Source organism: Uloborus diversus, unplaced genomic scaffold (assembly GCF_026930045.1).
Source record: "Uloborus diversus isolate 005 unplaced genomic scaffold, Udiv.v.3.1 scaffold_1042, whole genome shotgun sequence".
In the NCBI taxonomy this organism is placed as follows: domain Eukaryota; kingdom Metazoa; phylum Arthropoda; class Arachnida; order Araneae; family Uloboridae; genus Uloborus; species Uloborus diversus.
Window position 1 is genome coordinate 1 of NW_026557702.1, and position 68,243 is coordinate 68,243.

The following is a 68,243-nucleotide window of genomic DNA, read 5'->3' on the forward strand; positions in this document are numbered from 1 at the left end:
AGATCACCTCAATGAAAGATAACAGCCCTAACCACTACACCACATGGGATCATCATAAATCGTAGAACTTTATCCCTTGCGCTGGTGGAAAATTTACAACTGATCCCCTGATGTATAAAGACATCGATTTAAAAAAGTTTCAGACAGCTATAAGTATAGACTTTGAACAAAAATTAACTAATTACTCTTTTTTTTTAAATTGAAAGCATCTTTTTAACAATCAGAAATAACTTAGCATGCGTTTTTGTTTGCTCTAAATAGTAAATAGTTTGCTAACAAAAGGGAAACAAAGCATTCATATAAAATTAATTTATTCAAGATATGTCTTTTACAAACATACAAGTAAGAATGTTTTGTTATTATAGTATTTAGCATATAGGCAATAATTTTAATTTTACAAAAAAAAAAAAAAAACACACATTAAATATTAGTCTGAACACTGGTTTTTATAAATATTTACATTTTAGCTAAGGCCAGAGCAGCTTTAAACAAAAATTCAAATCAAAATATTAAACACTATGCACTAATTTGCAAAAGGAAAAGAAAAAAAAATATGTATATAAATTGTTATGAAACAATCACAGTAACAGTCCAGTAGCTCTTAGGAGTTTAAATAAATATCTGTGAAAACATTTTTCGTTGCGTAACTTAAGATTGATTGCACTGAATGGCTTGGGAAATATCAGCATCTTCTTCTTGATTATCAGAATCAGAAGAATTTGAATTGCTACTTGCTTCGGCACCTTGGTTCTCAAGCCATATAGTCTGAAATACAGAAATATATTGAGGGAGAATGCATGACAAAAAACACTTTAAAAACAACGCATGCTCGGTCATTAGCATGTTCAATACTAAGTACAAACAATATTTTCAAATAATGATCAAAAATATGTAAATGCACTAAAGGAACTTCCATAAATTGGTTGTCAACCTTTAGGTATTAATTTTCACTTTAAATTTTTTGATAACAACTACAAATCATATGCTTCATGCTCAACTTAATGCAAAATTTTGATTTGTGCATTACAGTATAACCTTAATTTAACGGTTGTCAAGGGACTGGAAAAAGTTATCACTAAATCGAGGAGCATAGACGCTTATACAGTCAAAACTGGACCAATGGAATGTATCATTAACTCGAGGAAATCGTTAAATCGAAGATATAGTGTAGTTACATCAATAATATTCTTGAAGGCAAATATTTTCATTAAGAATAATCCAATTTTGACAGGAGAGGACTGAAATTGTTCATTTAGAATCTCACATTAACACAATTAGAGGAAAATGTTTCAGTATGGCATGCAACTGTGTTTAGGCTGAAAGTTTGATGCCTTGTTTTAGGCAATCAAGATTCCTTATTGATTTCTTTGCTGACTTCTATTTGACCTTTCAGTCATTGTGATTAGTTGATAAAGAGTAATGTGATACATTGCTTTAAGTGGCAAGTAGACCTCAGGTCTGCTGTTGTCCTTTAGCCATGATTTCCAAGTCATTCATGTGCTTTTTTATTGAAAAATTTTTGCAGATTATAAATCTTTTCGCATCGTGTTGATACCTTTTTTCCTTACTGTTTTATTTATTTTTTTGCAGACCATAAATCTTTTTTTTTTCACATTTTTTTTTTTTTGCAAACTTAATTTACAAGTTTTTTTTTTTATATATATATACAGGTGAATGAAAACTGCTATTTCATACTACTCACTAACAATCTCTGTCTCTCTATTTTTTTCTTTTTCCCAAACAATTAATCTTTTGCATATTTTTTTTTTTCATTTTTCAAATTTTATTAAATAGGCGCTTTGTTCAAATTTAAACGTTTGAAAAAAGTGCTATTTTTTTCCTACTCATTAATGACTTTCTTTATCTATTTATTAATTTTTAAGTAAATGTAGTACAACTATATGTTTCATTTAATATTGCAATTGAGCACATTTCTTAACTGTATAGGCATTTTTTGATGAACTTTAGTATTAATTATAAAGTTGAAATCAGGCGTAGTAAAATGTGAAAACAGATTATCAAAAGACTTTTGAATGCACTGTAAAATTTGCTGACTGAATTTCACACATGGAAGAACTTCAAAGTGATTGTATATGATACAACAGAAGTAAGTCTAGATGAGTGAATGGAATTGATCACCAATTAAGAACTTAAATGGTTATACGACATTTCATGACATTTTTCATAACTCTAGAAAGTTAACATATCCAATGTAGCTATACTACAGACAAATATCCATACTAAATTATGGTTGAAAATACTGTAAAACTGCATTAAAATGCAAAACAGATAAATATTGAATTTTGTTTCAACTAATGCTTTTTGATTGTGGTCAGTGGCGTAGCTAGACCCGACTTTCGGGGGGGGGGGGGGTTACTTCTTTTTTATATATATATATATATATATATATATATATATATATATATATATATATATATATATATATATATATATATATATATACACACATATATATATATATATATATATATATATATATACATATATATATACATATATATATATATATATATATATGTATATATATACATATATATATATATATATATATATATATACATATATATATATATATATACATATATACATATATATATATATATATATACACGATATATATATATATATATATACACGATATATATATATATATATATATATATATATATATATATATATAATCGCTTGGAATTTTTTCCTTTTCTTCTTTTTTTTTCTTTCTCATCTCTCTTTTTTTTCTCTTTTTTTTTTGAGACTAACGTTTCGGGGGGGGGGGGGTTTGTCCCCAAACCCCCCCCCCTTAGCTACGCCCCTGATTGTGGTAAATGAGCTAAGAATTTTTATCATCACTATTGTGGAACATTTTCTATGAAATTCACAAAATAATTGTCATTTTCCAATTCTGTATTAAAAAGATCATTGATTTATTTTTACTACACAGGCTTTTTTTGTCATAGCTAGAGATGAAAAATTTCCAGAAATTTTGAAGTGATGGAAAAAAACGGCTCTTTACATTTTTTTTTCTGAAAAATTTTTTAAAAATGGAAAAATTGATTTTTTATACATAAAAATAGGATTTCTTATTAGCTCAGTGTGTTCTGGGAACATATAAAGGGTTAAGCATTCAAAAATATATGCAATCCAAACATCTTCTTTTTCTGCTAGACAGAAGTACACATAAAGGTAAGTTTAGTTAGAAAAAAAAAACTTTTTGTTTTATGACTGAGAACTTTCTTGGTCAAACACTAGAAATAAGTCAAGTTGTCATTCAACCAATAATATTGGGTAAGGTGGACCAATCATAACAATTACATTTTTTTTTTTAGATTGCCTTTGAAACTTGAAATAATAATTGTAATTTTTGACTTTCAAACATGACTGATATTGTTTAAAAAAAAATAAGCATGATTTCTCTTCCTTACTGTCTGAAAATGAAAGCTATTGAGTTTTGATTTTTTCCAATCAAGTCTAAGTCCAAATCAAAACTAAAGTAAACTTTGTGTAATTTACTGAATATAACAAAACTAAATTGGTTTTTCTTTTTCTTTCCAACAGAAACCCCAAACCAAAACTGCATAATGGTTTCTAAAGCTGAACCAAAACTTAAACTGGGGTTTCAGTTTATTCATACGGTCGTGCTAACCACAATAGTAAAAGTAGTCATACCTGCACTTTTGAACACAACTGAGTTATTATAACCAAGTTTTTCTCTATTTCGTATTTTACTTCATTCATAAAATGTTTCAGGGTCATTTGATCAGGAACTATTTTGTTATAAAATTTGGAGATAAAAAAAGACATCTGAATCAAATGTATGGAAAAACCAAACTTCAAAACACAATATCTCAGCTTGAGCTCAACTGCAGATTCCACTTTTGCACGTAGCACGGCAGTATGCAGGGTGCAGCAAAAAAAAAAAAAAAACCTTGGACAAAGATTGCATCATTGAATGAAATTAAAGAATTTCCTTTTAATGAGTATCATTTTTTTTTGTCTCTCACTTTATTAGAAAATAATTTACAATATATCCACTAGTTTATGAATTGATTTTTGATTTTCTTACAATTTAAAGCTACCTGCTATTTTAAAGTTTTTTCACCAAATAGAACAACAGTTCGTTTGCTTGTTGTGCCTCAGCAAACAGTATTTGATGTAGTATGCTGCTTCAAGTGGCTTGGAAATTATAGTTGATGTCTGGAAAGTGTACAAAAATGAACAGTAACATTTCAGTTAATCGTCAGGTCATCCAAAAGTGAGTTCAAAGAAAAAAATTCTTGGGTTTCCACTAGAGAAGTTGTTCGTAAGATGGGGGAAATTTGACCGATAAGGGAGACTAAAGGCAAAAACAGCTCAAACAGAAGTTTTACGAGTTCCAAAAAGCTAACGCAATCGTGTGACTCCAAAGATGCCAGAAACATTTGAGACGGGCCGCAAGTCCACCCTGAAAGAGGTACCTTTTACTGATTTACCGTCCAACCAGTTCATACTTACAGCTCTTACTTTGATTCTTTAATAAGATTTCAAATTCAGCCTAATAAGTCTATTCGACTAACTTAAAGTTTTGTGAGAAATTATTGACAAAATTTTGCTTGATTAATAGAAATGTATGCGGTGCATGCGCTGCACATCTGCTAGTATCAGCCCTGCAAGTGAAAAAAAAAACTCTGGTTTTTTGTGGATGAGGGCCATAAAATGAATCAAAAAGTGTACCAGGAGGACATTTTAGAAGCTGTTGTACTTCTGTGGACCTAAGAGCACTTCAGCATAGCAATGTAGAATAGACATTTCAATTTGACTCCACACCAGTTTATACGGCCAAAAAGTGGTGCAAGAGGCGCATTGTTTTTGACGGTGAGGTTCCAACTGGCCCAAACTGTCAAACACATCAAGATAAGCTTGTCACGTGGCGAACACCTCCCTCCTAATAAAGAGATCTGAAAGTCTGAGCCACTCCATCGCCATCTTTTCCCACTGTCTAAAATAAACTGTTTTAGCGATCCCTAAATATCGATAAATGCCAATACATGGTGGAAGGATTGCTTGCCATGGAGGTAGGAATACAAGAGGGAACATGCTGTGTTATCTACTCCTATTGTCGAGGGGTGGTGAGAAAGGGGGAAAAGACTCTTAGTACTATGGCGAAAATTTCGCATGTTTTACTTTTCTCGCTCAAATTGATAATGAAAGTATTTATTGCCTACATAGGAAACAAAAAAAAAAAAAAAAAATGCACAACACAATTATATTTTAAGCTTAAAATTTCCAAACTATAAACTAATTACATAATTAATGTCTTAAGGGAATTAAAATATATTTTAGTGACAAATGAATGATCAACTGATTCTAAATGCTATTTTTTTTTCAATAAAACATAATGATTTTCCCATAGAGAAGTTTACAAAATTATCGAAATTATTAAAACTTTGCAGTCTATGTCCAGATTATAAAATTAGATTACAGCACAATGAAAAAAAAGCAGCTAGAAATCAACAAGGATAAATAAAGGAAAAACATAAATGAAAAACTTATTTTGATAAAGTTACCAGAATGAGGATAAAAATAAAATAAAACTAACAAACTTTAGATTAGTTTTTAAAAAAGCAATCCCGTGTAAATAAATGTTAAATAGTATAAAATTCTAAACAACTTCTTGAAAACCTATACATCCAGTTCTTTGAATTTTGATGATTCATTCTTTCTTTCTTTATTATTATTATTATTTTAGAGATGCACGGAATACTTGGTATTCGGTATACTGTATATCGGCCGGCAGACAAACCAATTATTTATTTTGGCAGAGTAGGGGAATGTCTGGCAAAGTGAAATGGTTAAGCTGACTGAGCTTTTTCAAAATGAACAAATTGGAAATTTGTTTTGAAAACTACAGTACATGAAAGAACATTGTATTTTATAATAAAACGTGCATTGAAATAGTATTTTTCATTTTCGGCGGTGAATTTTCACTTAAAAAAAAAAAAGTGGAAAAATTTCGCTTTATTTTTGCATGGGGCAAAGTGAAAAATGAAATAAGTTTGAAATAAAATATTTTCTATTCGATTATAAGAAATATTTTTGATCAAAGGAATCAGTAAATAAAAGGTTGAATGAATAAATGAAAAGATGCTGAAAGAAATAAACGAATAATTAATTAAAGAAATTAATTAATGTTTGGGGACAAATAAACGAGTGAGTAAAACAGTGAATGAATAAGAAAATAAGTGTATAAATGAGTAAATAATTGAATTACTAAATTAAGGTATGTTAATAAAGTAATTAATAAAATGCGTAAAAGATTTAATAAATGATTGAATAATTAAACGAAATTAATTTTTCACTTTTCCCGTATGTACTTGTCTGACTGTGCAAAATAATTAAAATATTAATGGGCTTAATATTAACTAAATAAATGTTGTATCGAATATTAGGTCTCAATTAATATTTCAAATGTTAATTACAAGAATTTTATCATTTAATAATACCTAGAATAATTTTCGACTTACAATAAAATATTACAATATGAGAATCTTTTTTCGAAAATTGCTTGTGTTATCACATTCTATCATTGTCAGAGTTATTTTTTTCTTCGCTAGAATAGGCTACATTTTTTACTACATACTTAAAATATTACTAGATAGGTAGCGCTAACAGCAAAGTAAATATTTCACTATTTCACTTTGCCCCGCTTATTCACTTTGTCGCATATTCCCCATCTTCAACATTCAGCAACTGCATAGTGAACCAATTGAAAACTTCGAAAATTCCCAAAGAAACATTTTTTATGCAATGAATGAAAGTATCAGTATAATACCATGTCACAATATTAATAAAAGTTTTTACTTATTATTTTTTTCTCATTTAAATTTAAATCTTGTTGCTTTTCAATGTTTATTAAATCTTCTGACACATTACATTAGTTTTACTATTCTAAACAAATATGACACTATAAATAGAAAAAAAATCCAAAATGTTAATTAGTAATAAATGTAAAAAATATTAATTTATTGCTAGTTTACATTAACTGCTACTTTTTTTTTTTACTTAAAATCATGAATGTAATGTAAAATGTCCAGCTAATTTTTTTTTTTTTTAAGCACTTGGATTTTAAATTTTGTAGCATTTTAATTTCTAATTTTTACACCTTATGAAATATTCAATATTGATTAAAAACACAACCTAAGTTTAATTTGAACTTAATAACAAAAAATGAAAGCATGTGACAATGTTTCAAACTTCATTTCACAATTTTATGGATGGAATTGTTTATAAGTTATCGATGAGTAGCAGCAAATCACCTCAATAAATTCTAATTTGTAATGATATTTTAAGCAACTGAGGTTTGTATTTGTGAGTAAGATAAATGCAGAATTATTTATGACACAATATGTTTCCTTCACATTTTGTGTACGACTTTCTCCAGACGTACATGTACCCTGCCTCTCCCCAGAATATAGTGCCCTATTTTCGTTGAAATTTTATAGATGAAGTATAATTTTATAGATGAAGTAAATTATGGGGGAAATTTTCCAAGAAAAAAGTATTTATTGTTTTTATAAATTCTGAAATTAACTTAAGGAGTCACCCACCAGATGGATGTCACCCGGGGCTGACCACCCCTCCTCAAGAAATGTTTTTTGACTTAGAAAAAAGGTTTTTTTTTTTCTCTCAAGTACAGTTTCAAAAATTGAAAGCAAACGATTTGATCAACATCTATATGTTATACATTAAAGGAGAGCAAATTTATTCTTTTCAATTATTTTAAAGCATGGGATCTTAAAGTATTCTTACTTATAAAATCCAAACTATTGGAAAACTTGATATTCAAGTTTAGTTTCTAACGTTGTATGCATCTTAGGTTAGCAATGAAATACAACGCTAAATTTTCATAAAAAGGAATTAGTATTTCAATCAATGTTTTGAGATTTTCCTACTTCTCATTAGTTGGAGTGGATTGAAAAATAAATAAATAAATAGATTTAAAAAAAAAAAACTAGGAGTCGGAGTCGGCCATTTTCCCTCCGACTCCGCAGCCCTGGTTCAAACGAACCTTTTGAAAGCGATTTGTCAAAAATCGCTTTTGAAAAATGCAATTAATAACAGATTTTTTTTTTAAATACAGTGCAGAACCTTTTATCCGGGAACCAAAAAACCGGGAAACCAGAAAACCGGCAACTGTTTGCAGATTTTCCCGCCATTTTTAAAAAATATGCATTTTTGGCAATTTTTGAAAAAAAAGATTTTTTTTTTTGAAATACCTAAAAGAATATGAACTGTTTCTTAAAAAATACCATATTACTCACGCAAAATTTCCGAAATATTTTCTTGAATTAAGAAGTACACTCTTAAGTCGGAAGTTTTCGTGTTTTATTCTAACTGAAAACTAAAGAAATGAATATTGTCGAATTCTAATGCAATATTTTATTGAATGGCCTTTAAAATTAAAGCCGTTTAGAGCATCAGTGATGTAGCGAAATTGCGGGAAACGCCGAAAACCAGATTCGCGAATTTTCCGGATAGTTAATGGTGGAATCTAGAAATCGTTAAACGCATGACTGTAATAATACTGCAATCTAATTCCCATTGATATTGCAAAAAGCAATAGTTATCAGTAACCGCCGTGTAATCACAAACACAAAATCTTTATAAAAAATTTAGAAACAAAACGCGTTCATGAAAACAAATTTTTTCATACAGAATAGAAGGAAATTCGCACATTTCCATTCAAAAACTTGTTTCTAGCCCTTCCCTTCATTTTTTTTTTTTCGTTTTAAAACATCGAAAAGTTTTTTTTTTTTTTTTTCAGATTGAATGTGAGGGTCTCAGGTCTTATGAATAACTTGAAGTTTTCTTGTGTTTAAATTATTCTTTCACTAGTAGTTTTTAATATTTTGATAGTATTTATAAGCATTTCTAAACTGTTTTCTTCTTATTTTAATATGTATTACTATTTATTATAGTAATTTAAGTTTTATAAACAATCGGCCAACAGAGATTTTTAGCGATTCAGAAAACCGGGAAATTCAGATATCCGGGATATCGATGGTTCCGAACTTCCCGGATAATTGGTTCTCTACTGTACTAAGAACTTTTCATAATGCACTCAAAAGGACAAAATAACTTTTCCGGGTCAGAAAAGACAATTTAAGTATCCATGTAGTTTTCAATTATTCCAAGAAAAAGGCTTCACAAACGAAGAAAAGTACGGCTCAAGTCATGTAGAGTGTTTTATCATTATCTAGCTTTCAATCATAAATTTAAGGGCTGAAACATGCATATTTTTCTTAATGGGAAAGTTTGATTTGAAATGACTTGAGCACACTTTTCTTCGTTAGTGAAGTCTTTTTCTTGAAATAATTGAAAACTACAGGAACACTTTGTCCTTTCTTATATAATTGCCTTTCTGAACCAAAAAAGTTTTTTTGTCCTTTTGAGTGCATCATGTGAAGTGCTTAGTATTTTTCAAAAAAAATCCGTTATTTTGAAGATTTTCATTTTTAAGCAAAATTTTTATTAAGCGCTAAGTTGTACCTTAAGATTAAACAAATCATTTAGTGAAATTCCGAAGCCTCGAAGTTCGCTGAGATATAAGCAAAAGAATGGTTCACAACATACGTTTTGTGATAAAGAATCTAATATCTCTTTACTTAGCCCTGTTATCGATTATTGGCATGGATGAGGATAAAAACCCTAAAAAAGCAACAACAGTGAATAAATTTCATTCTTGCTCCATTGAAGCCTTGATTCATTAACAATACTGTTGCAAGGCAACAAAATTTGTAAGAATGGGGTTTTACATTCAAACATTTAATGGGGAAATTGCATGAAGTTTGCTGTTTTCCATCCTAATTTTCCATCCTAACCGAAAAAATAATTTTATTTTAGAATTTTAATTTTTCAGCATTTAGCTGTACCATTAAATTAAGCAAATCATTAAAATCCCAAAATCCGTAAGTGGTTTAATTGCTGAGATATAAGCGAAAGCAGGCCTCAGATTTTTCCGTGACAACCAGGCCAAGTAATAAAAGTGCTTAATAAAAATGAGGGTTATTTATCCAATTTTCAATTTAAATACGCTGGAATTGGTTACTCGAAATTTGATGATGTTGCTAAAAAAATAAGTTTTAACATACTTTTTTGTGTATTTCCTGAAAATAATTGAACTCAGCGAGCATGACCAGTTTTAGTTTTTAGTATGGCCCTGGCCCATAACTCAGGGGCGTGCGCAGGGCGGGGGGGGGGGGGACTCGAGATTTTTAAAAGGGGGTTGAAATATATTTAGCACCGTAGGAGTTAACAATATGGAGGGGCGACCATAAAAGTCATGTGCGACGGACCCAAAAATTTCTGTGTATGCCTCAACCATTACTAAGCTAGCTGGAGTGACCATAACTGGTCAAACCAGTGCATTTCAATTTATGTCAGAAAAATGTATGAATCGTTGTTGAAAATAATGAAAATTTCGCAGCTATAAGAGTGCAAAGTTCTAACACCTTGAGAATTAGTTTTTACCAAGAACCAGAACTGTAACATCACAGTTCAAAAATAATCTAAGTAAAAAAAAAACCCTAAACCATGCCCATTAGTTAGTCATTTAATGTAACGCAATTCTCCTGATTTTTTCATTTTAATTTGTCTATTATATGCTAGCAATGACCTCTCCGGAAGTGGAAGCTGAAGCGGCTTTGATGTGTGGGAGAGAGAGAGTGCTTTGTTTGAAAAAAGTTACTATATGTTTGAAAAAAAAAAATGGCATTTGAACCCATGCACTCCACCAATTTTTGTTCTTGTGCTAAAATATAAATAAAATTATTGAGGTTCATACAACGTAAGTGCGGCTTACTAAACACTTGTGCTTATAAATTAATACGAGTTGTAAACTTCTGTCTGCACATTCTACAAAAAGTACAATAAAATTTTTTTAAGATCATTTTTTTCTTTTTACTGAATTTTTAAAAAAAGTCAAACGCAAATGAGAGATTTTTGCAGGGGTGTCCATCTCTAAACGCACAAGTATTCTTTACTACATTCAAAAGTGAATATTTTGATCCGATCGGCCAATAATACTGAACTTTATTTGGAACTTAGAAGCATATGAGATGAGAAACGCAGTTTTCGAGATGAAAATATATTGTTGGTTAGTTATTGTAAGTTAGTTGGCAAAGTCGTCAAATACGACCCCCCCCCTCCTCCCCCGCTGAATTTTGCTTAAATGCACAACTGATTATGTGAAAAATACTAATTATCAATTGTTACAAACTAATTATCACTTATTATAACTGTTATTCAGAAAAATTTAGAGAAAATAGCTTCCAAGTTTCTGATCAATCATTCAATGAACGCTAAAATTAGCTATTTTAAAAAAGCGATTATTTGCTCTTTTTTAATAAAATATTATTAATCGGTTTTAATAAAGTAGATTATTATTTAAATAAGCATTTGATTTTTTTAGTTTGAACAAATAATTAATCAAGTCATTGTACTTAATTTTTCAGTTGAAAATAATCTATAAACGTTTATTATTTTCCTTAGAATTAATTAATATTTTACTACTAGGGTGTTTTTTAAATTAATTGGAGACGCCGCACAGTGGGGCAGCCTAATGTTAATTTTGGACATTGGGCGGAAAATTAAACCATTTAGTTTCGCATTTTTACTGTTGTATTGATAAACTAAGAACATGTTCCCACTAATCTTACTAGTTTTTAACATTATTACCCGAAGATAATTCCTTGAATTCGAAGAATTAACTAGCTACTTCGCTAAAAGACAATTTAGTAAACAGTAGATAACTTGTTTAAGAACTGTTCAAATTTAATAGTGTGATGTGCTGGGCTTTATGCACTCGTAATAAATAAGAAAAACACCCAAAAACGTTTCTTAGAAAATACGAAAATTTTGGAGATAATTTTCAAAGTATTTTGAATGTATTTTTGAATTACGAAAATCGCTAACAAACGCTAACAAAACTATTATATCCCAAGCATTGTAGAGAGTTTCAGCTTTCATAATCCGGTTTCAGTTTTTGCCTAAACTTGCCTATTCAAAAGATATTGAAAATTAATGATAAGTAAATATTTTACTACGGGGACAATGAAACGAATACGAAATGAACGTTGCACGAAACGTATTATTTACGTTGGTTTTTTCACTTTAGTCAAGTAAACATGTTTACAGTTTTCAGTTTGCTTACTTTTTATTGCAAATTATTTCAATTAAATACTTCGAGGAATCAGTTTCATTGTGTCATTTGTAGACTGTGGGACAACTCAACAATCATATGAGATGCTAAGAAGCATGGTTTCGTTTGCTTATTTCGGGGACTACAAAAATTGGTACTATTTTGAGTTATAAGTGACAGCAGACGAAAAAGACACAATAACCTCCCAAAAATACTTCTCATAAATTGTATGTACACAATAACAAACACATCACAAAATGAGTAAAAATGAAAACAAGGAGCAGGCATATTTTGAAAAAATCAAAATATTATACAGGTACATCAAGAAAAGTGTTTTTCTTCAAAAAGCAAACGTTTGTCTTTAATAAACATTTAATTTCTTTTATTACATTCTATATTAGGAGAACTTACAGCAAGCTATTTACTTTTTAGAGCATTAAAAGTTATTTACTTTTGATTTTAGTCCAGCAAGTTGTCTAACAAACAAAAGTAAACACTTTTTAATTTAAATATCCATTTAATACTTCACCAGATTTATCCAAAATAAATTCTGAAGGAATTATCATGCCTAAAAATTTCATCTTTTATTCTGAAGTATCATCGTCAGAATCCTCGAGTTAAGCTATCCAATATCCGAAAGTAATCAGTGACGCTTTGGATTTTTTATCGTGTATGCCAAGTTGTAAAAAGTCATTAAAAATAATTTAAAATATCGTCTGTTATTAAACAGCCATAAACGAAAAAAATAGAACATTGTGATAAAAAATGAATTTAACTTTAATTTTTAATCTATTGTCTGCTCATGTTTCATTTAATGATATTTTCTAAATAGGTCTTGGCATTAGTTAGAGTTGTTGTTTATGTTCTAAAGATTTCGCTTATCAATTATTGCTATTCGGAGATCTATAAATACGTTTTTTGTGCAGTCTAAAGTTTTGTACTTAACAATGTAATTCAACGATGACTCTAGTGTATACGAATTCTAGCGTACGCTCGCTTTGGTAAGCAAATTTGAATGATATCGGTGCTTGACCCCATAGACTTGCTGGTGAAAGATGAGTTTCAAAACTAACCGTGACCTTTTTAATTTTTTAAAGACAAATTCTATTCCTTTTACCGATTACGACCTGGCTCTGGAAAAATGGATTGACACACTTGGTTCTGAGATTACAAATATGACAAAGACGAAATTAAGAGGCAAACCATAAGTATTTTCGATCGTATAGGGAATTGCATTCAAGGAAAACGTCCAGAATAGATAACAATAGAGACGTTTTTAATAATTTATTAATCAATTCTGATCCTCTTATCTCAAATTTGAGTCCAAAGATTTGCAGTTTGCACCACGAAATGTCACAACAAGTGAAGAATTTGCTTGAAGATGATGGAATGGAAATTGGCTAAAATACTGTTACATATTTCTTTAAAAATTGTTTTTAAATGTTAATTAAATATTTTATTTTAAACTAATGACTTAGTATTTGATTATCTTTACATTTTAAATAACAAAATATTATCACATTTTTAAGTAGAAATTGGTTTTACTGAAATGTCCAAGCTCTCCGTACACTTGCCCCACTGTGCGCCGGTTTCCCCTGGAAGTGGATGCATGAGCCGAATATTATTTCCTGTCTGCTACCCTGACGATTGCTCTCAATGAACTTTCCCATTTTGCATAGGCACGTGCAACCAGTTTCACCACGTGGAACTTTTCAAAAGCCCCCCCCCTCCCACCAAATCCCGAATGGTGCTAGCCCAGTTGCTCTCTTATCTACCACTTTGAACTTTTCAATGGCAACCCACGCTCTGAACCCTGAATGGTGCTAAAAATTATGCCAAGATAAGGTGCCAGATTTTTAAGCTTAGTAGTTTCTGAGTACCTAAGCCCCTCCCTTCAAACCCTACGCAGAGTTGGAAGACACCTGATTGGTCAATTGTGTTTCCGGTCAGTTGGGCAGAGCCCCCCATGGAGAAATTTTTGAACCAAATGGTAAAACACCGTTTTTGACATGATATCATCTTTAGAGTGGACGCTCTACTCGCTAGACCTCAATGCCCTTTATTACACTGTGTGGCCTGTTTTAGAATCAAAGGTCTACTCTAAACTACACATAAGTTTGGACTCTCTAAACCCAATGCTTTTCGGGAATAGGATTGATTAAAGGACTTGCGGCCCTTGAATGAAAAGCACCTCTGTATTAATTCAAAAGGCGGCCAGTTTGAAACCAATTAATTTATTGATTGCTAAAGGTCTTCTCATATTATTATTTTTGTGATTTGTTAATTTATTTATTTTTAATAAAGTTACAAGAAAAAATTGCTAGCCAGTTTTTTTTTTCTCTCTCGCTGCCGCATTCTGTACATTTGGTTTGAACTGTCAGCAAAATCATAGTTCTGTGATAAAAGTTATGAAGTTTTATGAAGAAGGAAAATAAATTCTTCACTAAGGATATTGGTTTACTTTTTTTTTTTGCAAAAAGTATTAAATGTTTTTTGATCTATATGCAAATTACATTATCATACAACAACTTGCATTATCAAAGTTGGACAGTATTTAACATACAAGGAGGAGGGGGGAGGAAATTGCATCAGAATTTAAGTATGAGAAATTTCTAATCTTTTTTTGTTGAAAGTTTCAACTAAAACTTCCTGAAAAGTTGAAAATAAGAATTTTTCAATTTTTCCGAAGCAGAAATAAACCTCTTCGGAAAAAAAAAACGGTTTTTTTCTGAAATTTTCCGTTTTTTCCGATTGTTTTCATCTGTAGTCATAACTCAAATGCACATGTATATATTTAAAAATAAATAATTATATAAAGGAAATAAAATGCTCAAAACAAAAGAAATAATGATTGAATTACTCTTCGACGAGGTCTTCCTAAATACTGCATCAGAAACCAAACAGTTTGGTCGACAAATTCATCAGGGCAATCTCTACGCCTATCTTCATCTCTTTCTTTCATGTTTGCAATCAAATGCTATAAAGAATAAAATTATTGTCACATTACGTCTGAAAGAAAATAAACACACACAAACTTTAATGAAAAGTTTTTAAAAAGGTAAAATAAGTTTTCCATTTTTTCAACCCTAATCAAAGAGGCAGCCAATGAAGGGATCACTAGGGTTTGATAGCCCTGAGAAATATTTATTGTGAAAATTTTATTGCAAAAAAAGTTTATTGAATAAGTTACAGAGTTGCAATTAATACAGTCGACTCCCGCTACAATGTGATTCGACTTACGCCAAATGGCTGTAACGCAATTTTTTCACCAGAAAATAATTTCAGACCTAACGCAAATTCTTCGACCGCAACATGAAAGTTTTCAGAAGGGAATCGCGGTGTGAAAGTATTGGCTTTGTTATTGGCTACTACTTTTTTTTGTGAATGGACCTTCATCATCACTTTGACAGCTGAAGTACCAACACCATTCTAGTACGAACATAGCTTTGTTTGTGTATACAAATAACTATACTGCCGTGCTAAGCACAAAAGTGGTATCTGCACAATTCATCGAGATTGAGTTACAGTCACTAGTGGTCCTTTGTCATATATTTCACCTAAATACTGCGTTTTACGGTCATTTGTCAATGGGAAATATTTTTTAAAAATTTCTGAAAAATTTTGCATCCGAATCAAATACATGGAGACACACAACTTTAAACGGTTATTTCTCCTTTTGAACTCAGCTGCAGATACCACTTTTGTGCTTAGTACGGCAGTATACTCCACACTTACCTTTTTTTCATTCTAAATGCAAAAGTGATGAAATATATTGCCACCTAAGAGCACTATTCCATCTAAAGTGTGTGAAGACAGAAAGAAAAAGAAACTTTCTGACAATTAAAGAAAAGCTAAAGGTTCTCAATGTGCTTGAACAAATAAAAAATGCGCCGAAGGTAGCACGACAATTAAGTGCGAGTGAATCTCCTATACGTACAATTAAAAGTCAAGAAAAAGAAATCGGTAAAAGTTCACCAAGTAGTGTCTAAACAAAATTATGAAAATGGAAGCTGCTCTTGTATTGAGAATTGAAGAAACCAGGAAGAGGGGTGTTGCCATAGATGGAAACTTGATAAAATAACTAGCGAAGTAACGGCATAAAAAATTCATTTATAATAACAATTTTACCACACAGTATCATCTTCAACATCTTCATTTTTTAAACTTACAAATATTATTACTGAATCTGCTGCACAGTATTATTATAATACATCATTTTTTTTAATACATACTGTATGCACTGTACTGGTTTATTTTATGTTTTATCTTTCCCGTTGATAGCTGCTTTTGTGCATTGTAACAGTAATTCATGTTGATTAAAACAGCTTTTTAAGAAATACAAATAAAAATTCAGTTCTTTATATAAGAAACGGTAATGCATGGTTAAGAAATGGTTTAAAACAGTTTGAGATAGTGCTAACAAGTGTCTAAAATAATCAGGTATGTTTATAAAATAATTTACACATACCCTTTTCCACAGAGCGAAATTTCGACTCACGCGAGGGGTTTTGGAACGCATCCCTAGCGTAAGTCGGGATTCGACTATATTCTAAAGTTTTAAGAGATTGTGCTTTCCAAAACAATAAGTTATATACAAAATATTTTTTATTCCCTAAAAAATATGAAAAACCAAAATTAAGTCATATGACTGGAACGAGAGTTATTCCTCAGACCAATTACCTGCATACTTTATCAACATGAGTCCAACTAGTCATTTTCAAACATTTTATAATTTCGTAAAAAACATTAAAATAATTTATCTTTAAACTCATTGCATACCATGTATTTCTAATGTTAACCAATTCATTTATTCATTTACTTTGTAAAGTAATTTGATAAATAGCTAATATATAAAGATATGCTTCCTTTAAAGAATGCAGAAAAACTGCACAAAAAATATATTTCTTTGGCTTGCAGGTCAAAGCACATAATTTTAAAGCATTTCTGCAATTTTGCTGTTGGCTTTACACCTTACCATAAAAATGGGTGACTATGGTACAGTTTTAGTACATTTCTGACTGTAATTACTCAACATTCATTCCAAAAAAAAATGAAGTTGCGTTGATATTATAGTTTAGGACCTGGGCTTTTCATTCCGACCCTGAAATAATTTGAAACTTTACCCACACCACCTCCAGAGCAGTTTTTCTTTGTACTATTCTCACCCTCTCATTGTGGGTGAGAATGGTACAGCACATGTTTCAATGTTTTCATATAGGTTTTGGTGGTTTGTACCATATTCTACCTCTCTTATATTTAAGTAGAAAAAATGTTACGAAAGTACGAAATTGTGATTCCTACTGCACTAAAAGTTCCCCCAACATGAATTTTCAAGCTACCTACAAACAAGTAGCACCAGTTGCTCCCAACATATAAATTCACAATCACCAGGTTATTCATCAAGCGGGCTGTTTTGACAGTGATAACAACTCTCATCACCAGAGAAGGTTGCACAATAGTTCCTATTGAAACTGAGATAGCCCAGAATGCACTACGAACACTTATTACGTCAAAACTGAGGTTTGTATCAATCTCATCCTCCAAACCATTCTCACCCACTTTTACGGTATTTATCATTCAGTTAATAGAAGAAATAAAGAGCCCACTGGACTAAAATTGAAAGTTTTTTTTTTTATTTTTTACAAGCACTGAGTTTTTATAAATCCTGCTTTTTTCCCCCTAAAAAATAAAAACAGCTCTAAACACAGTCATCTGCAAATTTGAAGAATAAAATATATGGAATTCTGATATTTATCAGAAAAAAATACATGAATGATTCAAGAATTATTTTTGACAACCTTAAACTTTCTGATAAAATAACTGATAGCTTGTTGAAATGCTAAAATTTGTAAAACATGAAGAATGAAAGCAATGCGTTTAAAATTTTCTCAAATAGTGTTAACAGAGGCTGGTATTTTTTATCACAAGTAAAAATCTTGTGATATGATTTGTTACTTATTGTTAAAAACATGTACGTCAAACTCCATAATTGGATCGAAAAAGTATGACATGTAACTGCCGTAGGACTCGAAATATCTGAATAAATTGGCACTGGACCCATTCGCATAATCAAAAATTTCAATACTTTGATATTGAGAGAGGAAAAAGCACAGATAATCTGTTGCAGCGTATAAACTACATCTCATTAAGTTTACTTTTTTAGCAGATAATCCACGAATAATGTGCAGGAAATTCTGGTACTCAGTTTTGCAAAGCAAAAATTACATATCCATTTATTCACTTTTCCCTAAACTTTTGTTATTTTTTCGAAAGTCTCCATTACCCAGATTTTTCTCTGACTTACCAGTTCTGTTGTCTCCCTGAACAAATTCCCCATTCAAAAAAGAAAAAAAAGGTCACTAGTTCAGGATAAAACTTTTTCTCATGGGCATTCCTTTACTTTGCCCCAGATCTTTAAAAAAAGGCAGAACACATCTTGATAAAAAATATTCTTTTAGTGAAAAATGTCTTTCAAAAGAATTCCGCAGAAAAGTGCTAAGTTTTACAGCATGATCTTTCCACACAATCAGGGGCAGATCCAGAAATTTTTCAAAGGGGGGGGGGGGCAAGTTTCAATGGCCAACTATACCTCCAATGCAAAAATTATTAATTAAGCAGGGGTGTCTCTCCTCCAAGGGTGATGTCCACTCCCCTCTTCCAAATGGGAGAAAAACCCTTTCCCTCCCCCCCCCCTCCTGACCTTTTTAATGGTACAACCTGCGCCATGGATCATATTCTCTCAAATTTTCATCAAAACTCGTCCATTTCTTAAAGCAAACAGGCTGGTTACATTACCCTAAGCTGTGAAACATATGATATTACAGCTATAAAGTAGTTAGAAAAAGGTTAATATTAATTCCATGCACTTTTTTTCGGATTCAAAAAATTGAAGTTTTATAATAGTTGTAAAAAAAATCTTGTCACATAGGGGTCAGCTGACCCTTTGACCCTCCCCTAAATCCGCCCTTGCACACAATTCCAGCAGACAAGGAGAGTAAATATTTCAGTGCTATGCTGCCATGAATTTCGCAAAAGAACATTTCCCCTAGTGATCAAGTGTTGATAAACTTTGAGTAAACAAGGAGGGCAAAGTGAAAGGAGTGTACCTTCATTCACTACCTTAATTTCATATTTTTTTAAATGATAATTGCAATACATTACTTACAAAATTTCTTTGAATAAATTTTGTTTGCCGTGCTATTTTTGCCGTTGCTTTTTCCATGCTATTCTTGTGAAATCAAGCCTTTTGATCATGTGTTTCTTTCTTATTTACAGGAAAGTAAGCTTTAAAAAGGGGGGAAAAAACGGAATGGAAACGTATGCCCAATGGATACCACCTAATACACCTAAAATGTACACAACACAACAACCAAGAAATTGACTGAAAGACAAAGAAATTTCTTTGAATGATAATTTTAAAACTGTACATTATTAATTTGCATTACAAAATTTACAAAATTTGTTACAATTTAAATGTGCTTGTTTAAAACTAAGTCCATCTCCCCCTCCAAAATGGACAACAATGCCACTCTGGACAAGTACATATGAGATAGTGAGAAGCAAAGGGATGAACGTGTTCAATTTCAAGTTATGAGTAGAACACTTTTAAAATTGCGGTCCTTGGAAAGCTAATTTTTTTTCTAAATCATGCTGTATAACAGCGCTTATCATAGCTATTAGTACTATCTCCTGCTCCAAGACAGAAAAAAGGTTCACCTACCATTTATACCAGGGTTGGGTTTTGGACTGTCCAAAACTGGTTTAGGACAGGACAGGTGGTTTTTACCGTCCTAAACTGTCTAAAACTGCCCAAAAGTATCCGAAACTGTCTTAAACTGTTCAAAAGTATGCTAAAGCTTAAGGGGTGTAATCTAATCAATTCCTATTTACTGCAATGTTCTTAATATGCATGAATATAGATATTAATGAGGTTGAGGTTTAATTAATGTGTATTTGATAATATTTTTCTCCAAAATGTTAATTTAAAATATCTTTAAAAAAAATTGCCAATAACTTTAATACATAAAAACTTTCTTACGTAACAGCTGGCAGAGTTATGAAAGGAAATTCACAATACTACCAAGACGACTAATTTTATTTCCATTTATAACTCAAAGGAGTGAATGTGCAATATTTAGGTGCAAAAAAAAAAAAAAAAAGCTTAACTTTTCTTTAGTGATTTGTGCAAATAAGTTTTAAATGATATTTTAACGAAAAATATTTTTTAGGTAAAAGAACGAGAAATTGATGATGAAACACTTATATTTCAAAACATGTGCCATGTTTTTAAATTTCGTAGTTTTAATATAATACATTCAGTAACTACAAAAAAATTGTAATTTATTGCATTTAAGTCATTTATTGCACTATATTTTGAACACTTTTTTTTGCATACATGCATAAATGTTGAAAAATTTGGTTTATGGAAGAACAAAAAACCTCTCATGGATACGAATTGAAATTTTCAATGAAGAATTTTAATTTCAACATAACTTGTAAATTAAAATCAGCTGTTTAAATAAGTTACATACATATTTATGCTTAATTTTCACATTGAATGAATATATTAAATAGTCAAAAAATATGTAGATAACTGACTATTTTGTTCAGTTTTTGATATTTTCTCACAAAATATAGTTTCTCAAAAAGTAGTTTTGAACACTTTCAAACACAAGGATTTTTTAATAAGACGGTAAAAACCTTGCCAACCCTGCTTTCATTTGCACAAATGCATAAACGTTATCGAAATTTGGTTACTATTATCAAATAAATAAAAATAAACTCAAGCATACAAATTGAGATTTTAGTCAAGAATTCAATTTCTATGTAACTAGATTAAAATCAGTTGCATAAATAAGTTGAATGTTCACATTGAATAAATGTTCAATATAAAAGATTACTTTGATAAATTTTATTCTGCTTTTGATGCTTTCTCACAAAACACAATTTTTCTTAAAATATAGTTTTGGACACTTTCGGACAGTTTTGGACACAAGGGTTTTGGACAGGACAGTAAAAACCAGGGTTTTTACCGTGATTTTTACCATAATGTCCAAAACCTTGCCAACCCTGATTTATACTGGTTATCTCTATATTTTTAATTTTGGCACTTAAATTCCTTTGCTTCTCACTGCCTCATATTTAAAATACAAAATCAATAAGATATGGAAATATGGTAAAAATAAGTACTAAACATATACATACATTTTTAAGACTATTAAGATTAGGAGGCTTTTCACAAGAAGGAACCCAGATTTTTATATCATCATCCAAACCACTTGATGCCAAAACTGGCATGATTGGATTTGGCTCTAAGCAATTTACCTGAAATATTTCAAAGTTACATGGTGATGTAAGTTGCAGCAAATACAATACAATCAAGAAATCTAAAAACGATCTTACCACTCCATTTTCATCTGCATACATAAACTGCACAACATGCTCGGATTGCTTCTCCCAAAAAAAATATATATCCGCAATCACTGCCACTAACAATAAATTCACTTTTTGGACCAAAATAATTCACACCTTTCACTAAAAAAATAAATGGAAAAGAGCAATGTGACATACATGAACACTATCAATGTGCTTAAAAGTTAAGTTTCCATAGAAAGCATGTTACAAAAAATACTGTATATTTTTTAAATGCATCAATACAGAGCAAATCATGTTATTATGCGGCAATCAAAGACTTTTTATTTGCAAGAAAAATTAATGTTCAATATTTTCCATTTAAAATTAAGTGAAATAGGGAAGATGTTTCAGTGCTACTACTGAAATATTGTATAATTTTCAGTTCTAAAAGAGACGTAAAACCTAAAATTCAATTTGTTTAAAAATTGAATAACTTGCAGAATGCTGTGTGTGCAAAGATTTAAAAAAAATAACAAACTTATATGAATTACATGAGATTTCTTGACATGATAAAACAGAGCAACAGTTATTTTGATACGATGGTAACTGGAACTAATGACCTATGAATTTGGTGCACTGAATTCAAATATGAGTTTTCACATAGGAGCTTGAATTTTTAAAAATAAGGTTTAAGTGAAATATACGAGACACAGATTTAAGTTAAATTCATAGATCAAACAAACCACAAAACATGGAATTTTTATTAATACTATATTATACAAGTATTCAGAGCCTGATTAGAGAACAAGCCAACTAAGCCATAGGTTTGGGTCTCTAACTTTTAGGGGTAAGCCGGCAAAATAGCTAAAATTGCTTAGTCTATTGTTTAAGAAAAATAAAAAACATAAATTGTTTTCCTTTATTTCCCTCTTTTCTGTGTACTTAAGGGGTGGGATGCTTGGCACCCTAAGAAATATTTTGAATGAGCGGTTGAGCACCTTAACAGCCTTGAAATCGGCATTGTTGGTTCTAAAGGAATGTTTATGTTAAAAAGGTTCGACTATAATCCCCCCCCCCCCGCCCGAAAATGCCCTAGTCCTACCACTCCATCAGGGGTGCAAGAAGACTCTAGTAAAATGTTCTGAAGACAGAGTTAAATTTTCGGAAACTCAACAACCCCCTCCCTTTCCCGGAAATACTCTTCAAATATGCATACAAAAATCATTGAAATCAATATATAAATTTCAAAAAAATTCAATTTTTTTTTTTATATTTTGGTTTACAAACACCCCTGCACTTAATATTGGGGGGGGGGAGGGGAGCAACACAATGTCTGCTGGACCCTGCAAATATTAATATATAAAAAATCTAATTCGTTGAGGAGAAGCAAATGTATGCAAGGCAAGAACTCAGAAATCGACAGATCTCGGAAGAAAAGAGACAGATATTGGAACTAGACTAGAGAATTGGTTGGACTAGAGAAAAGCTACAAGGACTTAGATTTTGGGCCGTATTTCCATCTCCGCTTTGGAGATATGGATCCTCTTTCTCTATTTTGATTTTTTAAACTGGCCTGCAATACTAAACGCCAACTGAGGCTATCTTTGAAATGTCTCTGTAAGTCTTTGGCGTATATTTGAAAAGTGTAGCGGGTATTTGAATTTGAAGTAGCTAAAATGTATAAGCTGAAAACTCACTACGTACAAAATAGAATTGATTTTTATTTGAGTTCTAAAATATTGCACACATTATACTTGACAAAAAGGTTAGGAATAAACTTAAAGCGATAGCAAGCAACTCGCTTGCGTGTCGCGACAAGGATTTATATCTTCTACGTGATGCATATCACGTGATGCCAAATTTACATAATCTGGCGTTGCCACATACTCCCCCTGCAGTACGAAAGGCATCATAATTGAAAGCGGACTACAGGACGAGAGATTCTTCCAGATTTTGTGACAGTATTTTTTAACGGTTCTGAACTTGAAAGCTCAGAATCAAAACAGGGTTCATACACTTTTGGTTAAAAAAAGTTCCCTGACTTTTCCAGGTTTTCCAGGTTGTTTTTTAGAAAATCCCAGGTTACTCGCTTCATTCAAAATTTAAGTTTAAATAGTAATATTTTCAAAATAATTAAAATTGTTTAAAGTAGCGATGCAGAACTGAAACTTCTCCCCTTAGATTTAAAAAAAAAAAAACTTGTTTTTTTTTTTCGTTTGTTTTCTCTGTCAAAATTTTAAGTTTTTTTTAAACATTTTGTTCAAAATTGTTTTAATTTGTTTACTATTTGTTGAAAACAGAGTACTTTCAACTTATTTTAGCGTTTCTTTGATGTCACGCGTAATATTATAGCGTTTTGCTGTAGTCCTGCAGCAACCTTTTAGCATCCGCTTTTGGTTTACAATACTTTTTATTTTCTTATAAGTAGGTTACACGAAACATATTGAGCAAAATGCAATGCTAAATTTCAGTATAAAAATGATTAACTTGTTGCATCAATCGGCATACCATGTAATGCATAGTAACAAAAATCAACATCCGCCAATCATAGGCTAATGCCAATAATCTTTTTTTTTTTTTTTTTCACATATTAAAGGACGCTTACATTAAAATTTCAAACTTTCTTTTATAGAAAGTAATAGTCAATTTTCAAAAATTCACAACTTTTTGCACATTTAATGTTATTTTCAATATTACACATTGATATAAACGTCCAATTCTGTTTCTGGAAGTTTAAGTCTACTTCCATTGTGCAAACGATCAAATATGGCGACAATGTGAAAAATTTAAAATAATAAGTAGATTTTTGGATTTGTAGTATAAAAGTAGTAATAAATAATTAATAATCCTTAAAAAACTACAATAAAAGCAAAATAGTCAGTATTTAGCATATAAGAGTCTAAATCAATTAAAACAAAAAAAAATGTTATGAAGATTAAATTTTGCATTTTTCCAGAAAATAATTACAAATTATCCGGAAAAAAGGGCACAATTTGTGTTGTTTTCAATAGTTTGCATTGCAATTAACATCCAATGCCGTTTTCGGGAACTTAGGCACTTGAAAAAGTCTTGTGTACTTCCATCTTGGGAATGACCAAATATGGCGGCTATGCCCAGAAATAAGAAATAACTTTTTTTTAATTTGTTGCATGAAGACAATTAAAAAATAATAAATCTTCATGATAATACAATTCATTGAAAAGTTTTTATCACATTTGCGTCCGAGGCAGTGAGGATAAGATTAAGTTTTAAGAACAAAATTTTTCATTTCTCAAGAAAATTATTTCAAATAATAATAGAAAAACAATTTGCAGGCCATTTTTTGTTGTTTTCATCAGTTTTCAATTAAAGAAAACATCCAATTCTGCTTTGTTTTTAGAAACTTAGGCATTTTTGGATCGTATCTACTTCCATCTTGTGAATGACCAAAGATGGCGACTACGTTTCACACGTAGCTAAAATGATTTTCCGATCAAAAAAAAAAAAAAAAACGATTTTCCCCCGATCGACCCTCCCATCTACAGGTTGTGCTTCCGAAGCAGTAAATTGTCTTCTCTCCTGTTGAGTTTGTGCATAATTGCTGTTCACCTGATTTTTTTTTCCCTTGGGAACTACTGAGAGCCAAAAATGGCGGGTGCTGAAGATTTTTTGGGTCGCTACTTTTTTCATTGCTTTAAAATTGTTACAATTTTTTTTAAATACATCGATAAAAATGAAGATTAGGTCTTATAAAACGAAATCCCCTGGGAAAAAATTGGGAAAAGAAAAATTTTGGGGACACATTTGGAAAATTCCTTGACATTTTTGACTAAGTCATTTTCCCTGATAATTCCAAGTTTTCCCGGAGCGTACGAACCCTGAACCGAACAGAATGTTGTGGCAACATATCTAAAACTTTAGGCAGTAGAAAGAAATGCGTTCCCCTCACTGACTCCATGTAAGAAAATCTTCGCTTTTTTGGCGCATTTTTCGTTGTGAAAAAAAAAAACGTTCATTTTTCGATTGCAGTTTTTAAGTGCCAGCGTCGGTTTAGATAAAAATTTACAATTTTTTTTCGTGAAATCACAATAAAAACGAAGACTAGATCTCATAGTACTTAATTCCTTGGGAAAAAAAATTTTTGGAGGACAAAATTTGAAAACTCCCTGACTTTTCCCTGACATTTTTGACAGTGTCATTTTCCCTGACAATTCCCGGTTTTCCCGGAATTCCCGGAGCGTACGAACCCTGCAAAAAAAGCGGGTTTGAGTCTATCTATAGAAACAGAAGATTTTTTTCCATCTATGTCCAGATGAAATACTTTATCATTTCTGGAAATTACTTTGTAAGGGCCAATGTAAGGGGGCTCCAGAGGTTTACGCACACGATCAACTCGCATAAAGACATGAGTTGTAGTTGACCAGTCTTTAAACACAAATGTAGAATCTTTTACGTGACGAGAAGCTGGAGCAGGTCTAAGTTTTCTCATATGTTGCGGCAGGAGATCCACAAAAACCAATGGAGGAATGCGTGGATGGGAATCTGAAAAAAATTCTACAGGTAGTGTAAGAGGTTGACCATATACAAGCTCAGCAGGCGAAACACCAAGGTCTTCTTTTACACTTGAACGGATCCCGAGCATGACAAATGGTAGGGAATCCAACCAATTTGACGAATGAGCCATCAAAGAACTCTTTAAATGACGGTGAAAGCACTCTACGAATCCATTCGCTTGAGGATGATAACTAGTAGTTTTAATTTGTTGAGTGCCCAGAAATTTGCAAAGGGAAGTAAAAAGATTACCTCGCAGGTTCAAACCACGATCTGTAGTGAGAACGCGAGGAACTCCGAATCTAGAACCTTCCTTCACCCAACCTTCTAAAAACGTTTTAGCTATGGTATCTGCAGTCTGGTCTTTCATAGGAAATGCTTCCGGCCATCTGGAGTAACGGTCAATGCACGTAAGTGGATAGTAGTTTCCGCGAGCAGGTGTAAGCGGGCCAACAATGTCTAAATTAATATGATGAAATCTTGATAGAGGCAAAGGAAATGTGCCTAGAGCAGATTTTGTATGTCTTGTGATTTTAGCTTTTTGGCAAGACAAACAAGACTTACACCACCTTTGACAGTCCTGACTCATAGATTTCCACACAAACCACTCTTTGAGTAATTTCAAAGTAGCTTTAATACCAGGATGAGACAAGGAATGTATGAAATCGAATACTTTCCGTTGAAAATTCTTTGGAACATACGGTCTTGCAACTTTCGTTGAAACATCACAATATAATGGCTTGTCGGTCGTAGTGAAAGACACTAGTTTGAGATCAAGACCGGTACCCGAATCAAGCAAAGACAACAATTCCGCGTCCGTAGATTGATCAGCAGCCATTGTAGCGTAGTCAATAGAATCAGAAAAATTTTGGAAATTCTAGTGAAAGTATCTGCGACTAAATTTTTTGTACCGGAAAGATGTTGTAGATCCGTAGTAAATTGACTTATATATTCCATATGCCTAATTTGGTGTGGAGAATAATTATCGTGCTTTTGAGAAAATACGAAAGTAAGAGGCTTATGATCTGTAAAAATTACTGTTTCTCTGCCTTTCAACATATGTTTGAAGTGTTTGACAGACAAATAAGCAGCCAACAATTCACAATCAAAAACACTATATTTCTGCTGTGTGCGAGAGAGTTTTTTAGAAAGAAAACCTAAGGGTTCAACTACCCCGTCAACGCATTGCTGCAAAGCAGCTCTAACAGCAAAATCACTAGCATCTACTGATAATGATACTTTTGCATTAGGGGCAGGGAAAGCTAGAACAGTAGAGTTAATTAATAATTCTTCACATTTTTCAAACGCGTCAATGGTCGTTTTGTTCCACGAAATAACAGAGTTATCATTTTTTACTTTTCCTTTTATATAGTCATTTAAACAACCCTGAATTTTAGCAACATCTTTCAAAAATTTACGATAAAAATGTAATGTTGCCAAAAATCGTCTCAACTCAAGAACTGTTTTTAGCAAGGGAAATTCTTTGATCGCCTTAATTTTTTCCGGAATAGGAGATATTCCTATTTTCGAAACTGAAAAAACTAAGAAATTTACTTTAGGTTTTCTAAAAACACACTTTTGAAAATTTATAACCAAACCATGTTTACTTAAAGTTTGAAAAACACGTTCTAAGTCTTTTTTTATGAGTTTCCTCATCAGAAGAAGCGATTAATAAATCATCTACGTATGCATAACAACAATCTAAATCTCTTAAAATATTATCCAGATATCTTTGAAACGATTGTGAAGCATTACGTAATCCGAAAGTCATGTAAACATATTTAAAAAGTCCGATGGGGGTGGTTACAGTGGTTTTTGGTATATCCCTTGACTTGACGGGTACTTGATGATACGCTTTAACCATATCAATCCGACTAAAAATAGTTTATTCTCGCAAACTAGCAACGAAGTCGTAAATATGAGGTAATGGGTAACGGTCGGGTATCGATTAACTGTCTATTTTTAACGTCAACTAAAAGTGAGTAAGATTCTAAAAAATCAGCGCCAAGTATGGGATGAGAAACATCCGCAACGAGAAAAGACCAACGAAAATTTTTTCGCAACCCGAAATCCAAATTTAAAGTTATTTTCCCGTAAGTCAAAATTTTAGACCCATTTGCCGCATACAACTGTAGACTATTGGGCTGCCTATGATGTGTTAATGCTTTCGGGTAACAACTCAAGACAGCACCACTATCTACAAGAAATTTCAATCTAGTTTTTGAATCAGGAATAAATAATCGACTTCCATACGCGACCTGTACCACCGATCAGTTTCCCGAGTAAGTGCATTTACCGGAACATTTGAAAGCTTTTTCCTCATATTTAGAATGATACCAACATAATTTATGTGGACCATCAACTAAGTTTTGTCTATTTTTGGACTTCGAACTAGATGCTCTATTACGAAACTTATCGTTATTTCGAAATCAGGAACGAGATAAACGTTTTACAGAATTTTTTAACTCAATAATTTCATTTTTGAGTGTTTCAATTGTAGAATTACTTTCAACACTAGAAATTGCAAATTAACCGTTTGAAACTTCATTAATTTTATCGGCAATTAAAGCTAAACCAGCTAAATTATCCGTAGAGGCTGATAAAATTTGCTGCATATTAGTAGGCAAACGTTGCAACCATAAATTACGCAACAGGTTTTCGTCAATGTTTTTACCTGCTAAATTCTGCATTTCATTTAATAAATGAGAAGGCCGACTATCACCTAATTGAAGATCGCGCAATAACTTTTGAAGTTTAATTGATTCAGACTGAGCAAAATAGGCAAGAATTTTTTCTTTTAATTTGGAATATGCATTATCAGTCGGCGGATCGAGAATCAATTCTTTAATGCAAGTTAGAACCTTTGTATCTAAAGCAGCAACGACGTGGTGAAATTTTGTTAATTCGATAACAATGCCACTTAACGTAAATTGGGATTCAATTTGGGTAAACCATAACTCAGAGTCAGTTTCCCAAAATGGAGGTGCTTTAAATCCGACTCTGGAAACTTCCAATTTTGAATCACTTGGAATACTAACTTTTTCGTTCAAATTTTCCATAGACATAATTTTAAACTATATCATACACAGTTTAATTATATGTATCTATAAACACAGGGCAGAACAATTGAATAGAGTTTCTAAACAATATAGCTGATCAATCCAGAATGAAAAAGAAGTCCTTGCATTAGATAAAAAATACCGGCAATGAAAACAAACAATGCTTCACTTACCCAAATGAAGAATTTAAACGCATGGACGTTTTCACACATCTGAGAGTTTGAGCACAATAAACGTGTAAACGTTTTGAATGAATAGTTGAAGTCCTTCAGTGTTAAAATCTTGACCACCAAGTGTTCAAATATTGTGAATACAGTGCAAAGTTAGAACTAGGAAACGGGTCACCAATGTAGCGGGTATTTGAATTTGAAGTAGCTAAAATGTATAAGCTGAAAACTCACTAAGTACAAAATAGAACTGATTTTTATTTGAGTTCTAAAATATTGCACACATTATACTTAACAAAAAGGTTAGGAATAAACTTAAAGCGATAGCAAGCAACTCGCTTGTGTGTCGCGACAAGGTTTTATATCTTCTACGTGATGCACATCACGTGATGCCAAATTTACATAATCTGGTGTTGCCACAAAAGTAACAATATTTGTACCTTTTTCGGAGTCACGTCCATCACTGACGACCAAGCCTGGATCTAAAAATTTGCCCCCTCCCCCACCCCCGGCAACAAAACTTATAGGGTACCTCCCCAGAGGCCAGCAGTGTATGCAACGCTAACAAATCTTAGTGACAGTTTTTTTTTTCAATTTCTTGGGTTGTTGGGACTTTTAAGGATGTCCCCCCCCCCCTTGGCACTGCGGGTACACAGATCGGGGTCTGCTGATGACTGCAATCTTAAATGACGTTATCATAGCTGCAGCTTTCATCAACAGAAGTACCTGCACATGTGCTCTCAAAACCACTCCAATTGGTACAAATTGAAGACAGGTAAATAATTTATTCATCCCATTCTTATTTTTACAAATTTTAGTTTAATTGGTGAAGAATGCATGGAATGATTTTAAAATTGATGAAAAAAAATACTTTGTTTCAATTAATTTGCACAAGGATGTATATTACCATTCTGTTTCCTACTCAAAACTTTTTAGAAATTAAAAATATGCACACAATAACAAAAAATTATATTGAGCATCATACAGCCACTTACTCATTACATTAACAGTGGTGATTGAATTCTGGGTATACACCAGAATTTTGGTATTTTTTTATGTGTTCATACCAGAAATCTGGGATTGTTTGTTATGCTTTTTACTTTATCTCCTCACCTGTGAAAAAAAAACGTTTCCTTACTCCTAGTTTTCTGCAATTATGTAGATGCTTATTAATAATATTCACCAAGTACCTGTTAAAATGGAATGCTAAAACTGCTCAATTTTACTTCAATGTTATTTTATTTGCTTTTTATAATTTTGCCTTCATTTCCAAACACACTTTCTCTTTGCATCCTATATGAGAATTTTAATTTGCTCAATTAAACACAGGGGTAGAAGTGACCGACTAGTGACATATAGGACATTTTCCACAAAAAATATAGGACAAATATAGGACACATTATATGAATAATTTTGCAATGAAAAAATAAATAATACATATCATATATTATTCAGTTATTCTTATCAATGATTTTGTTTTGAAAAAACCTCAAACAAAATACCTTACATCTATAATGACTTTCCTGTAGTTGAAAGAATAATTTTTGAAAAAAGTGTACTTTATAGACTAAATAACTAAACCATAGGCGGATTTAGGACTGAGTTCTTGGGGGGGCAGGATTATTTTTTTTTTTCCTTTTTGTGGGCAGCATTTTAATTTGCCCCCCTCCTCCATGTTTTAGTTTGTCTCCGGTGATGCATAAGGCCATGCTTTACCTTTTTCGTGTGTGTTTTTCATGCTGTCCTTTTTTAATTGACCTTAAGAGCGGTGACTGGTATCAAGAGAGCGACGCAGGGCTCCCTTTTAAGTGGAATATAGAATATGTTCAATTTTAGGGGGTCCGGGGGTTTCTCCCCCGGAGGAAATTTTGTAAAATGGATACAAAATTCTGCATTTTGAAGCCTTATAAGGGTTAATTGGACAGACAAAAATCTCGGGGGAAAAATAGAGAAATAATATTTTTTTTTAAAGTTTCATGATTTAAATGTGCTTTGTGATGTAAGTTAATATTTTAAAAGAAATGCTGTACAGATTTAGAAAATATGTAACATGAGAGTAACATACTACTTATTAGAACAATTCATAATTTATACACTTGATAAGAAATAAAATAGAAGCACACTTTGCTTAGGAGTTTCAAAGACTTGTCTAATTATTTTCAAGGTTTGGTTGGTTAGATTGGGTGTTTTGGCACAAGAGCCCTAGTAGGCTATACTTCGCCAATTCTTTTCAAGAATTTTAGAAGATTTAATCATTTAAGGCACCTCATTTGCACTTTCCAGTCTCTGAAATCGAGTACTAGATTATACAGTTGTACAGTATTATTCAAACTTTAAGTTTAAAAAGAAAAAATAAACAAAAGAATTCTCTCATTACAACAACCTTTTTTTAAATTATAAGCAGTGCAGAAAACGAAAAGAAATAGAAGTAGTGTATCATTTTTTCTGGGCTAAACAGATTAACAATATGCAGTAGAAGCAAGATAAAAGCAATCAATACAGAAGAATTTCCAAAATACTGCATTTGGGATTAAATAAATAGCAAGATATGAAACATGTGAGTCACAAAAATTTATTTCAAGTAATATGTTACAAACGAAAGAACCATGATTTTTACACTTTTGATGCAGGATGTAGCAAGGAGCTGAATTTGACATATTTTGGCATTCATCCCCCTAGCATTTGTTAGAAATTTTAAAATTTGAGGTTTGTAGCCACACGTTTCCAAATATTCAAGGTTTTCAAGCACTTGAAAATAAAATTAGTTTTTTCCAAGCACTTACCATTTTTCAAGGAACAAATCATGCAATTTTTTGCGAGTTATGGACCCACTTCAAAGCAGTAGCCCAAGCTAGAGCTTGTTTATCTTATAGGCAAATCCGGCCCTATATGTAATTCACTCTTACCTGCAGATTTTTGTAATTTTTACGAACATTCGTCAGTTTTTACAGTTAAAATATTTTTACAATTTTACCAATAAAAAGGTGTGAATTCCAGAAGATTCTTCAAAATCTTTCGTCTGTAACAACACAAAATATCTAATTTTTGAAATCACGCAAATTGAAAATAAACATTCTGAAAATAAAGAAAACAAATCATAAAGTAGATCATTCTATTAGAGCAAATGGGGAGGGGGTTCCCTTTGTTTTAGGTTCTAATTTAAAAATAATCATCAATTATTATAAGTGTTGCAGCTGAATGCATAGCTCGTTTAGCCTACATTTTCATTTATATACTTGCCCAAATGGTTTTCAGTTCAAAATAGTGAATATAGGCATATTTTCAGCACCCCAGTGAAAGCTTTACTATTTGTATATAATGTTTTTTTTTCTTTTCTCCCTCCTATTCTCTTCATTTTCATTGAACTATTCAAAAAAGAAAATAATAATGATTTTTTTGTTTTAAGATTTTGAAAGATGTGTTGTTACTATTTTAAGTTCTCCCAAAACTGGGGGCATTGCCCCCTATGCCCCCCTTTTATAAATCCAACCATGCCCTTCTGAACTAGTCAAAGGAAAAAAAATAATGATTAAAAAAATTTTTTTGAAAATGTGTTGTTACTACATAAAGTCCTCCCAGAACTGGGGGTGCATTGCCCCCCTCTGCCCCCCCCATAAATCCGCCCATGAACTAAACAAAATTTGAACAAAGATAATTTTTATTTTTCTTCCTCACTCATGACCCAAGTACTAATTCCACTGCTCTTAGATTTTATATCTAAACTGAACCCTTTAACACTTGTATTAAGAACAAACAGAGCTTGAGAAGGATCCTTCTAACGTTTTTCAGAGTTTTCTTTATGCTTGAATGTTTTAGCATGCTGCCTCAATTGCGAAAATCCACTATTGCTTATGGGCACTGAACAGTTGCAAAAATGGCAAAAAGCGGTAAAATCATCTTTTCCTTTAGTGCACCATGCACCAAAATTTGTAGAATTAATGTCCTCCTGATTCAACAACTCCACATGAAATGTTGTTAAGCGATGCGATTTTGCCATTATAATTCCACTTATTACAACAAACTACGTTTTAACACCATAAGGAACTAAACATTCCACGATCCCAAAATACCACAAAAAGAAAAGATTGCAAAAAGAAAATTAGAACATTCCGATCAGAAAATGCACTGAACGCAAAAATATACCAACGAAAACCATGATGGAAAACAAAACAAATGGCTGTTGCCCCCCTCCCCCAATGCAAAATTCTAAAATCAACTTCAGCATTAGTTCTCGAAACTCCACCCACTATAGAATGACGTCACATTGCTGTAGCCAATGAGAGAAGATGCCTGTTGCAGAATTTAGTCAGTTGAGTTTTTTAATTTGAAATTAGTTTGGGCACGTACTTTCAGAGAAAAATCCGATGTTAGAAAGTTTATTTACCGTTCTTTTTAAAAGATATGGTATAAAACGGGAATATAGGAAATATAAGACATTTTTGAAAAATATAGAAAATATAGGACGATTTTGATGCTTTTTTTGAAAATATAGGAAATATAGGATATATAGGACTACTTCGACCCCTGTAAACACTTACCATATTTCAATAAGAGGCAAATAAATGGAATTTCTTTTTATTTTCATTAAAATCATAAACTGAAAATTTTCAAGCAAGATTTTGTACCCTCTATGAATCTTAAACATCAAAAAGTTAGAAGCTAAATGTCTGGTTTAATTTTATTTTCCAAGGTTCAGGTACATTTTCTCATGACATTTTGATGCCCATCCTATCTCCTCTTTGCTACACCCACCACCTATTTCAGATGCTCTTTAACTCAAAAAAACTACTTCCAGAAAAAGATGGAAATGAAAAAAACTAAGACTGATCAGCTGTACAATTTGACTAATAATATAGAAATATGAAAATATAAAAGAATTTAATTGAACTGTGTAAATAACCAAGAATATTATTATTATTATAAGCTGAACTAACCTGTTTGACTATTTCTGTGCCCTGAATATCTATGAACATACTTAGATGTATCAGATTCATTTGAATCAAATATATATATATCTTCATCATTGTAAGAGGCAAGAATTTCTAAATATGAAAGGAAAAAAAAGCACGTTAAATGTACAAATTAAAAAAACATTGGTCAATTCATTATCATTCACTTTAGCGGGGAATTCAACTGAAACGCATTCGATCAAATCAGGAATGGTCGAAATTCTCCTTCGAATTCGAACGTTTTCGGAATTGTTCGAATTTTGCACTTCAACTTGCTTTTTGACGTTCGATCGAAACGCGTAGGGTTGCAATCAAATGTTTTCCTCGCTCGACGTTTCGTCATATGGCCGGGAGTTTGAGGCAGCCAATCACAAAATTGAATGAGGGAACTAAGTTACCTGTAACTGCAGCTGTTGTCCTTGTTTATGTTTGTCATGTCATTCTCGTTTCGTGTGTTTATTTTTTCGGATATCTGCAAGTTATCTTTTAGTGTTACATACAAATCCGAAAAAAGACACACACACACATTTTTTTTTCTAGAAAGCTACCGAAACTTTATAACCATAACCATTTATTTGTGTGGTTCTTTTTCTTCTTAGAATAAAAAATATTTTTTTAATCTCATGAAGTTAAAATGTATTGTAATTTTAAATTTTCATGGTTCATTGTAAATCGCAAAAAAATATATTGATCTTACTTTTTCCATGTAACTTGCATCACAAACAATTGTTGCTTTTTAGTTATAATAATAGCTTAGCTCAATACATTTTGCTTTAAGTTGAATTTTTAGAAGTATATTGAAGGGGGGGGGGGGGTAACCGCAGCTCAGATGCAATTTTATTTTCACAAAGCACAATTATTGTGAGAAACGTCAACAGAAAATCATGGACTTGAAAACTCTGAATATAACAGATACCGTGTACATAAAACTTTGAAACAAAAAATCTTTTCAATCACATTTTGTCTGTTCAGTGGTGTATTACATCTATTAAAAGCAACAGCATAGTTGAAATATTGAAATTTAATGAATAGTTATTAATTGCAAATTATTGACTTGTTTTTACACTTATGTATGTTTTCTGTATAAAAGTAACCTTTTAAATAATTAGAACTTCATTTTATCATTGGACTTAATATTTTTACGAAACAAATTACAGTTAAGTGTTCAGTATTCTGTAAATATTTAATGTTGTTAAATTTCTTTTTACTGATTTATTTTTTTTATAAGAAACATTACTTTAAAAAAAAAGAGAGAACGTTTGGTTTAGAAAATGACAAAAAATGCAATTTACGAGTAGCAGTATAATTGAGAGAAAGATGCAATCAATAACCAAGTATGGCAAAACAATATAAAAAAATATTTTAACCTTGAAATACTTCCTTCTTTTTTGTAAATAGCATTACAACTTTTTTTTTTGAGCAATCACGATTGCTTTTTGTTCTCACTTGACTGTTTTTGGCGTACTGTGATTTTATTTTCCCACCGCCACCCTCTGTCAGCAACACCGTCGACTGGCCTCATGATGCTGCTCCTCGAGCAAAAACCGTCTCCAGGTTGCATCCATGTCCTACATACACACACGCATGCCTACACAACACACACTTACATGCATACCCACACACTCATGCCTGCACACAGACACATACCCACACACACGCCTGCACAGAGACAAATACCCACACACACATGCCTGCACACACGTAAAAAATATGTCATACTTGCCAACCTTCGAAGGAAAAAAAGCAGGAGATTTTACTAGAGGTATACAGGTGATTCACCATCGACATATCCTCGCTACAGAATTATTAAATTATGCTTTAAAATAACATCAATACTAAATTTAAAGTGAAATGGGGATTTTTTGCATATGTAAGCAAATTGGTAGCAGCAAGAAAAATATACTGTAAAGGAAAAACTAAATAATAACGAGTAAATTTGCTTAAAGTTTCGTACATTCTTCAGTCTCTACCAGAAAAGTAGTTACAAAAATTTAATTACTAAAATCTGGAAAAAAAAAGGAAATCAATATATAATGAAAATACAATATAAAATAAGTATGTATAGGGCAGTACATGTTAAAATAACTTCAAACATTCAAAATAATTGAAATAATTTCAAGATGCAAAAAGATTGAAATCTGCTGCCATTTTCGGTAAAGCACGTGCTTCGCTGAACATGCAATGTGGAAAGCTTCTAAAACTCATTAGCTCTACTAAATGAGTTATAAATTTTCTTATTCCTTGACATTGGTAGACTAGAAAAGGGGGCGCCATCTATTGAGAAGAAAGTGAAAGTTTTTGATGATTGACTGCGAAAACGGGAGAAAATCGTAAAAAACGGGAAATCGGGAGATGGAAGCCAAAAACAGGAGTCTCCCGTTAAAAACAGTAGAGTTCGCAAGTATGATATGTGATTGCGAAAAACATAATTTGAATTCAAGATGTCAAAATTCAAATTACTTTTTTTTTAAATCAGTCTTCACAGAAATTACACTCCTCCCCCTTCCTCCAAAAAAAAAAAAACAGTTCCTGTAATTAGCCATGCAATGTTTCATTAAACAATAACTACCATTAATTTTAAATTTATCAAAATGATATAAACTTATCAAGTGTGCATAGTTAACATTGTTTTCAATAAAACAAAACATTTATTACAAGTACAAACTCATTTATTGCAGATTTGTGCTACACAATTTCTAACATTATTTGCTTTCACAAATGCGGAATTATTAGTTTCCTTTGCTGTCCTCATCAGTATCTTTGGCACTCATACTTCTCTAATGTAAGAATCATAGGTACAACCTGACCATCTTTCAACAACTCCAATTATTTGCAGTTATTGTCAGAGACCTAAAAGAAGGATAAGAGTATCAATGCATTATCAAAAATATGTAACATACAAGGCCGTCCACAGAGATTTTGGGTCCCATCACAAAATGAGTTTTCCGCCCCTCCCCCCCCCTTCATATTGTTTACTTTTATATTCCAAGCCTAGTTTTGAAAATATTGGGCCCCTATCGGGCGCGGGTGTCCCTTCCCTTTCCTGTGCACACTCCTGATAACAAATAACCTTTTTATTGAGTACACTATCAGGAGTCTCGTCATAAACATACACATCAAAACAAAAAAATTACCTATGGTAGCATACTTGACTAGATTTTTTCTTGGCAACAGGAAAATAAGCTGACACGCTGACAGCAAGCGAAATAAGTAGTTCAAAGCACTGTGTCGAGGTTTGAAGAGATATTAGGCGTTTTACTTTAAATACATAGTTAATTTGTCAAACTGCTGCATGTTTTTTTTTTTTTTGGCTATAATTTTTTTAATTAATAGTTTCAATTTTACAAGCAGCAGTCTGTAGTAAATGTGTTAGAATGGAATGTGCCAGCCAATAACGCAAAAACAATTTTCAATCTCTTCTGATTCCGCAAGTAGGTAGCTATAATTTCTGTAAGTTACCGCCCATTGGCCAGGGCTAAGCACTCAATTTGTTTGGCACTCTTGGCTTCCTTAAGAGGTTTTCCACCTCCAGCTCAGTCACTTCCTATGCCGGGCTGTTGAGTGCTAATAAGCACGAAACTGCAGTCCTCGGCTGGAATGATTGAGCTAGCGGTGTATTTCAGGTAGCTATAGTTCGGCCAAACCTAACCTGGCAACGATGCAATACTGAGATAGGATCTGTCTAGCCTTCACAATACTGCCAAGTTAGGTTTGCCCCAACTATAGTAAGTATAACATTTTATCTGCTAACTCGATTTTTCTACCGAACCTCATTACTTGACTCTGAAGAAAGAAAACAAACTTATCCGTAAAAAATATATATTTCAGAAAGTTATATGAATTAGTTTGAATATAATAATCAATAATTTCAAAAATAGTGTCGTAAAATGAATCATAATAGATATAATCGAGCTGTATCTCGATATAAGGTCACCCTTCCGGACTGTTTGAAACTGATCTTAGAAATGGGTGACCTTATAAACAATTCATATTCATTTGTCTACAGTTACTTTTAAGCTTAATATATTCGTATACCTAGTGCTGTACCCAGTATTCAGTATATCGTTGCTCAGAGCAACAGTGAGCTATCTAATTCCAGAAATAACACTACTGTTGCTCTGAGGTGACAATATGCTCACTGGCCCCTAAAATTTAATGGCGCAGTCTGCGCTATGACACCCCTGTTTAAAGTATATGCTCAGTGCTGGCCTGATCAGAAAACCCTCAAACTTGTAACTGGAGGGTTCCAAGTTCGCTGATGGTGACTGGGGCATGTTAAATATGCTGTAGTCACAAAGTCCTCAAAGTGAAACAATACTTCTGATGGTGCTAGACCAGGGATTGCTCAATTTCTGATACAACAAAGTTAATCAAAGAAAAGCCAAATAAAAAGTAGCTTTGAAATTGATCTCCTCAGCATTGGAAATCTCAAAGTAACAGGTCAGGCACCAGTTCTACAAATATACTGGATCCAACATGTCACACAGGTGACTTAAGAAAAAAAAAGTCTAGGTGACAAGTTGTTTTAGAGCAAGACTCTTTCAGAAGATCTTTCAGATTTTTCCTATTAACTCGGATAAATAATTTGTTGATAGCCTACAATTTTTTTCTGGCTACCGAGAATTCACAATTTTTGTCCGACTCTGCGCATGCACTGTACGTGTATATACTATATTAATTTTACATCATATGTAACACATCATGTTTTGTACTCACAATTTGATATTCACAGCAAATTTACCTCTTCTGTTCAAGTAGGGAACCCAATAGGTACTTGCACCTTTGTTTGATCAGTTGCATTTCGTCCGTCATTTTCATATTTCTTGGAAACAGAAACTTTTGGAAGAATTCCATTCTCCTGCCCCCCTTGGAAGATTCCAGCGTTGAGAAGGTGCAAGTGGACAGCATCTGGAATGTCCAAGAAATTGCTAAGAATAATATGATTCAAAGTTCTCAAAATAATGTATTTTTTAATGAAGAATAATAGTTCTTTATTCATTTCCTTAAAAAAATATATATTAAACTCATTTATACAAATAACAAGCATTCAAACGCTTGGAAGAGGGGAGGGGGGAGGGAGGAGCATAATACAAAACTGTTTTCTTGAAAACCCAAGTAGTTTAACTAAACCTAGATGCTTCAATTTGTTTATTGAAATCTAATCAGTTACAAGAAGCAAGTTTTTATAGACATAGTTGTTATTCATAAAATTTAAAATAAATTTAAAAAAACACTAGTATTTTCAGTAATAAGCAATATCTTTTAATTAACCTTAGATGTAAGCAGTAAAAGAATTTTCGGAAGTAGATATATTCATTAAATAAAGTAATAATTCATTAAATAATTTCATAATTCATTAAATAATTTCATAAAATAATCAAGACTCAATGCTGTCATATGTTACAATTACTTTGTAATTAGAGGAACTTTTATAAAGTAGCTTCTTGGCAAACAAATTTTGATTTAATTTTGGAAGCTTGTCACGATGTTATCAAGTTTAAAAAAAGGATGAATGTTCGAACTAGATAAAAACTTAATTTTAAGCAGCAATCATCGTTACAGAAGTCATAAAAGTATTTATTTGTTATAAAAATATAACACTCACCTGCAAATCAACTGCGGATGCAAATATAGCAAAATATTTGTCATCAGCAATAGGCCGCTACACTTCGTACGCCATTGCTTGAAGATAAACAAAAATCAATCGAATCTTCTCAATCGTTCGAATCCAACCACTCGGATGGGTCACGTGGTACAAAACGTTCGAATCTTTTCAGTTGAAGCCGGAGTCGCTGCTTTTGATCGAAGCGTTCGATGGAAAAGGGGAAAACGTTCGAAAAATGTTTCAGTTGAATCTGCCCCTTAATCAATATAGAAACAAAAATTTCGTTCTTACCTTGTCCATTATAATTATAAGCAACAGAAGTAACATTGGCCCTTATGTCATTGTTTTCCTAATAAATATATTAAAATATACATTATTGTTTTCATATAGAAAAATTACAATATACAGTGAAACTTCGTTAAGTTATAGTGCCTAGAAAGAGTAGTGCGCCAACCGACAATGTTTTCCCCGCGATTCTTGAGGACGAACTTTCGGACATTTTCAGAGCTATTTTTGACAGAGTTTACATTAGTTAATGTGAGATTTAGTTATAATTCGGTTATTGTTAATGTTGTTTTTCTGCATTTCGTAAAAAATTTATGAAAGAGTTTTAAAATATTTTAATGGATACATCAAAGTCGATTATTAAGAGAAAAAAAGCTACATTTTGTTTTATTCCAGCATGCAAAAGTGGTCATGGATCAGGCAAAGGAAACGTTTCTCTTTTCAAAGTTCCCGAATATGAGGAAAAGCTTAAGAAATGGAACTTTTTGTTTTTTTCTAAAAATTTCAATGCCGTAGTCTGCGCCATCACCCCCACCCTCCCTCCTCAACACTTCTGTGAAGCTAAGGGTAAATTGCTCGAATTGCTGGTTTGTCGAGCTGACCGATAGCTTCTCTTATTGCAGATCAAAATATGCCGATTTAGCTTTGGTGTGCCCCCCCCCAGAACAAAAAGAACTCTCCCATTCCCCCAAATTTTATGAAGCCCCACTGCACCCAAAAAAAATTCCTCAATGACACTTAAATAGTTTTTAAACAGTTCTAAAAGTCTTGATAGGTTAATCAGCATCCCCCTCCCCCAACTTGGCATCCCTGTTTTAGCTTTAGCTGCAATTATTAAAATTACTGGAACATTTACTTTCCGAGATGGCCGATAGATTTGAAAATTGCAGATGGTTTTGCTATGGGTATCCCCTCCCCCAGAGCGAATGTGCAACCCATCCCCAAATTTTACGAAGCACACACCACCCCTCAGAAATGTAATCCCCCAAGAACAAGACTTTAATCTTTTTAAAGCACTCTTTGTAAAAATTTGAATGGCATAAACAGAGCCATACCTCCCCCCCCCCCCTACACACACACTTTAGTAAAATAATGCTTAATAATAATTAAATTGCTGGAATGATTACTTACCGAGAATTGCCGACTGATTTTCTACATAACAGAAACACATGTACTGATAGTTACTCTATAGATGTTTCCCAAGAGTGATGACACATAACCCCTCCCCCTTATTTTAATTGGCATCCCCCCATTAGTGCTTTTTCAGTTAATGAGATTAAAAATGTTTTGAAACATCTCCTACCAAAATTTCAATAGTGTAGTCTTCACCATGAGCCATCAACCCCCCCCCCCCCCGTCCCGGGGTCGGCACTCTTGCTTTAGCTACAATTATTAGGAAAAAATACTGAAACATTTAATGAACAAAATGACTACTAACTGTGTTATGCAAGAACTTTAGTTAGGAAAGTTCGCCCCTAGGGTCATAGCATCCCCTCTCACAATTTTACAGAGCCTCCTCCCCCCCCCCAAAAAAAATGGTTTCCCTAAAATTGAGAGTAAAATTCTTTCAAAATGCCTTCTTTTGACATTTTCGCTAGTGTAGTCACCATCATGAGCCCTTCCCCTCCACTTCCTCTTCCCCCCGACGGCACCCTTGCTTTAGTTATTATTATTTGAATAAATTAATACAATATTTATTCACCCAGTGGAATGCTGAAACTTTAGCAAGAGGTACCCACCTCCAAAAGTCATGCTCCTCCCTCCCTCCCTTGCAATTTTAGCAAACACCCACCCCCAAAACGCACCCTTTTAATGAGACTAAATCCTTTAAAAACAAATGCTAAACTATTCCTTTTTTAACTTTTTTTTTTTAAATTCCCAATTGCTGTAATGAAATATCTGGCGAAATAAAGTAAAATACGAAACCATTATTGCTAACAAACTAGTACTAAAGTTTCAATAAATTATTTTAAAAAAATTGATAAAAGCGTATAGTGTACCATATTCATTAAAGAGGAGTCATGTAATGTTTGTGCGGCTTCGAAAAATAAATAAACACCCTGGGGCACATATAGAATGCGTTAGAGAATCTATCTTTTACGTTGAAATAAGTTCAATCCGAAAAATGGGGCTTTAAAGCAGCGAAATTCGCATGTTATCGAGCATTTAAAATGCTTCTGATTGAGAAACATAGCGTGCTCCCTGGGTATAGCGGCATCTGCGTTTTCCGCAGATCTGACCTCACATTTCGTCCGTCGATTGGCTCACTACTCTTTCTAGGCATTATAGTTAAGTAGAAGTTGCAGCAAAAGCGAAAAAAATTCGAATTATTGGAAATTCCACTTATTGAAAACAAAACTATAGATTAAAGTAAAATACTACCGCTGAAACTCATTAGATGTATATTATAAGCACAAATTGATAGAATAATATACTTCGTATATTACATGCATACTTGACGTAATAAATAATGAACAAAATTAAGTAAATTCAAAAGTTTCTATAGGTTTGAAAACAATTTACATTTTCTGCTAAAATGATGAATTGAGCTGATATTAGAGGATTGGCTTGGAATTATTGGAGCAGAGTAAGTTTCAACAATTTCATGAGGGGAAGGGGGCCTGGTAACCAAAACTGACACAGGTCCTGCCTTGGCTCTCGGCAGTCCTGCAATGAGGAGGTCAAGTGCGGTACCTGCACATTTTTCTTTTTTGCATTTTTGTTATCTTTTGTACTTCAGCTTTATTGCACAAGCTTGCTTAATTCGGTTTCTACTGAAAATACGGCACAAGGAAAACATCAAATTCCAGCATTTCCCTATAGTTAGTATGGAATCCAAAACACGTTTCTTCAAAAATCTTAAAACCTCATTCCAGCAGATACTGTGCTTTACCTTCTGATAACAGTATTGTGCATAGCAAGTAAACTAATTTTTAAATTTACAGCTAATCTCCCGCTATTTAGGATGAAGGATGATTAAAACACCTTTTTGGTCAGTCAATTGTTTGCTTGTCCCCGAAATGCATGGGTGATTTAAAATTCTATTGAAAAATTTTAGCTGAAGCATACTTTCTAAATGACAGAAGTTATAGAACAACTGATCTTGTATTTATTGAGAAGTTCTTTAAAATGTGAATTTTTGAAAGTGTCTCAATACCTTTGGCTATATGGTGTAACTAGAACATAGTATATTTGTGTTGCCAAAGATATTAATAACAAGCAGGTGTAGAACCAAGGCTGCAGAATCGGAGGCAGAGGCCAATTGATTTTGGGGTAAATTAGTCAGAGTTGAAAGTTCTAAAATTTCTGTAGAGGGAGTTGGTCATTTTCCCGCCGACTCCACAGCCCTGGTTGCAACCCAAACTTAAAAACTTTATACTATGTGAAGAAAAGTTTTAAATTTAAAGTTTATTTGTTTTCCCTTTGCTTTTAGCAAAACAATAAGCAAGTTTCTACTATCTATTAGTAAGCAAATTTCTACTATCTATTAAAATAATAAGAACTCTGTAAATTCTCTTGAATATTTAGCTAGATTGCTCTAATAATACTTGGTCAAGTCTAAATTATGAGATAAAGAATACTACATAAATGGTCAAAAATTTGTGACACCCCTCATGTTGCTCACAAATTTTCATGTGAAACAGCACTGATTGCAAACATGTATATCAGATGCAATTTATTTGTTGCATGAGCAAATATCAGAAAAATTATAATTTTCATTACAAAAATATTGTGGTACATGAAAAATATTTACTGAACTTAGTTTTCACAAACGATATAGACAATCCTGAAGTAAAAATTTGATATAAAAAATTATATACCAGATGCAGTGGACAGTACTGCTTTAAAAACCCATCATTTTTCTTTAAAAATCTAGTATCATATACTCTGAAAAAATAAATGTAAAACATATTCAAAACACATTTCAATGAACTTCATTATTTCTAGAGTGAAAAAAAGAAAGAAGTCATAAATATTGCTACTTACTTAACAAAGTGATGTCGACCACTTACAATATATTCATATGACTTAGAAGGGTTTATAAATATTGAATACAGAGGAACCCTTTTCTCACCTTCTTTGCATACCACCAGTCTAAAAATGTATCAAAGACAAACCCATAATCATTATCACAGAAATCACAAAACAGCAAATTTATTCCTGTATTTTTCATGGCAGGGGCAGAGTATGTTATGTAATAAAATGCAGGGACTGATTTACGGCAGGGCATTTGGGGCCCGGGGCACCAAAGGAAAGGGGGCACCAAATTTCTGTTATCAATTTTTTTTTTAGGGACCAGTGTTCGGGGCCTCTAACAAAAGGAAACAAAAAATTTTAGTCATTTGACGATTTTTTTATCAAATGAAAGCACATTAGCCAATTGTTGCGGAGAACGATCATTTTCACTATTGAAGAGAATTAAGTGTCCTTTGCGTACTCTCATTTCTGATGGTAAATTATCTTTATTAGCTCTATTATCAATAGAAAGAAGTTTGACCGAAAACTTGATTATGAGGACATTATCAATGAATTTACTACAAGAAAACAAAGGAGAAAATATATGAGGAATCATTGATGCGCAGAAAGCACATTATGATTTACCTTTACCATTTGTATCATAGTTTTTCCATTTACAACTGTAAAAAAAATTTTAACATGAAAACCATAAATTTATTTTAGATTTATGTTAAATGATTTCTTTGTAAAACATCTTAATTTTTAACTTTTTTTTGTATGAAATCGGTATTTTAAAGTTTTTTTCAATCAAAATAATATTTTACACTTATCATATTTTTTGTGTGTTTGGGGGGGCACCATATTTGTCAGTGCCCGGGGCACCTAGGTGTGTAAATCGGACCCTGATAAGATGATTTTTAATTGGTTAGCCATCATAAAAATTTAGAAAGTAGCTGATGCTCAAAAATTTCAAAATTTTGAGTTTTGTACTCCAAAAGCACTGTGACTGAAATGTGATTCGTAAGCGAAAGTTGAATGATGGTCACAAAAAAGGGTCTCCGTCAAACCACGGTTACAATCCCGTCACTGGAAAACGATCAACAGGTTGCAACAACTTACGAATGTCAGTTTGAGACAATATTACAAAGAGACTAAAATGCCACAAATGGTTTCAGCACCAATGTAATGAAGTCACAAAGAACATGTCACAAAGAGGTCGCAGCATAATTCCACTGAGATATCCAACTTTTGTCATTTTTTGACCTGCAGTGATGTTATTTTAACTATGTGGTGACATATTGTAACCAGTGACCTACGGTCTGCCTAAGCAAACCAAGCATACCTGGATTAGCACCGTAAAACACACTTCTTTGCCAATCTCCTCTCACTAGATAGAATCTTGGGTGACGTGGGTCATCATGGCAACATTCCTGTTTATGCTTGGATTAGGCTTGTTGAATTCTCGTAGTTTACTGTTTCCCAGATGGGAGAAATGTGCACGGGGGATCTTGGTTGAGCTACTTCCAAGATTTACTCATTTTGAGGAACAGAAAATATAAACTACATTCATATTTCATGTCCTTTATAAGCATAAAAATAACAAATTATTTCATTTTTAAATTTCTCATTAGGAGTACCCAATCACAGCCTGGTTTGCTTGGGCAGACTGCACATCACTGATTGTTAACTATCAGGGTACTAGTCTGCAAATAAACAAGATTCTTCCTAATAGCCATTTACAAAACCAATTCAAAGGAAGTATCTCAGTAGTCTAAAATTAATGTCTCAAGAGTGAAAATTAATTCAATATAATTCAATGATAAATCTCTAATATTACTCACTTTTCAGGTTTTTCCTTCCTCAAATCTATTCCAAAAACAGCAGCATCTTCACCACAGCTTAAAAAAGTATGAGGAGAATCCATTTGAACAGCAAGCTAAATGAAAAAATGAAGAAGGAAGATAATTCAGATTCAAAAAAAAATCAAATCCAAAATTTAAAGAGCTTCCAATTTAGTGAATTTACATAGTATTTTAAATTCAATACATTGAAAGTCCGGTCAATCTGTGGACTGTGTGATGGGTTTTAAATAAAAATATTCTCAAAATATTCAAAAAAAAAAAAATATTTTCAAGATTCTCAAAATTGATGTAAATTAAAACTGAGTCAACCTTAAAAGATATTTATATTGTCTTTCAAGTGAGCCTCAAAACTTAAATAAAATACAAAGAGGGTTGTAAATGATGAGGTACCTCAAATATATACAGTAGTGATTGCAATACCGGTATACCGAATGCTGGTACTTTGAGCAATTTTGCAATTTCAAAATCCTGGTATTTGCTGAAGTAAAAAATACCAGTATTTTCGGTATTAGCTGAAAATAATAAATAGTTTCAGATAAAGAATTTTCAATTTAACTTATTAAATGTCTCCTTATATTTAAAATATATCACATTTCTTTTTATACATTCAGATGTCTTTTCATCCATTTGCTCATTACTTTTTGCATTGAAAAAGGCGTTCCTTGTAACGTCAAAACATGTGTCTGCAGTAATCTGCAATTTGTGCTTTTTTAACTTTGTTATTTCTTACTGTATTTACATTGGAGTCAGAAAATTTTCGTTCTCTCACTTAATTGTCAATTTTACTCATCTGATGATTTTTACTATGGCACCATAGTGGTGAAGTTACTACTTTAGTACAACAAACTTACAAAAACATTTCTGCTAAAAATAGATTCTTAGAAATTAGCTGTGTCCTAAGGTACAACACTCTCCCCTACCACCAATCTGCGTGAATTCAGAAATAGTATTTTCAACTGTAGGAAAGTTAAACACTAAAGTGAGTTCCAGGCTTAGAGACAATTCAATAGATGCATTACGTTTTTTACTTTCTCTGATATTGATTTTCATTACAACATTTGTTCCTTCACTTTATATTTGTTCACAATATGTTTTCATAAAGAATTTTTGTACAAAATTATGAAATGTGGCAACAAAACAATATGTTTTCAAGCATTTTTTGAAAATTTTCAAATACCAGCATTAAACACCGGTATTCCAGTATCACGTTTTAAGAATACAAATACCAGTATAGATTTTTTGGTCCGGTATTGCAATCCCTAATATACAGGCACAAAAATATTAACATAAGACATGTTAGTCCCTATAACACCAAAAGCAATGTCATCTTAGAACATTTCACACAAAGCATCAGCTACATCAAAGCTCCACTCTTAAAATCCAACTCAACAAGAGCTGTTTAAAGCTTATAACTCATTCAGGAAGCTTCTATGCTCAAGCCTTTTGATACATTATATCACCAAAAATATTGGAAAGCTTTCAAAAATGCACATATTTTTCTCAGACTTTTAAGAGAAACAGGAGACAATTCAACCCGGGGTGCTAAGCACATAAGTCGTATCTGCACTTTTTATCAAAACTGAGTTATGTGGTCACCAAGTTGTTCTTCGTCACTTATTTCCCCTAAATACAATGTTTTATGGTTATATGTCAATGGTAAATATATTTTTCAAAATATTGAAAAATTGCATCTGAACCAAATACATGGAGGCGAAATCTTTAAACGGCCATTTCTCATTTTAAACTCAGCTGCAGTTACAGCTTTTGCGCTTGCACGGATGAATTGTTCTGTAACTTTTGTCACATAAGAATGCTCTAGCGGTCATTTTTCAACAAAAATATAATCACACATGCATTTAGGGGACCAGCAACAAATTTAAAACCCAAAAAAAGGTTTTTGATCATCATTCATCGTAAATAGCTGGGAATCTATATGAATGAAACAAATAATACATATATATGTGTATGTTCCCTATACAAATCCAGTTTACGTCGGATCTCGACCAAATTTGGCAGGGAGGTAGTTGGACACCCAAGAAAGAACATAGAGGAGTTTTCAAACGCCAAAAAAATCCCGAATCGTTCGAATTTTAATTTTAGGGCCTGAAAATGGCATTAAATGATCTTTCTACCCGAAATAATTATCCAACCAGTTCAAATTTAGCACCATTCGAAAGTTCGAAAAAAAAAACATGAAATTGAATTATTTCCTTTGAATTTCCACAAAAAACCAAAGCAGTAAAATCACAGGAGAAACATTTAAAAGCATTTTTTAAACCTAATGGAATAGAATTTCATATAGGAAAATTATAGTTTGTGTGATTTCATTTTAAATTAGCATGAAAAAAACTATTCAGAAGATTGCCACTTGTTTTTCTCGGCAGTAACTAAATAAAATTTTCTTTTTGTTTCGAGGTAAAAATTTCCCCTTTTGATTATTAATTGGCGATTTATCCTATTTATTTTTTTTTTTTAGTATTTTAGGTGTATTTATGGAGGGTTGCGTGCAATTTATTCGGGAATTTTTTATTTGCTGTTTTCTTTCTTTAAGAATGATTATTTTGACAGGAAATTTTACAGTATTTTTTTCTCTAATTGAAGCCTGATTGTTGAACATGTGTGGTGGACACAACATTAAAACTTTAACTTTCTGCTAAAAAACGAACTTTCACTTCCACCAAGAAATAAGAACTTTCACTTCTACTCAGCAATGCGGCAGAAAAACAATCGCTCTGCACGAGCGCAGGGAATTGACACAAGTTAACACGCACGGAGACGAACTGCTCTGACACCAGAGTAACCTGTTCTCCGTACTTAACAAGGTCCTGGGAGTTCAACAGACGCGCACATCACCGTACCACCCTTCTGGGAACGGGTTGGTTGAGCGCTTCCACAGAACCCTGAAACAAGGACTCCGCTGCCATAAAGACAAATGGACTCGTGCTCTACCACTGGTTCTATTAGGAATTCGAGCAACAGTAAAGGAAGATCTGCAGTGCACCTACGCAGAACTGGTTTATGGTGTTCCTCTCCGATTACCAGCAGAATACTAGAAGAATCAACAATTAATATTGAACCCCATGATTTTTTACAACAGTTTCGTCAATCCATGCAGTCGTTAAAATCTACTCCTACTGCTTCCCACGACAAAAGATCAATATTTATTCATCCTTCTTTAAGTAAAGCCATCCACGTATTTGTTGGTGTTGACAGTGTTAAAAAATCTCTTCAACCTCCATATAATGCACCCTACCTGGGAATGCAACGTACAGACAAGACCTTTACTCTAAATATCAACAGTAAACCTTCCGTAATCAATATCCACCAACTCAAGCCCACGTTTCTGCTCAACCATGAACCAGACTGTCCACCTCCACATCCACCACCAGATCCAGCTCACCAGTCTGTTCAACCCCCCCCGCCCCCCCAGCAACCTGAAGCACTGTTACAATAACTCGTTCCGGACGACAAGTGAGGTTCAACCCAAAATATTCGTAGCCCTCAGTGCCCTTAGGGGGGGGGGAGTACTGTGGTGGACACAATAATATAACCTTTAACTTTCTGCTAAAAAACAAACTTTCACTTCCACCAAGAAATAAGAACTTTCACTTCCACCAGAAATACTAACTTTCACTTCCACTCAGCAATGCGGCAGACATGTGTCACTTGACATTACTTTTATTTTCGAAGTACACCGTGCAAAGTCGGGCAATGCAGCTAGTAAGACATAAATTTCAGAAATCAAGTTTACTTACCATGTAGAATTTATTTTTATATTTTTGTGAAAGTATAATTTATATTCACAAAGCCATAGCATTTCTATTATAAATACCAATTTTTCTCGCAGGGTTTCGGCTCATAAACCACAGGATTTTTCACCTTAACAAACTTACAGAAAACTTGACAGCATACAAGAGAAGTATAACACTAAAATTTGAGATTAAAATTTTGAAAATTTGATAAAATAGGAATGTTTAAAGCATTTACTATTTCACTGTGCATGCAAGAAAGATAGTACTTAATAATCTTCATCTTTTAAAACCCAAGTAGATCCTCCAACTTACAATAAAATTACAGCTCAATACATTAAATATTTAGAAAGATATCAGCAATTTAATAAGCGAATTTCAGTAGTGCTTGGATAAGTGATGTATTGTAAGGGATTGTTTGCAAATAATCTGCTTTTATCATGTATCACACTGAACAATTGCAGGCATGTGTTGCAAATTTGCAAATAACCACTAACGATTTGTGGCCTGTCTGAAAATTGTTGAAATTCAGCTCATTAGATTGTAGATATTTTTCTTAATATTTAAGATATTGAGCTTGAATTTCTATTGAGTTGAGAGATCTACTTGGGTTTTAAATTATGAAGATTTTAAATTGCAAACTTTTGCGCATGCACAGCGGAAAATCAATTGCCTTATATGTTCACATTTCATCTAATTTTTAATATATTAATTGCAAATTTCAGTATTATGGGCCTCTGGTATGTTGTCCAATTTTTTGAAAGTTTGGTAAGGGATCATGAAAAGCTCTGTGTGTTATGAATCAAACACCTTCAAATAAAATTTGTATTTTTCAAAGAAATGCTTGTATGTTCGCGAATATAAGTGATACTTCCATGAAAATATAAAAAATAATTCTATACAGTTCGTAAACTTATTTCGGAAATTTATAGATTATTCCCAGCTATTTACGATAAAGGATGGTCTAAAACCTTTTTTTCATTTTCTCATTTTTTTTTTTTTTTTTGCTTGTTCCCTAAATGCAAGGGTGTTTATATTGGAAAATAACAACTGAAGTATACATTTTTTGTGACAAAAGTTAATTAAAGCTTTATTATTGTTTGAGAAATCCATAAAAATGTGAATTTTTGAAAGTGTCCAACTTATTTTGGCGATACATCTTTGGATCATGCAGATTTTAAATGATAACATCAATACTTCATCTAATGTTTTTTTAAACTGATTTCCAGATTAAATGCCTTATCAATTCCACTCTCTTTGTCAGTTTCAGTTATCATTAAAATTAGTGCAAATTGAAAGAGTGGGATGTGAGAGTCATGACCCCCTTCCACCATGCCCACAATAGCTTAAAACTAAATTTTGTGGATTTCAATTTTTGAAAATTACAAAGAAGAGCCCAAAGACTACCTATTGAACTTGAATAACAACCAGGGGCATGCACTCACAACCAGGGACGTGCACAGAAATTATGGGGCCTGTCACAAACGACTTTTACGGGGCCCCTCTATATTGTTTACCATTACGCTCCTACATATATTTCACCTCTCATTAAAAAAATTTTGGAACCCCTTCAAGCTTGGACTCGGGCCAACAGGTGACCCCCCCCCCCCCATGCCCTTCCCTGCTTACAACCCTCCATCCCTTTTGTATACCCATATTTTAACAATGACCCTCACTGAAATCAGAACCCTTTCCTGTAAGCTCTTTGCGAATTTTGCCATCAGTTGGTTGTTGATCTTGATTTGCTTTTGGCATGAGTGACTTCCAACACCAACATTGTCAGCGGTTAATGAAATTTCTGACATGTGTAGTGTTAGTGTACATATATTTATTTGGGATATAATTGAAAAGTTAAAATTCATTGCATGCTAAATTGGGTATTTGAATGCAACAAAGACTTTAAAATTTAGTTAAAACAGAGTTGGAAAACCCCCGCTTTTTTTTGGTTTAAACCGGGTTTGTTTGGTTTAAACTTTAATTGTAAGAATAACAATTTTATTTTGGAAATTCATGAATATTTAATGATTTAATTGTTAATGAATGTTTAATATTCACATTTGTATTTAATTACTTGATGAATAATTAAATAATTAAAGCAAAATCATCTAATTTCAGTTCCTCATAAGTTCTATAAGAGAAATATTGTCTGAAAATTTTTAAATACTAAAAAAGTAATCTAAAATTAATAAATAGCCCTTGGCACAAATGAATAATCAAAGAAATAATTTGCGGTGGGAGTTGAGACATAATTATAAATAACCAAGAATAAAATCTTGTAAATCATTTTTCTCATAATTATAGCTTTCTACGATAAATATATAAACAAAAGTGAAATTAAAATCAAGTATTCTAAAGATAAAAAGTATTTTGAAGTATCTACAAATGAATCACAAGTCTGGTGTACCTTACACAATTTTAAAAATCAAAAGACCAACACATATTTTTTAAAAGATTTTAAAAAAGTTACAGAAAATGGAATAATTTACTTTATTAAGAGGATTTATACAAATAGGGCAAAGGAGGCGGTGAGAAGCAAAGGAAAGTAAATGAACATTTTCAAGTTTTTAGTAAAACACGTTTATATATAATGTCTAAGGCATGATTTTATCGAAATTTTTTTCTAAATCATGCTGTACAGCAGCACTTACCTGGGCTACTAGTACTATCATCTCCCGCCCTAATACAGACGAGAGGCTCCCCTACTACTTGTACTGGTTATCTCCAAATTTTTAATTTTGCCACTTACATCCCTTTGCTTCTCACTGCCTCAAAAAGGCTTCAAAAAATCATTATGTTTTTCATTGTAAACATTTTTTCTTGTGATTCAATGCGTTTAGTAATTCAATTTCTTTTTTAAAAAACTCATTTCAAGTAAAACCCTCAAATAAAAAGACAAGTTCTGAAGTTTTTTTTCTAACAAACATTATTGCATTAATTTAAGAAAGAAAAGAAAAACTATTGAGCAAATTTACATTACATTAAAAATAAAAATAAAAAAAGTTCTCAAATTTATTAATATGTAATATTTATCTCTGAAGCTTTTCTAGTTACTTTGCATTAATTGGATTTTACACCTTCCAATCACATGTAAAATTTATAGAACCATTTTGGGGAAAAAACGATTTTAGTTTTTCAAAAAACTATTTTCAAAAAAAAAAAAAAAAAACCTTAAAAAAACACTTGGTTTAAACCGAACAACCCTGAGTTAAAATAAAATCAGAAAAATGTCCAGGTTTAGATTCGCAGATTTTGAATGTCCCGATATTACAGGTTGAACTGTATATGTTACTTACTTTATGAGCAGCTCCTCTATGTTGAGCAATTTTTCGTGTTGACCGGCAAGAACCATCTGATGATAACTCTCCAATACGTACTTGTCCATCTCGAGCACAGCTCACAATGTAGCAATCTCTACTCAACGGCATGAACTTTGCCTAGATAATTAAGTCAAAATCAAATTGAAGCTTGAAAAAAAAATTGCAAAACACAACCACTAATAATTAGCACTATCTAATAGCAAATAAAACAAAAAAAGGGGGAGGGGGGAGAGGGAAAAAGAAAAGAAAAAATGCATGAGAAAAGTCTCTGCATCACTAAAAAAAATCTTTTATGAAGGTTTAAGAGACTGAAGAGATATGAGAGAAATTTGTTACTTTCTACAAGGCCTGTGAAAGAAATTCTGGGCCCATGAGCACCTATAGGGGCAGTCAGCACTTGTTAAAATGTAGAGATGGTTCTGGCACAAATAGCATTGAAGTAGAAGTTGGTTAATTTAATATTTGGTTTAATTTAATACCCTATATTGATCTTTACTTTTTATGTTTTTCATTAAAAACACATATGCAAATAAGTTCCAATATTGTAACACTAGTTGTTTTCACAATGCCGAACAACGTACCTTGGGCACAAGTCAGGCAGGTTCACCTTAAAAAGTTCTATTAAAAATTGACTAAAAAATTTTAATTAATTAAGCACTTTTGAAAACATATGTGATGATGAGAAATATTTTATGAAACTAATAGTAGAAAATCAAACCGCTCATTGAATGTTTTGATGAGATAAAATGTGAAAAATGTAAAAGCAGACCAGCAGGCCCGGCTCTCCTTCTGCAGTAGGGTGGATTGCCCTTGCATGGTGAAAAAAAAAAAAAACTGTCAATCCAAATCTACCTATGCAGAAAAGATGTTAATGTCTTAGAGATTAAGAAAACATAAATTTAAAAAAATTGATTTCAAAATTTGTTCTGCCACAAAAGATTGATTTTCGGGAAAAAAATACTGAAAATCGCTTAGTTTTGATTAGATATTTTTTGATTTAAAAAAATATTTTCCTACAGTTAAAATGCTCAAAAATGATCATTATTGATTACTGAGTAATGAGTGTTGAGTAGTATTAAATGTTTTGCAATATTTCATCTCTTAAATACTCTCTTTCCGGCTATGGGAATATCGGACACATGTCTAAATCTTGGACATCTGGAAACACGTAAATTTCTTGTTATCCGTTGATGAGATAGATGTAACAAAGTTTATTATAATCGGTTGTTAAGGGGTTATTGTTAAGGGAATTTCGGTCAACACAGGAGTCAAAAGAGGTATTATTTGAAACATAAAACTGATCCTGAAGCTTCCACAGCAATGGATTCTGTGCAGTTATACATGAATGAGCTTTCAATGCGCCATCTTTTCAATCATGTAGATCGAACTACGCTTGGTCACAGAAGTTTCACTGGCAAAATAGGAAAATTGTTGACAGGATGCGAGAAGCTACTTGTAGTTGCATTTGTGCCTATAGAATGCATGCGATGTGAAGTGACCAACAAAACAGATCTAAGCACTGATCAACAGTATGTAATGGAAATTTTTGAAGACCTCAACTCCGGATATCGCAGTGAAAATCTGCTCAAAAGAAACCCTGGAAATGTTTGCCACTCAAGCTAGCTCACACTACAAACAGAATTCTGAGACTCTATATAGCTTATCATAATCCATTTGAAACATATGTGAAATTAACTACATTCATTGTAAAAGTTAGGTGGTTCAAGATCAAAACAAAACCTTCAGTCACCTAAGGTGAGCAGCATTTTTATTAAACAATCACTTTCGTGCTATTTTTCAAGAGATTTGAAGGAAGTTATTGACACTGTAATGGCTTTTTTGGTCAATGAGAAAATGTACTGATTATAATGCTAGCCGATGACAGATGTAATTGTTGTTGCACGCCCCCTAGGCCAGCAGTGCCAGACCAGGTCCATAATATCATACACCCTCAAAAAATTCAACTTTGTTAAATTATCCTCCATTAAATCCTGTTTCGAGAGATCCAATCATGCGAGCATGTGTTCTGGTGAAACCTGATCAGAACAGTTGGAACAGATTTCAAAGTTCTTGGTTTCCTCGGAAAATTTTATTGATTTAAGATGACCACTTTGAAGGCTGGCAAGAATAGTTTGATCCTGTCTATTAAAAACCAGAGCCAGGGATCCTCCCGAATGAGAACTTTGATATCAATGGTGCTCTGGAGGGGAGGAGGGGGGTTGCAGGTCAGTGCACTTTTTTTTTATTATAAAATATACTTATTTGTGAATGATAATATATGTATTAAATAACATAATTTGAGCTTTAATACTCATTACAATAAACTCTTATTCTAATATGAAAAACATATTGATACATTCTGAATATTGTTTCATAAATGATCTAGATATAATGCCAAAACCTATATGACGCAATTAATCTCTAGCTTCAAAAGGCGTGTGTTATACTGGTCTTCCACCGTATTTAAAAGTACATGTTTCACATAAAAAGTTATGTGATTAGTGAAAAAAAAAGAATGAAAAAAGGCTAGTGAAACTTACCTGAAATACATTACTTCTATGACCACTGCTATATTCAATCAATGGTTCTGATATAGTCCAATCCCAAATAATTATGCTTAAGTCATCTGATCCACTAGCAAGTTTTGTACCACTTGCATTGAAATTCAAAGCATTTACACATCCATCATGTTTCTTCATTTTGTACATAAGCTCTAAACGTTCAACAACATGAAGACTACCATAACAGTCATACCTGAAGAGATCTGGCGAATATTTAGAAGAATTACCATATTGCCGAGATATGAAAGATTTGGGAACAAACCAATTATGCTTTGGTTTAGGTGTCAATGGAGTAGGATCGTATTTCAAAGCATCTCTTGCTTTCTTTTTAGCCACTTTTTGAGGCTCAACTTCGTCAAAGTCACTATCTGCATCAGAACTTGAAGTAGTCAGTGGTTTAAGACAACTTGCACCAGTTGACTGACTATCACTTTTAGATGTTGATGCACCTTCTTTTGAACTGACAGCTGAACTATCGGAATTCTTATTTTGCGCTGCAGTTCTTTCTTCTGAATTGTTTAATTGAGAATCATCAGTCAAATCTTTTTCTTTATGATCTTGTTGCTCTGATTCTATGATGCTAACATCAAGATTACCTGAATCAGGACTATTTGGCTCAGAATGCTTTTCACTCCTTATTGAGCTAGTAATTTTATCTTCCAAATTGACACTGGCTTCATTATCATCCGAACTTTCACTTTCCGGAACAACATTGATTCCACTATCATCTTTCTTCATTCTTTTACCACTCATTGCTCCGTTGGAAGACGTTTGTTTACCTCCTTCAGCAGAATCACAAAGATTTGATGGCTCAAAATTAGTGGACCTTTTTGATTTACTCGACATACTACATCTGACGTCCATCCTGCATTGCAATTTTTCCCATGTTGAACATTGAAATCATCTAAAATTAAATGAATAAAAATTATTAGAAGGTAAAATATAAAAAAAGCTGTAGAGACAATATACAAACTAAGTAGAGTGCAACATGATCTGGATCTAGTTAAGTCTCAAGACTGTGTTTTCTTTCTTCCTGATGTCTTAATAATTTGCTGCAAAAAATACTTCATGTAGATTGACTCTTTCTCTCTATATAGTAGAGAGCCAAAAATTCACATAGCTTGGGACCAGAACCAGAGCTCAGGCAGAGTTTCCGAATTTGGCAAATTGTTTCATGCGATTCAAAGAAAAGAATATCCCAGCATATATTGACATAATAGCAACTTATTCTTAAAAGACCCAATGTCTGTTCAGGAAGTGGAACTTTTATATTTAAAGATATTATTTTATACCACTTTTGTTAACTTCAAACTGCATTAATTTTCCCATGAATATTCATAATTTTTCTTTTGAGCTTTAAAATGTAATGTTGTATACTAAAGGTTGATGCTTATTGCAGTTTTTGATTGAAGATCGTTTATCAATTAAAATAAATTATATTCGGTGAGTTCCAAGTGTAACAGAAAGGACATCAGACACAGGTTTTGCTTCAAAAAAAAAATACATAACACTTTCTAAGACAAAAAATACAAATAAATCTGTCATTTCAAAGAACAATGCTTAATAACAAGACAAGAACTATAATTTTTGTATAAGTCTGTGAAATGGAGATCTTTAAAAAAGAAACTCTTATTTTTTTTCCTAAATCAGAATGCTTTAAAGTAATAATATCATCCATAGAAATGTTTAAGTCAAAACCAATGTGAAAAATAAAGTGTAACAGAGGGGACATGAGATGTAACAGAAGGGACAGCTTACGAAATTGTACTGCATCAAAATATCAAAGCTAAAAATGACTTCTGTTGTTCAAAGCTGTAGAAGGGAACAGGATTGTTATGATATATAACATCTGAACAACATGCTCCATTATTATCAGGGCATGTCCACCAGTGGGAGGGGGAGAGGACACATTGATGTGTGTTGAAGTTTGAGGGAGGATATTTTTAGAAGGTTTTTGTTCTCATTTTGGAGGAAGTACTTCGTAGCATTTGAGGAGGTATGCCATCAACTGGGGGGGGGGGGATTATTTTGGCAAAGCTCATGTTTAATTTCGGCATGTTTAAAAATCAAGTTTTTCTCATGTGAGATAGAATTAGAGGAAATTCAGTCCAAATATTAGGCAGCGTTTAGAAAGAATCATACACATTATTTTAATCTTTAAAACTAGTCGACCCGTGCGGAACTCCGCACTGTACTTCAAATCGTTTCATAAGGCATTTTGCTCTTTAAAAATTTTAAAGAAAGAACATTATGAAGAAGAATCAAAAAAAGTAAACGGAAAAACGTAAGCGCACAAGACAAGGCATGTAATTTGAAGACATCAGTAACAAAACCTCGTTAAATAAAACGTTGTGATAATTTGATCATCGCTCGATTTTTGGTTTTACGTACTTTCAATACAAACATAAATATCATTAAAAGTGTGGCTGAGTGACTGGTGAAAAAGCAGTAATTTTGCATGTGAAAAAACAGGTTGTGGCAAATACAGTCCAGCCCATGTGAGCATCTGACAGAAAAAAAGATATTTATAGGCACGGATTTGAACTGGTGCCATTCTGATTAACAGCACGACACTCCAACAAACCTAGTAATTGCGCCTTCCTTTTCGAATGCTATTCATTGAAGTAATGCGTAATAAAAACAGCAAAAAAGCTTTTTGCCCAAAAAAAAGAAGATAATGCGTCTATGTTTTGTCATTAGCCAGCATGATACGATTTAAAATTATTCGTAAAACAGGGAATTTGAATAAAGAATGAGGAAGATCTCACGTAGCGATTGAAACAAACATTACAGAGAAGTAATAAATTAGATTGAAAATAAGTGTTTTTATTTTTGAATATTGAACAATCTCCCATAGAAGGCTGCTTTAACCGTTACGGCTTAAATGCCCGCACATGTTTTTCTTTTAATTGAACACTTAAAATTCAAAACCAAAATCAGTTGAACTGAGTCCGTTTTTTAAGTGTAATTTTTCAAACGTAGACAAAATGTATTTTTTTTTTCAGCTGAAAGCAGAGGAGTAGAAAACGATTTCTTACCAATGAAGTTAATAATAATTTTAATATTTTCTATCGTATTCAAATAAATGATTACAGATTGACTGGATGAAACTCGTAGTTTCAATTTGGCGTGGTATTTTTTCATTTGTACAAAAGGTCGAACACTGCTATTAGCAAAATCTACATTTCAGTATACAATGAAAAAGTTTTTCTGCACAAAAGGGATTCCCTTGAGGTAAATCTAATACTTTTTTTATGCTTAAAATATGCTTAATGGTCTAGACGAAGCCAAAGCTTTAAAAAAAAGGAAGAATACCATTTGATTAACAGTCAACTTATTTGAATGATGACTGTAGCCTGCATAAAAGAGTCAAAACACCAAGTAGAATTCCTACTGCATTTATTTTATTAAATGTGTTATCAGTTGTATGTTATGAGTACATGTAATGCATAATATTAATCTAAATTTGCTTTATGTCGGACAGCCTAGGCTTGCCTGAAGTTCAGATAGTTTATATCCGAACGCTCCACCGAAAAAACTTATCAATTTAACCGAACAAATATGTCTAATGCTTTTAAGCTTTATTTTTAAAAAAAAGATTATTATTTTTTCCTTTTTTTGCCGAAAGCGGCACAAAAAACTGAAAAATTGTATTAGAACTTTGCATAAAAAAAAAGAAATCTGCAGAAGAACTACAGGCTGCATTAAGTTTTTGCAACAGTAAGAGGCCTTTCCGAAAACTTGATTTTTTGACCGTAAGTCTATTTTTCTTCATTAGACGGCCTCATAAGTTTTAAAATGAGGGGGGAATTTCTTTAAGAGGTAAGAAAGATCTCGTATACTGACAGAAAAATAATCCACAGAAATAATACATAAGATAAGATAATGAAGAGAAGGGTTTTTATTTTTGAAATTTTTTACAATTTGTTATCGCAGGCTGCTTGAACCATTATGACTTAGATGGCAGCTCGTGTTCATCATTTAACAGACCGGTTAAAATACAAAATAATTTGAACTAAGTTCCTTTTTAAGAATAACTTTTCGAATGCAGTAAAAATGTGATAGTCTATTTTTTTTCTTTTTTCTTTTTTATTTTTGCAAAAAGAAGAAAAATATATTTTACCCTTCAAATTGAGGTAGTAATTTTTTTATTTGTACAAAGAGTCAAAAACTCATTAGAAGAATCTATATTTTAATATATGATTTATTATTTTTTTCTGAACAAAAAACAATTTCATTGTAGTCTGAAATCTTAAACCTGATACTTATATTTTCGCTTACATTATGCTTTAATGTTCTTACCGGAGCCAAAGCTTAAAAAAAAAAAAAAGAGCCCTACAGTTAAGTATCAACTTAGCTCCATGTTGCATCAAATTTTCATAACAGCAAGGGGCGTTTATAACTCATTAATTCTGTTCCCTCATATTTGTTATTCATCGTTATAACCAGTTCGAGAAATGCTCGATATTTCTCTAATTTTTTGATGCAGATTGTCTGGACATGGGCCCGAACACTTATTCTCCTGGTTACCAGTCGAACACTCTGCCGATCAAGCTATTCAGCTCTGTCGGTAAGAGTGCAAGTTAAAGTTATAAATTTAACCGAAAAGCTCATTTTGGTTCTGTAAAACAGGCTTTTTTTGACAGAAAAAAAAAACAATTTTTAGACCGTGGGTCTATTTTTTGTCAGTAGCCTGCACGATAAGCTTTAAAATAAGGTGTAAATCAAAGAAATCGATCAAGAATTCAGGAAGATCTCGCGTAGAAACCAAAAACAGGCTACAGAAATAATATATAAGGATAGACCAAAATTTCGAAGACCGCAAAATATTAGTATAAGAAAATTCTAGAAAAAATACATGTTTCATTCATTTGAAGTTGCTTTACAAAGCAAAAGCAGTTCATTTCTGCACTCATTCTACAGTTGGATGATATAAAAAGCAACAGGGAATAAAAAACTAAGAACTGCAGTAAAAAGTAATTGACAATTTTTTTAAACTACCAAACTTGCTTAAACTATTGAAATTTAACAAAATAAGAATTGTGAATAATACAGTAATCCATGCATGGGTAAGAGGACTCGAAACATCATAAACTTGCATAGTAAAACATCAAAGCTCATGAATGAAAAATGATGAAATTAGTCTCCAAAAGCTTTTCTTAAAAATACATAAAACAGTAAGATAAATTTTTAAAAATCAAGAAATTTCGAAGGAGCAAAATTTAAGGTTTTTATGATCAGATTGAGGCAGACAGGCCTGCCCACATGGACTCTAAGTGGGATCAAAATCCTGATGGTGAAAAAAGGATGATAAGCTGTTATAATAGTGGTGGGTCTAACGGTAAGCGGGAACTCCAGGCAGCGACTTCGGGGCTGCATGGAGCCCCGTGATGGTGCAGGGCCCCGAAGTTAGGCTTGAATCTAAAACAAGAGTACATTGTTTTAGATATTAACAACCGTAACTAAACGAACGAGTTTTTTTACAGCCAAGGGCTGATATACCAATAGGCTCATGAGGTCTGATTTAGGAGGCCACAAATTTGTTTTGCCACTATTTTGAATTACGATGACATAGGGCCCCAAAGTTCAGATAGAATCTGAAGCTTAAATACATTGGTTTCAGTTTTTACCAACTCAAACTAAACAAATGAGTTTTTTTTACAGCCGGGGATTGATTTACAAATGAATGTTAAAGGATATGTACAGAAACAGATTGATATTTGTACTTTGGAAGATGAATTTGATCATTTTATTATGTTTCTACAAAAAAAAAACTTTGAAAACAACACCAGAAAATCCAGACATATTAGGTCTCTCCTGTTATCACATTTATCAAGCAGCTAAAGAAATATTTTGTACATTTCTGAACATGGAAACATCGTTGAAAACTTTTTTTTAACAATTCCATTAAGGAATGCATATGGAGAACAATTTGTTTTTAGTTTTGAAAAAAGTAAAAAATTATTTACGAAATAAAACGGGAGAAAAAAGATTGAAAAACTTAAGCTATTTTATACATAGAGCAGGAGATGTTAAACCGCATCGATACTAAAAAATAGTTCATGATTTTGCTACTAATAAAATTTTGAAAATTCATATAAGGTACTTAAATGAAAATCATTGTGTAACGATATAGCTTTCAATTTTTGTTAAAATTTTATTTTTTAATTTTATGGGAAATTCTATTTTTTACTGAAGTTTTCAGGGTCCCGAAATTCTTACCGCTAAGGGCCCCCACTTCACTTGATCCGCCTCTGACAAGAATGTCAGTTTTTCTGCCCATATCCCCTCAAGCAAAATAGACTTATTTGTTCCACTATCCTCGGGATTATAAGAACTTTTAAAAAAGATAACTTTAAGGTAGAGAGGAAAAACTCTAAGTCCACTTATATACAGAATAAAAAACAAAGAGCTTATAAGGAGATAGCAGTAAAATTTCAGGAATTTAAGGGTACTTATTTTTTCTTCTTAAAAAACAGGATTAACCGTTTACACGCCAATGTTCCAAAAATGGAACATCATATTTAAGTGAAAATTTTCCCAAGAAATAATGTTAAAATAAACAAGTTTTTTTTAACACAGTTTAGTCTTATTTCAAAGTATTTTTTGATTTCCTGCTTGATTGTTTATATGTTTTCAATTATTTATTGCGATTTTTCAAAGATGAGTGTTTTTGTAGCGTTTTGCAACTTTTTCTTATAAAATTTACCAAAAATTGGCTTTTTCAGAAAATGTGATGATATTTATTATAGTAGTGAAAAATACTTCAATGTATGATTTTAAAATGCTTGTAGAAATGTACAATGATATTTCCGAAAGGTGTACCCCTTCAAAATAGCATGTTCCAATTTTGGAACATTGGCGCTTTTAGGGAGTCAAATTTCCAAGAAGTAAATCGCTAGACTTCAAAGGGAAAATTTCATTTTTTGTAATATATGTTTCGTTTTTTCTCATTTTGAATGTACTCTGATGTAGATGTTGGCAAAACCAAGTAAATTTATATTTTGAAAGGATATGACGTTTCGTTTGAAAAGAAAATAATAACAGTCTTCTGTTTGACGGACTATATGGCTCAGAACCACACCTGCTCGGACAGCTGCATTGTCACGTGATAATAAAAAATAATATTAGTGAGCGTTTTATTCTTCATATTTTAAATGCAGTTCAATAATTCGCTAGCTTTGTTTTCGAGCGAAACGAAATTCTGTTTGACGTATACCAACTGTTCATAAATGTTAAAACATGTCTACAAGATTTATTACTGTAGAACAAGCTGTGGCTTATTTAGAAACATTGCCAGATTCGGATTTGTCAGAAGTAGATATATGCCAATTACCCCCTGATAAACCAAGCAATATCACTGAGGAAGAAAAGATGTTGACAGAGATGGAATCCTACAATTTTTTGGTTTGCTGCTATTGAGTGGGTACCATTCTGTTCCTTCTGAAGATATGTATTGGAGCAGTGCAGAAGATACATCTGTGCCAATTGCACCAACAGTTATGCCTTTAAAATAGTTTTCGAAAAATATAAAAACTTTCATTTGATGGACAACCATGAATTAAAACAAAATGACAAACTAAGAAACGTTTTCCTATTTTCGAAGAATTGTGTAAAAACCTTCAACAATTTGGTGTATTTCATGAAAAATTGAGCATAGATGAATCTATGGTTCCCTACTACGTTCGGCATTCATGTAAAATGTTTATTATATGAAAACCAATAAGATTCGACTTCAAAATTTGGATGCTGTGCTCTTCAAGTGGATACCCATATTCCATGGAGATTTATTCAGGCAAAAAAAAAAAAAGGATCCCCTGATGTGCAATTAGGATCCAAAGTTGTAAATGATCTATTATCAGTTTTGACTGACACGTCTAAGCATGAAGTATACTTTGATAACTTTTTTACATCATATGACTTAATTTTGCAGCTATCTAAAAAAGGTGTACGAGCAACCGGAACAATTCGTGAAAACCGAACTGGCCATTGTCCACTGAAATCCAAAAAAGCCCTTTCTAAAGAAGATCGAGGAAATTTCGACTATCGATCTGATGGATTAGTGTACCTGTGCAGTAGGAATGATAATGCAGTGGTTACAGTAGCATCTAATTGTTATACATATGAGCCACTTGCCTCTGTAAAATGTTACTCAAATGCGCAGAAATGCAAGATACATGTGCCACAACCTCATCTTATCAAGAGATACAATGAAGGAATGGGGGGTGTGGACGTCTTGGATAAACTTTTAGGGAGCTACAGACCTCATTTGAGGAGTAAAAAATGGTGGTGGAATCTTTTTAGTAATGCTCTGAATATTTCAGTTGTAAAAAAAATACGACTAAAAAATGCTTCCATTGCGACAAACGACTTCATCAGCAATTCTTCCTTTCACATCATGGGCATTAGATATTTATGTATTGGATTTTCTAAACTCTGATATGTATATAAATGCAATTTATAATATTATTTTTTCCGCAATAAAGTATGCTAAGATAAAAACCGCATTCAAAACCTCTTAGTTTAAAAAAATTCTCTGAAAAAAAAAAAAACTTCATGCAAAGCACCAATGTTCCAAAAATGGAACACACTGAAAAACATAGTAAAAAAATTTTTTCTGGAAATTTTATTTTATTTCTGTATTTGCTAGACATAAATAGACATAATTTCCAAAAATTACTCAAATTTGATCATCCGTCAATAGTTCGGCGGTTAAACGGTTAAGTATAAGGAGCATAAGAACCCTATATGATTCACCACTGAGGAAAACTGGTTTAAACAAGATGTTACTACAAGGGGTGTTTACAGATTATCATTTTAGGGGTCATGCTAAAGAATGATCCCCCTCTCCCCCGAACAAACTTACGGTTTTTGGGCACGAAAAATTTCTTAAAATGCTTGGGTGTCAATAAAAAGCACAAAATCAGTCAGGAATTGGCAGGGGTATGGCTAAGGGGGGGGGGGAATACCCCCCCCCCTTCGAAACGTTTGTCTCAAAAAAAAGAGAGAGAGAGAGAAAAAGAAAAGAGAAGAGAAAGAAAAAAAAAGAAGAAAAAGAAAAAAAAATCAAAACAACTTTTTTCTGAGTAACAAAGTTCAAAAATTCACTTTGCTCCCCCCCCCCCCACTCCCAATGCCATTGAAAATGTGCTCCATGAGTGTCAAGCATAAAGACGCCTCCCTCTGCTGCTACAATTTTTTGATAATTGAGTGAAATTCGACACTTCCCTTTAGAAATGAGATTTATTTGTTAAATCCACGTATATGTCGACTTTCTTTGTCATAGATTCTGCAAATTGTTAAATATGCTTAATTTTATGAGCGGCGCAGTGGGAATATTGCATACAGCCGAATCTGTATATTTCGAATTTTACAGGAAAGAAAAAAAATCGAGATAAAGAGCTTTTGAGATACAGAGGCTTTAAGAAACTTTATAGAAATTTGGAATATGGTGGTGAAAATTTGAAATTGACACTAAAGACAACATGGGCTCTTGATTAAAATGCCTCTGTATTAGTTTTGTTAGGTATTTTATTCCTTTATTACATTACTAAGTGCTTTATTGCTAGTTTAAGGAATCATTTTGACAGCAAAAGAAACTTTAAGCATACCTTTTTCAAGAAAAAGTCTTTTATTGCTTTTTGGTCCCTGATTTTTTTTTGGATTCATTATTTATTCTCTTGAGGTTAGCAATTGCTGCAAATCTAACTTGGCCAATATTCTACGATTTTCCTTTTTTCATCACTTGAAAAAAATCTTATACTTTCTTTTCACTCCTATCATTTCGATTTTCTAAGGAATCACAATTTTAAGAAAGAGAGCAACCAAAGAACAGTACTAATCCAGATAACAGAGTGAAATGGCTTTTAACTTGAATGACCTTTAACCATGAACTTGAAATGTTCATCTTACAGGTCAAACCTGTGAATTTCACCCCTTTACTCTTTTCCAAGAAAGTGCGCAAAACGACTGTCCTTTTGTTAATCTTCCTAGAAAGCGCATTCGTTGAACGCATTTCTCCTTTTTTTCCACTGCCTCCTCTCTTGAAGCTAATTCCTCTGTTTTTGAGTTAAAGAAAATGTTTCTGTTTGCTGCTTTAAAGATCATTGGGCTTCGAATCCGAAAATGATAGCATAACTGGAATTTGAGACGATAGAAGTTTTTGTTGGTCTGGTTTCGTGCGTGTCCTAGGTGATAGTCAAAACTGCCTTTGCTAATCAGAGTATCCATTGCAATCACATTGAGTTTTCAGCCAGTATTTACTGGGTATTCTTTTGGAAACGTACAGCCTGTTTAAAATAGTACATTCTTAGTGAAAGTTGCTGCATAATGAAGCGAGCAAAACTGATAACAAGATTTTTTAAACCCAAAAAAAAATGAAAATTATGAAAAGGATTGCTCTAAAAAGAGAAAGTTAACGTCATCTGAAGAAAACGAAGTAAAGTCTGCAAAGCAGCATTAGTCCCATCGAACCCTTCTTAAGGTAATTTTATTTTAATTCAAAAGAAAAACTGCATAGCATTACATGAATAAAATGTTAAAAAACGAAATGAATCTAGACTATTTCTGTTAGCTTGGTTCGTATTAAAAAGTAGAAAATAAAAAAGACTTCTGTTTATAACACTCGAAAGTTGCTGTTGCTCTCTCAAATAGATATTTATGTAAATTCTAAAGCAGCTAATAAAACTAAAAATAGAAACTTGAGAGGAAAACAGATTGTATGAAGCTTTGAGAGTATAACTTTCTACCGCCTATATTTCTTCCCTAATTTTTTTATTCAAATTTTATTAACTGCTTTAAAATTAGCATAAATGTAAATATATAAAAAGCAACATATAAATATAACGATATGAAAAGCAATTTCATTTTTTGCGGGTTATAATTCAAGAAGCCTTTTTTTATTTTATTTTTCATACTTTTAGTGCAAACCAAGTTAGTAAAAATAGTCTTTATAGTCTGACCACCGATGAGATTGAAAGTCAAACATCCAGTTTACAGGTGGAAATGGAAGTATCTATAAGCTTTCAGGGATGCCAGCTTTTGTAGATGTGTGTTAGCCTCCAAATTAATTAGTCACCTTTGAAATGAACGGAACACGCTCATTGGTTTGGATTGACTGGTTTTGACAAGACCGTTGCTGGAAAATTTCATTTTAAATTAAATGGAGGGAAAAAAAAAGTTGCATTTTCCATGACATTAGAAAAATATAAAAAAATTTCTTTGCTTTTGTTTAGTTTGACACAAGTATCACACTTGGGGCATTCCATTCAAAACTATGTAAGATTCACCTCCCTCTTATTTTTTTAATACTAAACAAAGTTTACAAACACACACACACACACATATATATATATATAAAAGAAGTAACCCCCCCCCCCCCCGAAAGTCGGGTCTAGCTACGCCTCTGGGAATTGGGCTCCTAATAAGCTGAAACATTGTAAATTAATTTCATAAAAATAAAAAAAAAAAGAAATTTCAAAAATTTACTTTCAAAAGTAATTAATGAATTGAAAAATACAACTGAATTTTTTACATTTTATTCGTGTAGCATTTGACCACATTGAGAACGGATATTTTTGTTGACGGTTTAGGAGGTGGGGGGGGGCATGACCTCCATGAGCCTCTCCTTGTATCTGCCACTGGTTACTACCCATTTATACATTCCCCGAACCCCTTATGAACAATTTCAGAAAGTGAAATTTTAATAAAAAGTATAATGTCAAGCTGTAACAGAGAGGGCATTCCAGCTGAGTACCTACCCTCTGTTACGCATCCATGTATACCTTCTGTTATGCTATATTTCTCCTAATTAGTAAAAACTTTTCAAAATTATTGCAAAATATGATTAAACTATTAAATTTTACTGTGTATAGCTATTTTTAAGTTTGAAACTCCTTAATATTTTGCATAAACTAAACTTGTTCAAAAATTTGTCAGAGGGAAAAATTAATCTCTCAAAGCTTTTTACTTTTAAAAAATAACAACATTTATTGAATTTAGGAAATCACTGCACACATATACCCAGAAACAATGAACCTTCATAATAAAATTGAACTGCATGAGAATTCACTACTTTTAAACTCAGTTATTGCTGTTTTAATGAAGCAACATTTTCAAAGTGAAAATCAAAATCAGAAATCTCTCTTGTTCATCTCAAAGTTTAACTATAACTATGCATGTCTGTCAAAAACAGTTATTCAATCCAGAAACTTCAATAATTTTTCTCAAAAATAATATTAAATACAATGTCATACCATGTTGTGGGTTCAGTTAGAGTGGGGAGACGACGTATAAGATCTTTGCACTTAATGTTTTTCACTATGCACACAAAGAAAATATAAGTAATTACAGTATTGGATAATAATTATCACTTAAATGATAACAGTTGTTCGTGAAACGCAGTCCAAAGTGCCAGACCAATGTACCCCGCGAGGCGCATGGGGCACACTGATCCACTTTACAAGGTTCCGTAAAAAAAATTAATTTTTTTAAAAAAACCAATTTGACATTTTCAAAAAAAATCTCAGAGGATGAGAAATGTTAATTGAATTTTATCAGAGAAAATCGAACTGCTCATGAATTTTTTTGATGAGATAAAAAATAAAAAGTAAAAAGCTGATCAACTTGCTCATCTTACAGTCATGCAGTGCCG

The 68,243-nt window shown here is 32.4% G+C and overlaps 1 protein-coding gene across 1 annotated transcript; it reads right to left on the reverse strand.

The window, feature by feature from the left end:
* Nucleotides 1-356: 356 nt before the first annotated feature.
* LOC129232075 (DDB1- and CUL4-associated factor 8-like) lies at nucleotides 357-56,496 on the reverse strand. The gene is given in 12 exon segments (XM_054866311.1): nucleotides 357-765; nucleotides 15,057-15,173; nucleotides 21,401-21,520; nucleotides 21,599-21,661; nucleotides 21,663-21,730; nucleotides 34,241-34,348; nucleotides 40,152-40,209; nucleotides 43,967-44,033; nucleotides 44,133-44,240; nucleotides 45,944-46,038; nucleotides 53,007-53,147; nucleotides 55,571-56,496. Coding segments are annotated over 12 exon segments (1,947 nt in total). The 5' UTR covers nucleotides 56,456-56,496; the 3' UTR covers nucleotides 357-648.
* Between the last annotated feature and the right edge of the window lie 11,747 nt (nucleotides 56,497-68,243).